The sequence below is a fragment of the Centroberyx affinis genome, unplaced genomic scaffold (genome assembly GCF_046629955.1).
Source record: "Centroberyx affinis isolate AG114_WGS23_722 - 3 ecotype Tasmania unplaced genomic scaffold, CSIRO-AGI_Caff_v1 ptg000555l_1, whole genome shotgun sequence".
NCBI lineage: Eukaryota > Metazoa > Chordata > Actinopteri > Beryciformes > Berycidae > Centroberyx > Centroberyx affinis.
In genome coordinates this window covers 12,168-78,918 of record NW_027279199.1, presented here as the reverse complement: position 1 = coordinate 78,918, position 66,751 = coordinate 12,168, and the positions used below count along the sequence as shown (strand labels likewise).

Genomic DNA, 66,751 nt, shown 5'->3' with positions numbered 1-66,751 from the left:
TGTGCTTGTTATTTTTTTTAATGTTTTTGCTGCTGTTCTCAGGTCTCTCTTGAAAAAGAAATCTTGATCTCAATGAGACTACCTGAATAAATAAAGGTTCAATCACTAAAGAGTAAACCTAACTTCCTTTCTCTGAAACAACTCTATCTGGCAATATGTTTGTGTTGCTTTTTTGTTGTTTGTTTTGATTGTCTTTGTTTTTGTCCTTGTATGACCTCAACAACAAATACATTTCAAGTACAAAGAAAGGAACAGAGCAATGTAACCATATCAAAGTTTCTTAATGAAATATACACAAATAACACATGTAACACTTGCAAAGGAATAAAAGCCAGAGTCCATCCATCAACATCGCACTGGGATATGATACTTTACGTTTATATATTTTAGGCATTTTACTGACGCCTTTATCCAGAGCAACTTACAGTGATTGTAGCAGTAGAAAACAAATTCAAGTAACCAAAAGTTAGGAATGCAAAGGTCGGGGTTATTCTGATTCCTGTGACTAAGGAATGGCCATGTAAGAGCAAAGTGCAATGAAAAATAGAATTAGAGCGAAGGAGAGAGAGGGGATTTTTTTTTACAGTGAGTAGAGAGAGGATATCATTCAGTGTGAAGAGGGTGACATGATGTACTTCAAGAGATTCTTTCCCCTAAATTAAAGTTTAGCAACGACCAAAAAGTAGACACAAGCATTTATTATTTCAATAGTTTATTAAAGTGCTCTAGGTCCATGAAACTTCATGTGTGTGTGATTCTTTTCAAAGCAGCTTGAAGGGATTTCTTGAGGAAAGTCTCATTTAACGCCAAGCAGCCGGACAGGGAGTGCTTGTGTGCAGCGGTCACCTGGGAAAATGGGTTAATATACAGTATATGCATGAATAACGATAAAAAAAAAATCTTTCACCCACTGTTCAGCAATTATACACAATATAAATCAAAAACTTACATGACCGTTATATTTGGTGAGGACTGTTAGCATCATTTTTGCAAACTTCATGGATTTTGTGAATTGAGGAGCCTGGCTGACCAGATGTTCAGTGAAGTGTGTGAAGAGTTCTTCATTCAACTCAGGCTGGAAAGAAACATGGAGAAACTTAATTTTATATCACTCAGTGACAATATAAACTACTTATGACAATATGCATTTGTCTCACCTTGGAGTCCAGCAGGCTGTGGATAATGGAGAGCACTGCCTCACTCCACACAGTTCTGAATGTCATTCTGGGTGGAAAAAATTATTGCGTCAACGACATACCAATAACAATTCATTACGATTTGTGCTTCCTTAGAATTTCAACAGCAGTTATAGTGAAATGATTTACTCACTGAAGCACCAGCAGTCTGTAGTGAGGCTCCAGACAGTCTCCTATCAGTCTGTTCAGCAGCTCAGCTTGTGGATTCCCTGAACAGAAAACAGTAGAGTTTAAAATGGAAGATCAGCGGGCATCAGGATGACAAAGTGATTTGAGAGACTGACGTTCAACTCAGAAGACCCAGGTTCAATCTCCCATTACACCAAGCATCCACCCTATCTAAAGGAACAGATGAATGAAAATTTGGTCACTGCAGAAATGAATAGGAACTGGCTCTTTAGAGTTCCCAAAAAGGGCAAAAAATGTCCCTAAAACTACTTCAAACACTGCAATCTTTTGGCTTCAGAACACTTGGATTATGCTACATAAACTGTTTGGAGTAATTTATGGTCTTTTTTGCCCTTTTTGGAACTACAAAGAACCAGTTCCCAGCCACTTTTGCCATTTTGGAGAAGGCTGATACAGAGCTGCGCTAGCAAACTCACTGTGTGCTTTGGGGACATGAGGGTGCGTGGATAATGACCAAATTTTCATTTTTGGTTGAACTATTCCTTTAAGTATCCTTGAACAAGACAATGAATCCCTGCCAGCTCAGAAGGTTGGTTAATTATCAATGATTAATCATAGCTCAAGCTCTCTCTCACCTATGTTTTTCTCCTCTAGGACAGGTCCGATTAGAGCATGGCAGGTCGGTCTGGGATAGCGGCTGCAGAGTGATGTCACCGCTGTGACGAGGCACCTGGAGGCCGGTTCAGAGAGGGACCGGACCTGCGTGTACAGCAGTACGAAGCCTCGTCAGTATCGAACACAGTGATACATTTTGCGTCCTTTTAAGCATCCTGTGAGGTACCTTTCCCAGCAGGAGGCTCTTGATGAGTGTGGCTGCTGCGCTGTAGCTCAGGTCGGGGGAGAGAGCCAGAAGACTGCTGCACAGTTTAGGCAAAGTCTGCTCTGGGATGTCGGGCAAACTCAGCATGCTGCACAACACTTCAACCTTCAAGTCAAAAACTGAGATTAGACCCATCTAGTGAATTTAGACAATTTGTAGTTAAGCCAAGCTATCTGATTGGTCAAATGTATTCCAACTGTTCTATAAGCAGCTGTAAAGCACACCTAGCTCTCCTTTATGGAAAATGTAATATGATGCTAAGCCAGTGTGCCAACCAGGGAGGTAGTTCACCATCTTTCTTACCAATTTCTCCCCTGTTTTCTTATGTACACTGCTCCAATTAAATGTTTCAAGACTGTAGACAGATGTTGGTATCCATGGCCATAATACTCACAAAAGGTGTTCTTTATATAATAATAGAAAAACTAAAAAAAAATCAGCTATATAATTCAAGGACATACTTGGGCAGGGTCACAGTCATTCAGCACTTTGAACACATCTGTGGCGCTCTGGTCCCACTGAAAACAGACAACAATAGATTAAAGTAGAATCAGTGTCAGTTCCGGTCGGTGCCAATGTGCCATGAAAAAAAAAGAAGTTTGGTCTTACCTCTGTCTGACTTTCCAGCAACTCTTTGATTTGTGGAATAGAGGCCTGAAATAACAAAATATATGATTCTTTGTTATTTAAGACTGAAGACCAATATAACATCAGTTAAAGAAAATCAGGTCAAATACCACCAGCCACTCGCCATTTGCTGTTAAGTTTGTCTATCAGCCACGTTAGACGGTAAACAACCATCATTTGGAAATCCTATTCTCGGTTGGTAAAATTGGGAATTTGCGGATGTACTGCAGACAAAAACAATTTGATTTGATTCTCTTTACCTTCATGTGTTCAGACAGAGTATCACACAGATCATCTGCTGCTGGCTTCAGCTCTTCAGCAGACGCCTCTGTGTGCACATCACCTAATCTTCCTGATGTCTCCTCTCTCACACCCCGTTCCTCTGCGGCGGGACGCTCACCGCCCCCCTCCACAGGAGAGGAATCCACCTTTATCCGTTTACTCTGCTGTCCAGTTTCCTCGGCATCTGAGTCCGGAGCCACGAAGCTGCTCTTCCTTTTCCTCTGTGTCCCCAGCAGCCCCGATGCTCCCTGAGACGCAGATGCTGCTTTTTGGCCGCTGAAGCACTCGGCCCATCCTCCTGCCCGACCAGCACCCACCAAACGCTCAGACAGCGTGTTCAGTCTCTGGCTGCACAGTGGAGAGTACAGGGGTTTCTCACTGGGGGCCCCTAGGTCTCTTTCTAGCTGTCGAACCAGAGCGGTGACCCAGGGGTTTGGACACGGCTCCCGACCGAGGCACTCGAGCAGGTGAAGCACGCTGGTGCGAGGAAGAGCTGAGCTGACCAGATGGATGAAGGACAGCAGGTTCTGCTTGAATGATACTGGAAACAGGCACACCAGGGGTTTACTGGAGGGAAGAGCAAAGGGGGTGGAACTCAATTTAAATAGGACACCACTGTGTGGAAGTTTTAGGATGTCTTAGCTTAGTACATATGGACTTCTCTGGTCTGGTGCATATTTTGGATAGTCCAAAATGATGTCTTAAAATTGCTTACTTTGACCAGCAGCTAAAAAACACCCTTAAGTATTCATATAATGATATGAAACTGAGAAAAACAAACAAATCTTTATTTGTGAAGCAGTAACCACAAATGTTTGATATTTTTACTTGATAAATGACAAAAGAGTGACACATTATCAAAACAGATACATTTTCTGTGATGGACATATCAACTAATTTTTGATTTAAGGCTGTGTACGTATCGTTTAAATACGTAATAATGCATTCACTGCTTAGTCTAAAATTGGGGTATACATAGGCAACAAGATCCTGGGCTATGTGAGAGCTAAAGCATATTTTTGTCTATTGCATTTCATTGGCATACACGCCACATTGAAATGAAGTCTACTGCTCAGTGGAATCGTTAACTGTGGTCAGAACCAGCAGACTGTAATGACATTTACAGAGCAAAGCTTTTCATAAAGCTGCAATATATATATAAGACTAACTGCAGCTGAAAAAAAGGAAATATAAGTATGTCCCTCAAAGAATCAGTGCTGTCGCTGTACGGAGGCTTGTACTACCAAGTACACTGCAAAAATATAACCACGTTCATGTAAACATCATGCTGTAATGTATACACGGTTTACTCACACTGTAAGCGGCTGGGTCGCAGTTTCTGGGCATATTTCCTCCTGGCAAAGAGCTTGTATGAAGCTGTGCAGTGACAGCTGGGGGTTGGACCGCTGCTGCCGCTGGAAGACACACAGAGCTCTGCGGGAACCGGAGGCTCCGGACAGCAGAGACCGAACCAGCAGCTTGGTCTGCCCGTCAAACCGGCTCAGAAACATGGAGTCCAGGTTCAGGAACATGCTGGAGGTCGGAGTCCAGTCACAACACGGGAGTCTCCGAGCCCGACGTCAGGGTCAGACTCATTTTCATCTTTTTTTCCCCTCTAATCACGCTGCTCCAAGCCCGCCAGTTTTGTTTACATTTTCTTCTTCGTGAACTTAATGGTCACATCTATTCTTCACATCGCCGCCTAGCGGTAGCACAGACACACCAACTCCTACATTCTAGCTTCCAAATAGTATCTAAGGCACCAATAAATGTCAATGAAGAGCAAGACAACCCCTTTCAGTGAGACAAAGTGTGAAACAATGTTTATTTTCTTTATGTATGAAGACAACTTCTTGTTATAAAAAGAATAAAATCTTGACATTTTATGTTAATCATGCAAAAGCTAGGAAAGTGTATCAACTGAAGTAAGCATCTAAAGTAATGACATTAGGAAGATGGGGTACAATACACTTTTTATCTGGACAATTAAAAATGCCATCCACATACACTTTTAAAATATCAAAATGGTGCAAACTGGCAGGACAGACTTTGTAGAGTCAGCCAGATTAATCCAACAGTAGCAAAACTATGGGGGCCACTAAGATTAACAATCTGTAACATGCTTGAACCATCATGGCCAAAAGAGGGGGAAAACCCTCTGTTTAACCAGAAAGCCCCAGGTAAATACCAGCTCCTCAAGCATAGAAATATACATAAGCTAGCAAGCTTTTTATCTGGTGCTTGAACGAGCATATGACTGCTCAAAGGATTTTAAGACTGAAAGAAGTAGGGCAGAAGAGTCAACGAATAGCCATGTAGTTTTCTGGGGCCAATGATCAAGGCCCTGCTCAGTACGTTCAAGCACTGAGAAAAGGGTGACAAAGCTCAGAAATCACTCTTCGCTTAAAAATAAATGTAAAAAGGGAGTTCACTGTCGCTATCGTCGTCATCCAAGTCGGCAAGAAGGGTCATGGCTTTGACCAAGTGAAACAGCTGTAGGATGTCCAAGTCTTCTACATCCTCTGTGAGATCCTGCTGAGAGAAAGAGAGAGGGAGTGTCAGCAAAACACTCATCATCGAAATGTATTTTCCTCAGATACAGGAGCAGTGAGAAAAGTAAAGAGCACACCTCAAATTAGACGACATCAGGGTTTGATTTACCGAGTGTGATGAGCGGCGACGTCGGGCTGGATCGTGCCAATAAATGCACTCCGATCTGAAGGGGCAGCATCCGTACCGCATAAAGTAACTGCATCTTCTTTTACTGGAATCATCAAAGAGATGAGCAACAGAAAATGTGGGGGGTGTCTGGGTGCCATGTTTATACATTTCCCAAAACCAATTACAAGAATTCTGTGTGGGCCTCAAGTTTTTTGTGATTCAATGTTACATATTGTGAAACAGGCAAAGCTATGCATGGAGCACATACGTTTTGTTTTGTAAAGGTTCACTTAAGCATCAAGTCTATGCAGGCAGGAAAAAAAGAAATCTGAAACAAGTCCATTGTAACCAATTGCACTGCACCCGTGTAGACAGGAAGGATGGGTTGAAGTTGTCAGTCCATTAGGTCTCAACAGCAAGTAAATGCTACTGTAGTGATGAGTGCTGCTGTAAACACTAGAGCTGACAGAGTCCTACCTGCATTTCTCTTTGAAGACAGCAATGAGAGTTTCCTTTGCTGGTCCTTCAACCCAGTAATTGTAAGGGACATAAAAGGCAGACTTCACTCGGCATTGTGGGCAACTCCTGAGAAAAACAATATGTCAAGTCAAATCTTTAAGGTGTCTAGTCACGGATACAGCTTAAATTTATCAGACAAATTTCTGAAACCTACTTTGTTACTTCCTCCCTCAAGTCTTTAGTTTTCCTCCAGGTAATGATGCATTTTAAGCAGAAGGAGTGATTGCACTTGGGCAAGATGCCAAAGCGCCGCTCGTCTGGATTCTGCTTCTCATAAACCTTGTCCATGCAGATGCCGCAGGTCACATCTTTACTCTGGACGAAGGCCTCCGTTTCCTCCTGGACAGCGGGGGCCGCGGCAGCGCCACCATCCTCTGTGGTCTCTCTGGATGAGGTCTCCTTGGCACACAGAAAAACTTGTTAACCACTATACTCTGTAGAATTAACAAGTCAAAATGAATGAAGGGTAGCCAAGTTGGATGCACAGCAAACCTGCCCATTTCTGCCATTAGATACACCTGCTTCAGCCATTTCTGAAGTCTGGAATGAGTCCTGGGAAGCTGTTCGATTGGAGTTAGTATCTGCCAGGGAGAAAAACAAAAACGCATCAGCAAGACCAATTCTGAAGAAAGTCTGCTTCGTAAATGTAGAACCAGCGTGTACCCTGTTCAAGTAGAGGACCATGTGACCCTTCCGAGGTCAGGTGCCTGAAGGTGTGCTGCGGGTGAGATGCAGTAAACACAGACCCGGACCCCCTGCGGTCTCGGCTGGTTGGGAGAGCAGGCTCAGACCCTCTTCGGTTAGGCAGTCCATTGCCGACACAAGAAGAATAGACTTGAGGCACCAAACCCCTTCTAGCTTCAACAGCTGCAGCACCATCAGGCTGAAGGACATGGAGATATCTGGGGGGAGAAAATGTCTAGTTTGTACACAGGAAATGTATGTGCATGTAGTCTGGTCTTTGATTTACATAGGTGGATCACTCACCTGCAGCGTTCACCATACCAGCATCCACCTTTCTGGAAGTACCTGCATATTTGGGCTGATGGTACAACTGGCCATTCATGTAGATAATGACACCTAGTACCAAATCTGCAAGAGCCATTTATGAATTGCCTGTAAAAAGTAAGACTGGATTAACGTTTCTGAAGAGCAGAAAAAAGAAAAAGGAAAAAAGTAGGCAGGGCTTCCTAATAAACAAACGGAAGACAATCAAATCAGTTAGTAGACATAGCAAAAATATTTGAGACGCTAAGTGAACGGAGGGGGGAAATGTATTTTGTTTACCGAGACTTTCGCAAGTTATCTTACTAAAACAAGCAAAAGTTAACCGTTTGATCCGTTATCCAAAGCTGTAGGCAACTGAGCCAACCGTTTACAAACTGCCATGGCAAATTCGTAACGTCAGCTAGCCAAACAAACGGTTATCCAAGGAAACACTATACCTGCAAATGGCATTTTTGACAGCATGACGATTTCGATATCGAGAACCAGACCGATCCATCTCTAGCTAGAGAGAGCTTAAAGTTTTCCAAGACAGGTGATGTGAGTGACAGTTGCTCAACAAGTCATCGACTAACAACTTTTAAGTGGCAACGTCACAAGTTTCCTCCTTGTAAATAGTTGTGTTTACGTGCTGTCTGAAATAACGTAAGTGACCGTTGAGCGCGCATGTACGACCGAACAAATTATTGGTAAATACGACTGGGAAATCCGAATTTTCTGATAATGGTGTTGCATGTTGGATGTGATATTTAGGTGGCATGGAAATCCGGGCAATAACAGACGTTAACCGTGACCGGTACTATAATTGTTGTCAAAAATATTAACAAAAAAGTAAATTACACGACCACTACACTTTTTTTTTTTACTCCTCGGTCAGGCAGCTGTGTGCCACTCGTTTGTTAAAATCAACCACCCACCAAAGAACCCTACTTTTGTTACATGGTCCACTCTTACTTCCGACCAAAAGCTCCCGAATGTGAGACAAGTGATGTTTATAAACTCCGCGCCCCGAATGTAGAAAATTACAAGAATACAAGAGCACTTAAAGGCAGCATTAAAAACAGTCACGCCTCGTGCTGCTCTGAGCAGCTGTGCTCTACTGAACAGCGTGGTGCAGCCATAGGTGCAGTGATGAAATACCTGGGTGTTTTACTCCTTCAATGTAGCCTTCCACCCGGCTACATTGCGGCAGAACTACCCCTACTTTTTACGATTTTGATGTGTCCACTCTATCGCCGTAAACAACATCCAATTGACGCTTACCTACAAATAATTCCAGTGCGAACAGATGAGTACTGCTCTACTCCTGAGTCCATCCTCCTTGTTTTTTGAGCATGCTGGCTTGGACCGTCCACTCCCATCACCTAAATAGTTGACAGGTGGTCCCTTTCACCAATTAACTTGGCAATGAACCAATAGAAACTTGACAGTTTAATGGTACGGCCTCCCAAAACCTCAATTTTTCTTAGTATTATAATTCCACTTGTCCAAACTCTAAACTTTAAAGTGGATGATCACGAAATCATAGTGTGCTTTGGCACGTGAATATGTGATGAAAACAGCAAAACAAGATGATGTGTGTAAGAGAGAAAGAGACAGAGTTACATTATACATCTGACATTTAAAAAGAAGGGGGTGTGGGGTCAATGTTAATAGTTCTGGTAAAGTTTATGAGTGTGTTAGAACTTAAGTGAACACTCTGGAAATAAGTTACATGAGGTTCAGGACAAAATCCTTTAAAGTTATGATGACTCGTGTCAATTGATCACTTACACAGGCATAGAGGTAGTTAACATCAATATTTACTGTCCTTTTTCGTTGCATCCACGCCTTCTGCTTGGCACATTGCACATAAACCAGTAATATTAAATTTGCAATGTGTACCAATAGCAGTAACTAAGGCAAAAATGTCATTAATTAGGTCAGACAGTAGCACATTGTCACAGAATCAGGGAACATACAACATGTAGAGGTAGATTGGGATCAAGAAAAAAATAGAACACAAGAGGAAGCTTTCCATTTTGACTTTTGAAGGGTTGAACAAACTGTGATATACTGGTAGTCCATCCAGTACAGAAAAAATAGGTCCGGTGGTACATGGAAATAAAAAAGTATGAAACATTTGCTGTTGGATTCTGGATAATGTAAGGCTATTATGTGGCTCTCCTAACTGAAAATATTTGAAACACACTACACACTCTGGGTGGATGCAGAGAAGACTTGAGAAGTTACAGAATCTAGATGTCGATCAATAATCATCATCAGTTTCTGATGATTCAGCTTGTCATCCAAATTCCTCATCAGGTAAAAAGTTGGTTGCTATACTTGATGAGAGATTTGGTACAAACCTACACTCAATACAGACATGTAGTATGAAGGAACATGTATACTTAATACATAAAACAAGTTGGTAAATCATGTTTTACCCTTAAAAATATGACAAATTCAATCATTACAAATTATTAGTAGCAATTACAGAGAAGAAACTAAGATGACAATGACAAGTTCATAATTATTTGCTTAACTAAAAAAACAAAAACTAAACGCTGTCCCTTCTAACTCAGTGAATCATGTGTTAATAGTGCCATTAGCTTCCAAAACTAAATCTGTGCAGCATAGTCCATTTATTACAGTTTACACATGGGTGGATGGCTTTAAAACAAATAACCTGCATAACTTGGGTCAGGAAACTATTCTCCCCGTTTATTGACGAAAAGAGAAATGGTATTGCACAGATGCAGAATGCACTGAGAGCAATCCACTGCTGGAGCCAGCCCAGTTTGTGTTCTACTGCCAAACCAAACGCCAACGATAGTGATCCTACAGAGGTGAATGATTATGATGTAAACAAAAAAATCAACCGTGCATTTATAGCTTCACCCAAAGCCTGAGAGCAACAACCGCACTACCAAAGACATTGGCATCATAAAAAATTCTCATACAGTACAAACTGACAGCTCCTCTCCGTTTGACCTATGCCATATGTATAGGAACAATGAAATGTCTTCCCGTTACAGCAGCCAAAGTGAGTGGGGTGAAGCTCTCTACACACTGCTCTGGAGTCAGTTTTGCTATTAGGATGAAAGAAGAGAAGCACCAAGGGAAACTTAACCTCAGAGCCTCGGTAAAAAGCATATTCTATCTATTAAGTGACCGTTGTGAGGAACTAGGACTTGCAACACATGATTCCAGATGCAAATCACACACACATTATTGTGCTGAAAGTATTTCTGACACTGAAAAAGTTTTTGCTGTTTGTGTTAGCCCTACCATGTAACTTTTTGCCTCAGCAGCACACGTTAAAATCCATGCCCGTGCGTGGAGCAGCGCTTTGCACACGATGCAGTGTATGAATATAAACATCATTTCAGTCTGTAACCGTATTGTGCCGGAGAACACTAATACATGTCTTTGTAGATCTCCTGTAGCAGAGGGTGGAGCGAGGTCTCCGACTCGGTCTTTTTGATCTTCTGGACCAGCTGAACGTTCTCGGTGACCAGCTGCCGGAGGTCGGCCATCTTCTGCAGCAGCTTGGGGAAGAGGTAGAGAGAGTCGGAGTGGTTGGTTTGGAGGTGCTGGTCCAGGGCCTGGAGGATGCTGTCCTGACTCTGCTCTACCTGCTTCACGTTTATCAGCCCGGGACGATCTGGAGAAACGAGGCAACAGGGCACACCTTAACAGTAAACTTAACAATAACTATGTTTACATGGACAGCAATAATCCCATATTAACTTAAGACAATAGTCTGAATAAGAAATTGCTACTTAAACAGCATTTTCTGATTACCTTAACCCAAAATAAGGTCATAGTCGGAGTAAGCATAATCGCATTAAGACATGTGGAGTATTCTGATTTTAGTCACATTATTTTGAAGGGCATTTTAGACGTATATACACCTTAACTGAACTATGACTCTATCGGAGTATTTGCAGCTTTTCCAACTGCTTGCCGATGCACGCTCTACTTTCCAGTGGTTGTGAACTTGTTTACAGAGGAAAAGGATGACTGACACCAGAAAAAAGAAGTCCCAACATTTTCGGGGTGAGGCTGAAACTGTCACCATGCTCATGATTCTATTTGCAAGTCTATTTGAACCTTCAATAAAGGCTTTAACTGTCCGTGTGCCCCAGTGACTTCTCCTTTGTCCTATTAATCAGACTTTGTTCCGCAGCATGTAAACAGAATATCAATGGAATAGTTCTATAAGCACCCCATGTAGACAGCTTAATCTGAATATTGTCTTATTTAGAATAAGCCCAATAGTCAGATTATTGTTGTTCATGTAAACATAGTCAATGTCAAGTAAATAACTCTTCGTACTTCAAGATAAACCCCTCTGTCTCACCTCCACAGAGAATGATGGCAGCAACAAACAGGGCCAGGTCGCTGTCATCCAGCTCCAGGGCGTTGAACTTGACAGCAAACTCAAACTTGGGCTCCATGATCTCATTGAACGGGCACCTCAAGCTCCGCAGGAACTCCCTGGTCACAAAGCCTTTACCGTTGGCCACCAACAGTCCATCTTTGTTCATGAGAGAGGGGAGCATGGCAAAAATAGCCTCATGCACCCCGTACTTCAGCAAAGTCACCTACAGAAAGCAAATTGATATTCATTTGAACATTATCAATTTCTTATAGAGCCACATACAAATTAGGGATGGGACAGAACAGTCAACTAGTCACCTGGCCAACAACCGACTAGGCTTATCAAATCTTATTTTATTTTTCCCAGTCTTGACATGGACCTATGGTATATTTTGATTACCAAAGTATGTCAAAGTATATTTTACACTATGTTGCTATTGTTTTCATGTCTTCTAATTCGATATAAGCCAATAAGGCTTAGACCTGTATTTTGAACCCACGCACAGCAGCATGCGGCACTGCATGCTATAGCCTATTTACCTTTTTTTGTACGCCAAAGTTGCCTAATCCCACAAAATTTTATAACGTTTGTGGGAAGCTGTCTTAAATATTTCCTATTAAAGTTTCATCAATCATCTAAAATATGTCATTATGCAGAAATTGTAAATTAGACCAAGGCTGCAGGTCTGTGTTCAACATGAGCACAAAGGAAGAAATACACCAGAAAGATCTTTTACAATTCTCTTTGCACCTTTTCTTAATTCAAGAAGAATTTGATAAGCATTCTGCTTCAGAGTCTAGTCTAGTTTATTTATATAGCCTTTTATCACAAGCAAAATAAAAAAAAGCACAGTTCATGTTTTGTCATTATTAAGCTAGCCAAGAAATGTATTCTTAAGCCTATCCACAGTACAGCCTAATGTAATACAAGTGTTTCTGAAGACGGACTAGTCGACTAATCATTCGGACAACCCACCACTAGTCAACCTTGAAAAAAAATGGGCTTTTGCACATACAAATCACCTTACTGTATAACACAGTGCAGATCATGTTCAGATGGAAAGAGATCTTGCCTTACCTGGTCATTGAGGAAGAGGTCCACAAACCCTGGAATGCTCTTGGCAAACTCGGTCAGCTCTCGCACCGTCTCCACTGTGGTGCACTGACAGCGGTAAAACACGTGGACCCCGATCTCCTTGGTCAGGGGCGCACCTGGAAGTAACTGGCTCCACACTAAACCGCTTTCTGCCTTCCAGAGTGTGTCCACATCGTAGATCACAAATGGCTAAAAAGGAGAACAAGAATTTATCTTTAATGGCCATCTGTAACTTCAGTCTCAGAACTAGAATAAAGCTGATATGACATTTTTGCAGGGTAGGGCCATCTGTGGATTAGCATGATACACAAGGACAGAATTTATGAAAACTGGACACTTTCTGGTTCTCTCGCATTATTTGATCACTTACTCAATGATCATTTACCTATTTACCACCAGAATTTCAAGAACCAATTGTAAGGAGTTCAAGGGTCAGAGCCACAGTGCCCTGACAATAGATGTAACATAATATTCCCTAGGATGATCGTGTATGAAAGACAAGTGCTTGGTAAAGCAATAAGATCTGAGCACAAAAGGTAGAAAGTATGTTTTTCAGCTACTAACAATTCTTGAGTTGAATCCAGAGATTCATAAATCTACATATCTGTAAAAACCAGGCTGGCCAGGTCAGATGAGTTGTTCTAAAACTGGGGCATACCGAGGAGCTGCTGGTCTTGCCTGTCAGGATGCTGCGGGCCTTCTTCTTGGTCATGCTGAGGTTCTTCAGGTAGGCAGTGTTGACTTGCTTGGCCAGGCTCTTCAGGTCTGAGCCCGCAGGGTTTCTGGGGTTCAGCTCCTCTGCAAGCAGGCCGGCCACCAGCTTCTTCCTCTCTGCCTCAGGCATACGTCCGTATCTGATCGCTGGACAAACACACGGTGGTCTTAGCATTAGTGGAAATTCCAGGAATAAATCACTTTGTCAACACATTACCTTATCATTCAAGTCTTGGACATTGTAAACAGACTTAGCTTGCATCTGAATTATATTAAATAAAATGACCAATTTCATCCAGTTCATGGGCTTCAATATTTTTTTCCCCTCACCATCGTGGGACATTCCTAAAGAGAGGCACTTCTGGAAGCGACAGTATTGGCACTTATTGCGATTCTTCTTCTGAATCTTGCAGGTGCGCTCACAGCGCTCATACTCCAGTTTCATCCGGATGGTTCGCCGGAAAAAGCCCTGGGTCACAAACGATACAAACGGCTCAGCAGAAGTCAAACAGCACAAAGCAGCCATTATCATGCTTTCTTATCTTAAGGTCAGCTACTGTGCCGTGATCCACAAACTCCCTTACCTTGCAACCCTCACAGGCATGAACACCGTAGTGGAAGCCGGAGGCCTTGTCCCCACAGATCTTACACTCCACGCTGATCCCAGGTGCTGTGCTGTCTTCTCGGCCAAGACGCAGCTGCTCTGACAGCGAGGGAGACGAGGTATGGGACAGGTCTGCATAAAGATATGAAACAACATTATTATAACATCATTATTAGTTCCTGAAGTTCTTCTACTAGGCTCAGCAGTAACTTTTCTACCAACACAGCAAAAAAAAGACACTACTTAGATGGTGTCTTGCTTCTATAATTTGATGGATTTCCTGTTGAAACAGGAGGTTGGGGTGGACATGGGGAAAAGGGACTGTTCAGAAGTGGGCAGGTTGGACCATGACAAACATGGAAAGTGATTCAGTACTTTGTGTATAATCTTGAACTGTCACAAATTATGGATTTTTCAAAATGAATCAATTCCAGCCGCAGGGACCCATCATGGTGAAAAAGAAACAAAATGCACCACTGTACCATGTTGCCACCTGTGTCACTTTGAAAGCTGTAAAGTAAATACTAAAAATGTGCTATGAAGTAAATACTAAAAATATTTTGAAATAAAAGTATGAGGGAAAAAAAATGTATTTATTGTTTATTAAATGTACATAAGCATATGAAGAATTAGCTACCAAGGTGAAAAAAATATTTGTCATTTCATTGTGACTTTAAGTCTTGGTGTCGTCTTACCTGTGCAGTTGGAAGCTGCACTGCTGTGATTGTTCCCGTCCTGACCCAGACTCTCTTTCTCTCCTTTCTCCTGGTCCCCATTCAGACTTTTAGCAGCAGGTGAGCCATCCTTCTCTTTCTCCACCTCCTCTTCCTCCTCCTCGTCACCTTCCCTGGCTCTCAACTCTGTCAGTTCCACCACGTTTGTCCCCCCACAGTCTGTAGCTGCAGACTCTCCCTCTTGTACCGTCCACCTGACGTCAGCTGTGTCCTGGGGGGAATTCGGCTCACAGTAGCCATTCACCCTGTCATTCTGCTCTGTAGCAGGTTGCTGAAACTCATCCATGGTTTCTGTTCAAGCTGACACAGCGGCTCCCCTCCTGTCACGTTGCCATCATAGCTCCCCTATTTAGACATGGGAAAATAAAAATAAAAAATATGAAGTTAACAGTATGTGGGTTGGACCCAGAGCAACAAATAACCGTAAATCATCGCTATTCAAAACATGACCTGACAAGTTTGCTCTAAAGCCATGCCCCCAAAAGTCCACATACCATCCACTTCACTACTATGATGAGCGAGTGGTAAATAGACCAAATGCTCTCCTCATTTCCAGTGTCCAGTCAATAGCCAAATAGTGTGCAACACTTGTCTCAACATGTGCTAACAGAGGCAAAAAAGTTGACCCGAAATGCCAGTTTCTGATGTAAGCACAGTGGTAAAAAGAGGCAAATGCTGAGGACAATCACAGTGTCATGGGTTATATCAGATATAATTGTGAATAGAAGTGTGATTACTAGTTTGTTTAAGTTTAAGTGCACTAAGTCCATTCATATTGGTGGTGGTTGAAGGGCATGTCCTTGATAGTAGGCTTACCAGCAGATGTATAGTAGCTATTCCAAGACAGACAGGCACATATAGTGCCATCTTGATTACAACTGAATTGGTAATGCATCCTGAATGAATTAAACTATCACATGGCAGCCCAAAACGAAACTGTATCAATTTTTTGTTCAGTAGGGAATGTCCTGTGATGATTACGTTTTAACTACAAAAGTTTCCGAAAAAGAGATTAGGAGTGTTCAGACTTGCAGGCAGCTGGCAACCTGTCACACTGGTTCTCTGAATATCTGCTGCTGTGCATTTTAGCTATGAGTCACTGTGTAAGGGCTTGGCACTGACTGTAACTGGATACAGGGAAGTGTGGGATGAAAGGACGGCTACGTTACACAGAGTCTAACACAGACATACCATCAAACTTCTTAGTTTGAGTTAAAACAACGAGAGAGCTAACTGAGAGCGTTAGCTAAGTTAGCTACTAACCTTGAACGTTGACTGTGTAGTACTAGCTAGCTATTCAACTGTTAGCGTGGCTGACCCAAATTCCTCTGTGTGCTTTGTGCCTTAAATAGCTGACTTGCCAAGTTAGCTTACCTCTCTCAATGGTGCAGCTGGATCAGAAGGTTTAAGCTAGTATGGGAAATCGCCCAGGCTAAAACAAGTAGCGAAACACCACACGTCCCGTCCAGGATTGACTGTTGACAAGTAGTTTGAAGGCAAGGAGTTAGCAGTACGAGCTAACGTTATGCTAACAACAGTAACTTAGACCCTAGGCTTCATGAAGCAGCGCGCTGACAGATCTTTTAGTTCAGCTGAAAGAAACTAACGTTACTGTTTGGACTTCTACTTGCTACCATATCACATAAAGATAAGCACAGTTAACTGATATCCTTCCCCGAATCTCGTCTCCTCGTTCCTAGCTTTGCTTCACTCCCCCTCTGCCTGCGTCACACATACCAGGACACAGCGCCCCCTCTTCACAATAACACATCTTTTATTTTTCTTTCTCATAATGTGTGTAAATGTGTGAAAAAACCCCAACTATAAATCTCTTCTATTGATTGCATATAAACGTGTATACACGATACAGTGAGATAGCACAGTAATAATTTAAAAACAGTTGTGGATTACACCTACATGCAGTTTGCCCTAGCAGTCAGGTGATGTCTCTGTTCTCTCATATCTGTATTAGGAGCAAAGGGTTTGATCAGTCAGTCAGTGATGACACATTTCACTACTGTCTGGATAAATGACGTGTAGGTCAACCTAAGCAGAGGTGGAGCTTGCAAACTACAAATTGTAGGCTTCAAATTGTTCCATCATTTCATCTGTTTTATTATTAAAATGTCACATTTGTTATATATCTGAACAGAGGCAAGTATCCCGTGTAATGTATCAATTGATATTTTAATAAAAAGCCGGGGTTACATTTCAGTTAAATTGCATGTTGCGCATTTAAATTTTGCACAGTTAGGGTACAGACAGAAATCTGTGGTTAAGGCATTGCACTCTTGTATTTACAAGCATGTTAACTGACAGTGGAAACAGGAAGTACAGAGACTTTTCTCTGTCTCTGTTTCTTTCTCTCTTTTTCCTGTTTATCTGGAGAGATACTCTTTGGATGAAACTGTGCTATATTCTACCACCGAATCAACTTTTTGCTTCAAAAAGTCAAGCCATTTGCAAGAAAACTAAAACAAAATACAAAAATTGAATATTTTTACCCATCTATATTACAGAACTAAACAATTGAGCTTCCTTTATCTATGTAATGGGCTTAAAAAGACAAATGACCTTGCATGTGCAAGATGAAATATCATGCTCAAGGCTTGTTTCCTTCACACTGAGGTATTGTTTGTTTGACCAGAGCCACTTCACACAGGCTGCAGTGAAAGCATTAGTTAAAATACTGTAAATGCAGTTTCTTATTTAAAAATATTTTTAAATTGTTACCGTCTGTGAGATGAGGTCAGTAAATACAACATTTAATAGAAATGGTAGTAAATTCAGTTTTAAATGTAGATCTCATTTCCTGTCATATTGTTCACACTATATTTGTCTGACACCCTTCCCATCAGAATAGCTCATGGAGTGACCTTTGTGACGCTACACAGTCTCTCTGGTTGATTAGGGGATGTCCATGTCTCCATTAGAGGCATGGGAGTGGCGTTTCTCTAACTCACACCCAGCACTGTTGTCGACGTTTTCTTTGCTCTCCTCGTCCCGCTCCTCTGATTTCATTCTGAGACGCAGCCCAGGGTCTCTCTGTGTTGGGATCTGGAAAGAGGAGAACGAGCTTCCCAGGGACGGTCTTTTCTCTGGAAGCATCAGACAAAGACAATGGAAACAAAAACGCTCAGATAAAAGTCTGTAAGATGATGCGTTTGCTAAAATAGAGTAGAAATTCACTGGTGCCAAAAGAATCCAATTTCATGAAGTTTACAAAACATGGAATGAAATACAACTAGCCTCTCTCTCATTTTAAGAACACTATAATCTGGGGAAAACACACAAGGTGACACTTCTAACTGGTATTTGATTGGTGCAACGTGAAATGCCAACCAAACCACAGGAACAAGTGTGAGGTTCAGTGACCTACATTACACAAGACACAAGTGAGATATCCTACACAAAGGAAACAGCAGAATTACTTTCACTGACATAATGTTTGGACATTTTATCCTCTGAGGTGATAATAATTAAAATCCAACACTGCTGACTGATCATTATATCATACTCACCTGTCATCACATAAAATAAAGTTACTTCTTTGCCATCAACATACAGCAGTGAAATTTATTTCATCAGACAGCTGTCAAAGGAGCTTGTAGGCCTACTACCTCTATTGGAATTACATACTGGATTGAAGGGGCAAACTGAATGAACTGAATACATTAAATCTGCTACAGTACACAGTTGTCACATAATGCAGGACCTTGTCATGCAGATGGGACACGTACCACCTGGTCCGATCGGACGCATCAGTCTGTTCATCTGTACGTTCCAGTGTTTGACGTTGGTGCTCGCTTGGCGAAGTTTCCTCTGGGCGGCCTGTCAGAGAAGAAGACCAGTTCAGTGAAACTCCTGTTCTCTACAAGCAATACTATTACTACTACACCAACTAATAACCCTAACCCTAACCCTACTAATACTAATACTAATACTAAAACCAAGAGTAAGAATAAGAATAAGGACTATATTTACATGGCGATTTTCTTAACAACGTTACAAAGTGCTATGATATAAAAGAAAAGAAAAACATTAACAGCTAAAATAAAGGGAAGTCGCACTGCTGGCTCTATTATGGCCAGATCAGCAGAACAGAAATAGCACAAGACTCTAACAGTAATGTCATCCTCATATTACAAATATTCATGGAATACATAACAACAGTTCAGTAGCTGTATACCATCCAATTGAAGCCAAAAGAGCAACTGATACTACTGGCTCAATAAGACACACTTAGCAAAATTCGTCATCATACTGGACCCCCAACAAACTTTATCCCACAACATAATGATAAAATGAAAAAAAAATGTTGTTTTTTTGTGTTTCTTACCACCACGTCCTGGTCCACTCGGTGGCGGTTGGCGCGGACCTCCTCCAGCTGCCTCTGCGCCTCGTCCAGCGCCCGGGACTTGTTCTCCATCTCCTGCCTCAGCTCCTGCTTCTCCCTCTGGGTCTTCAGGATGTACTCCTCCTGCTCCTCCTGCAGGGACATCAGGGCCTTCATCTTCTCCTCCTCCTCAGCCAGCAACCTGGAGCAGAGAGCGTGGAAATATTACTTTCTGAAAGACTGATATCATTGTAATTCAAGGATTTATGATTGATGTCTTGTTGTTTAAGATGGCCAGATAATAAGGAAACATAGTGTCTCAGAGTATGGCTGAGCTTAGATCCACAGGGCCTGATGCAGGGCGTCTGTAGATTTGTGAGATCATTTCATCAGAAAACATTACTTGCAAAGGTTTAGAAAGCACACAAAAACAAACGCAACAGATATGACTGATCACGGCTCTTGACAACTTCCTCTGTTAGCAGCTCTACTTCCTCAGGAACATAACGCAACATGACCTGCTTTCAACAGCAGATGATTAGCTTCACAGTTACTCCAATAACATCTGCTATCTGCACAGAAAAGCACCTCCCAAGACACAGTTAATGGAACAGTGTTTGCAGGCTATGCATTCAAACAAATCCTACTGTGAAAGCACGCACATGTCTGTGTGTGTGTGTGTGTGTGTGTGTTAGCGGAGAAGGGCGGTTACATGTAACACCCTTACCCTGCCTGAGCGTAGCGGAAGGCCTCCTCGTCCCGCCTGGCTTTGATCTCCTGCTGTAGCGCCTCCTCCAGACGCTTCTGCATCTCCTCCAGCTCCTGGATCCTCTTCCTCTGCCTCTCTGCCTCCTCCTCCTTCAGAGCCATCTCTGCCTGCATGCTCACCCGTGCCTGGAGTCACATAATAAGAAGCAATGGGACATCTATTAACCTGCCTCAAATCTACAGTGTGTGAGCATATGCTGTGTCATTTGTGCCTTTCTTCTCAGTAAATACATGTATGGGATTACACCTGTGTTCCATCTATTTGCACTTCACCTTTCCCTATCCAAAAGTCCATCTTTCAATCACTCTTCTCCCTTTCTTCACCTCCTCACCTCCTTCACCTTTCCCTACCCTAAGTCCATCTTTCAATCACTTTTCTCCCTTTCTTCACCTCCTCATCTCCTCACCTCCTTCACCTTTCCCTACCCTAAGTCCATCTTTCAATCAATTTTCTCTTTATCCCCCTCCCTTTCTTCACTTCCTCCCCACCTTTCCCATTAACATTCACCTCCCTGACTCCCTCACATCTTTCCATCTCTCTCCGTCACGTTCACCCCTGTCTTCCCACAAGGCTTCAAACTCTCTTCCCCTCCCTCCTCCTCTCCTCTCCTCGCCTCACCTCCTCAGCCTCCCGAAGCTGGACCTCCAGGGCCCGCTGGAGCTGCTCGTGCTGCTGGCGCCTCCTCTGCTCGTCCTGCTCCAGCAGGGCCTGAGCCTGCCGCTGCGCCTCCTTCAGCAGCTCCAGCTCCGCCAGCTTACGCTCCCGCTCCTCCTGCAGCGCCCGGAGCCTCTGCAGCTCCTCCTCCTTGGCCTGCCGCCTCTTCTCCCGCTGCTCCCGCTGCTCACGCCGCTTCAGCTTCAAATCTTTGTGAAGGGACGTTTTCCCTTCCACGTACAGCCTGATAGCTGTTTGAATGGCTGTGGGAAGAGGGGTTATGATGTGGAGAATCTGAGATATTTGAAGCATCGATGATCAATATCAGTAAATGTGTTCAGTGTGTGATTGATTATGGGCGACTGGGAGACCCCTCTGACCTGTAGTCCACTCCTGCCTCTGCTTTGTGTCTGAGGCACTCATCTCATAAGTCTTAGAGAGGGTTTTCAGACAGAACATGCACCTCTTCCCATCGCGGTCTGGCAGTGCCTGTCCAACAAAGAATACACTCATTTGACCAAAAAAGATTTTTCAGTATCTACATCATGCACTCCTGCTTTATTTCATATCAATATTAATATTTTTTCAGTATTTTTTTTTTAATCATTTATTAATATCATACAGTGGCGAGAAAGAAAAGTATGGGGACTCACTGGTAATAGGAAGTTTTTGATCCATTTTGAATGACCAAACAATATTTGATCATCCTCTACTTCCTATAATAAAGCATGATTTAAGACATGATTGCTTCTTTTTCTTTGAAGTGACAAATCGTTCAAACTGTAGCGCTCTTGCTGAAAAAGTAACTTGACCAGATTTTGGGCTAGTAATTGACTCAATGTTCAGGTCAAGAGTAAACCTATAACCATCACTCTACTGCAGCTAGGCTTCACTTTCAAAATGGGTCACTCATGAGCAATAATTTCCTTGGCTAATCTGGAGTTCAGTTCACTTGAGCTCAGTGAGATATGTCTAAAAATCTGAAAACTGATTTGTGAATGTGAAACATGGTAACCTTCAGTTCCATCTGTTATGTAATTGCATGCTTTTTATATATGTAATGACTTTAAAGATTTATTTTACACCCTACACTGAGATTTTATCTCTCCAGACAAACTGACAAGGAAGACATTCTTATCAAAAGCAACAGCTTGGGAAAGTAGTTCTTGCCGGTGTTTACAGTGTTTACCTTTGACAAGTAAGAGCAAGATGATCTACATCAACCCCGTAACTCTACTTTGGTCTGCTTACCTCCACACAGCAGTTCCCATCCAGGATTATGTTGCCTAGACAGTCCTTGCGGTCCTCCCCGGTGTAGTAGGCCAGGTTGCTCGGTCTTAAGGTAAACCAGCGTTCCTTCCAGTTTCTCCTCAGCTGGCCCTTCTTCCACAGATAACCCTGCACACACCCCACCAACACACACTGTCACTGACACAAAGCAGGGACAGATAGGAGCCAAGACAGACGACTGGTGGTAGATTTTGACTCCTACCTCCTTGAGGACATCACCAACTATTTCCCTGTATACTTCCTCTACAGCCATGCTGATTATGCCCTTATCAATTCCTCTGGTTATCTTCCCGGAGTTCATCATCTCCAGAAAAGCCCAAACGGTGAAGCCACTCTTCTGCACTGAATCTTGGGAGATGAAGTCCTCTAATTCGACAACGTTGAATTCAATACTCATAGCCATGCACATTTTCTTGAGTAGGTACTCCACCTGAACAAAAAAGGGAACCGAAAGTCTTGAGTACAGAAATAAAGATGGTTTGGAAGGCAAGGGGAACCAGTTGCCGTTGAACACTTGAAGAAGAATTATCAATCAATCAATCAAATTTTTTTCCCTTTTTCTGCATTATACTGTACAATGGTTAATGTGTGTAGTACATACCAAAAATAAAATTAGATTCTGATTTTTTACTGCAGTATAAAAGTTACTCTGCCCTTTAAAGGTAGGGCCTACCATTGGCAGCGGTTGTGAAAAACACACTACAGGAAACCAGAAATCATGCTGCAAGTCAGAAACAAGCCCACACTGCTGCTGCATGAAAAGAGCACAACGGCAAGAAACAGTGTCTTAGGCTATAACATGTCAGTGTTGTGTGTAGTTGTAAGTGCTCCAACCAGCTTTAGGTTATAGACTACAATCTTAAAATTGTAATCACTAATATAATCCAACATAATCCAATAATTTGCCCTGAAAAAAAAAACATAGAAAATGCAGTAAAATTAGTGAAATTAAGCGTCATTATCATCACATGCAACCAGTATCAACCATAATTTCAAGATGTGTAAAATTATTTTAGTATTCATAATCTCAGAAAAAATGTGTTTCTCCTCCAAACATGTCTTGAGTTACAAGTAATCCAACAAATATTTTTTTAGAACCAGACAAATACCAGTAATCTGACCTGTGTTTTGACAGTAACAGTAATGGATCACAGACGTTTTTGTAATTAGATTCCCATAATCCTGTTACAACCCTGAATGTAGTGATGAACCCACCTCATCAGGTACCATAACCAATGGGTATTTGTCCTCAGACAGAAAGTTGAAAAGGCACCAAAGACGAAAAGCATCTTTCTCTGGCAGAATGGTCGTGCTGCTCTTGTCTGGCCGGTAGTTTTTCTTTGCCGTGAGAGTCCAACAGAGCTCATCAACATTTTCCTTCTTAAAGCAGCCCTCTTCAACCTTAAGGCATGATATAGCGCTGTGTCAGACACTGAAAAAACTCTTACAGTTTAAACAAACACAGAGCATATAGATGTGTTTGTGTTTGTCACCTTATCCAGGATGTATTTGGTGAGGTAGGGCATGTAGCCCTGGCTGGAGACCGGTCCATCATCATCATCCCTGAAGTGCTCCTCTAAAGCCACTGGGTCATGTGGGATGCACAAGACTGTGCACAGGTTATGGGACAGCACCTGTAAAATACAACAGAACAAAGGTATGGGACAAGAATATTTAAAAATGGGGGGAATAAACACTGCAGCAGGGACATACAGAGCTAAATCAATGTGTAAAGAACAGATATTGCAGTTATTTCCAAGCGGCACTCTCTTCAAAATGTACAAATTGAGAAATACTGTTAATCTTCTTCTTTAGGGAACTGAAACATAAAGGTTGAATTGCTGTCATTTAATACTTGTCTTGGCATGATTTTGATTGCACATACTGTCTGCAAAATATACCAAACCACTGCTGGTGTGGCTGGAGTCAGCAATGTATGTTTTCCAAGAAACTGTCCACTATTTAAAGAAACAAAATTCAAACTGTGAAAAATACGATTTTATGTTGTATGTGTTTCAAATGTCAACAGACTATGTAACAAAACTTTGTAATCAGTGTGTTGTAGTCTAACACCTACTAGTCTGTCAAAGCTTTATCCAGTAAAAGCAGGGTTTTTTGTGTCTTGAAACTTTTGAAACTGAGAACCTGCACCATGTTGAGTTATCTGATGCAGTTTATCAGACAACCAGTGTTGAGCCATAACCACATCCTGCCTCTTGTCTCCTGTGCTCTGAAACATCTGACAGCTTCGAGGGCCGTTGCATGAAAACAGCTTGCTTATGTGCGTGTGTGCCTGAGAACATGGAGTCCGGGGCCAACTGAGACCGCACACAGCCTGCGTGCATGTGGGGGATAAGCCCAGTCATGAGTCTTCGCTGGAACGTAGAGGAGGCCGGACCGGAGTCTGATCCACACCAACATCAAGTGACATAATGATGAGCTCAACAAAATACAGTGCCGTCATTGAAGCCCAGTGGCGAGAAAACCAGAGAGAGACAACAACCAGCAGCATGTTTCTACTGTGTGCAGGCTCTCGCTGTAACAATGATCTTTTGATTGACACGGCCTCGTGTTGTGAACATACTCCATTCAGCAGGCTGTTCTCCGCTCAGGTCCAGTGCCAGAGCACTGATTGCACTACAGGCTGGCACATCACGGCCCAGCCTAGGCACAACTTGGAGATGAGGGCTCGCATTCATATGCAGACTGAGAACAAACTGTTACTCTCCCGCTCGGACTCCTGCCAGACAGAGGTGCATATTGTGTCCTCTTTCAGTAGTGAGAGCATTTTACTCAACATAGGAAATAAACTAGCAGCATGTTCCTTGTTAGAGAGCCATGTGATATTAAAGGTTTGTTTCACACAGGAAATATAGATAAGGTGATACGTTACAGCAGGTACTGCGTTATTTCCTGAAGAACAAAATGAAGTATAATAATAAATAACCAAATCTTCACTTTAAACAGTTTCACCCCATCTTCCTCAGACCCAGCCCACATGATGGGGTCAGAAATGAGGTCGGAAATGAGGCAGCAGAGTAAAAAAAAGTCATAAATAAATTCCAAAGAAATGGATCCAAAAAATCAAATCCCAGGCATAAGACCCTCCACTCACCTTGAGCTGGGACTTGGACACCTTCCCACTCTTCTCCAGGTCCAGGGCGGTAAACCCGTACCAGATGGACTTCAGTAGCTCTGCGCGCAGCTCCATGTCTGCAGCAGCATTACTCTCTGGGTTTCTCCTCTCACAGTTTTTTCTCCTTCCCTCTGCTGTTGACACGGGGCCTTGTGTGACAGGCGGACACCCACACTGTGTGCTGCTGTCAGGGGGAACTGGAGCTTTACCGGCCTGCTGCCAGCGACATCTGCTGGTGTGCAAGGGTGGAAGTAACTAATACATTTACATAAACTTATCCTTTACTTTTAAGTATTTTTAAAGTCAGTAATTTTACTTCCACTTAAGTAGATTTTTACTGAAGTACTATACTTAGCTACATTTTAAATCACATTCATTACAGAGTATAATTTTGTGGTTCTCCATAAGCATCAGAAACTGGACAGTGGAGCCATTCACGTGATCAGCAATCTGGCTTTACTTTGTTTGAGCACTTTATTTTGTAATTTCCAATTTTTCCAATGAAAAGAATCTAGTTTGAACTCTCATCCTTTTAGAATTGCATGGGAAAGATCACATGTTCTCTTTTCTAGAAGTTCAGTTACTTTTACTCTGAGTACATTTTAAATGAGCTACTTTTTTACTTTTACTTAAGTTGATTTTTACATCAGTACTTACGTAAAATGTCAGTAGAGTCACAGTACTTCTATTTGAGTAGGACATTCTAGTGCTCTTTCCACCAATGCCAACAGATCAAGTGTAGTGCAAGTGTAGTGCATGGCTGATCATGTTTTCTCTCCCCACTATCATCACTTAGCTTCTACTCTGCAATACACCATTCTGCATTCAATCAAATCTTTAAATACATAAATAAATAAAAAATGGAAAGACTTTCAGAAAACTGGGGCAGCTCCAGACCTTTTTGAGATGGGGGTCAATCTATTGTGTTGTTAATTAATTATTCTTAATTGTCTTTAACTAGAACCACATCAGCAGTAATCTTCCCTAACCAAGAAGTGGCCTAGATTATCAAGTGTCTAGACCTAGTTGTGTAGGCTACACACAGCAGAAAGTATGTGCTCTTTACTGCAGGCTGCATACACACCCTAGAAACTTAAAAGCCCAATGGTAGATTTTAGAAGGACTTCAAAATAAAACAAAAAAAAAACTTTAAAAGACCATGCAGATTCTATTGGTCAAAACTATACCACAGAAAACCCTATAGTAATACCTTAAGGATAAAAATAAATAAATAAAAGCTATTCAGCACCACAGATTCACCATGACACCCTATAGGAATATCAACAAGACAGTGTAAAGGGTAAAAAGTATTTTAGTATATTATCTATTTGAAAAACACTGGTGGTCAGAAACATTGCCAAAAGGTTTTCCCCTGAACTTCTCCATTTGTTCCAAGGGAGAGGGGGGAACCCGCGGCAAAAATCCAAAGAATCACGTGGTAAAACAACTTTCGCGTCGTTACCATGGAGCTGTTTGTGCAAACCCGTATCTCATTGGGCAAAAATAATACGATGACCAAAGCAGCACAGTAATTGGTTGGCACCGTTTCCCATTTCGACCAATGGAAAGGCGCGCTTTTTACAAACTGCTGCGAGTCCAGGAAGTTGACAGCGTTCTGTGGTATGAAAGGTAGGAAGAACACAACAAGGGACCTTTAAATCAGCACAAATCGTCCAACATTTGGGATTAACTGTATCAGAAAATCTTTCTTGGATGCACGGAAGGAACTAAGATACTCCCTTTGTATTTTGAAAGTATGTAAAGAGAAAATGAGCACATTTTTTGCGGTTCTACGTTAATGTCTGACGCACTAACGTGAACAAAAGTAACACATTTAGCCCTAACTAGTCTGGTTAAAAGTACCTCTCGCTAGTTTTTTGGCTAGCCAACGCGTGAATTTGTACGGTGCTAAGGATAGCTACAATTATTTATTTGTCGTTTTGTTTTGCAACGTTTAACGTGCCATGGATGCTAGCGTCTGGCTGCAGTAGCTTTGCTAACTTGGTTTTAGTTGTCTGATAGCTCGTGCTTCCTAGCTATGTTGTTAACATGTTAGAGCAATTGTTAAGTTGTTGGAACAAATTGTAGGCTGATGTTAGTGTTTTTGCTGGTGTGTGGTGCATGCATTTCTGTATTTTGTCTGTCTTTGTACCCAGTCTGCTGTTAGGTAATGTTTCATGCTTGGTCTCTTACTTGGATGTTGTTATTCACAGTTTTTCCTAATTATTTTCCCCTCAGTTTGTACTTCAGACCTTCGTCCGTCTCTTGGCATCATTATGGATTCCTCTCCAGTACTTCGTCAGCAAAGTCAGAACAAAATCCACAGTCACCATATGAGGTAAGATGAGTGTGCAGGAGGACAGCTCATTAACTTATGTCTTTTCACTTTACTTTCTGTCTGCTGTTAGTACTTTGCAGCTGGTTGACTGGTTCTCTCTACACAGAATGAAGAATGAACATAACAAAATGCCAGTAGAGCAGAAGCCCTCTAAACACATGTCTGCGCCTCACCTTTCCAAACGGGGTGTTGAGAACCAGGACCCAGGAAGCCCACAGACGGGGCAGAAGGCTCCCGCACGGCCAGGTATAAGCAGGCTTCCAGTGCTCGCAAAGTCCCTTCATCTTCAGACTCCCTCGGACTTCACTCAATCCCACAGGAGGTGGGAAGAGAAACCCCTGGCTGTAAGTGCCTTCTTCCCATCCTTAAACAGTCATTTAAATTAATTTGTTTCATTTTAATCACATTATTATTCTTATGTCCTTTACACTTTGTCATTTTCCTGTAGGGGAAAGCTAAGAAGAAAAAGCCATGCACCAAGCCTGTACCTTTCAACCTGTCCCAACCCAAGAGTGCAAGAATGGCAACTCAAAATCAGAAGCCCCCAACAGTTCCTCTATTAAGGACTGGCACTCATGCTATGCAACTTGAAAAGATTTTATGCATTTCCCATCCAAAAACAAAAAACACAAATGCAAAACCGTCTAACCGCCCAGCCGCCTTGTCGCACACCAGTGGGGATTCAACCCAAGGAACAGAGTGGTCTCGAGGAAATCGGCCTTCCAGCAATGCGTCTCATGGTCCAAACAGGATAGCTAAGGCTACAGACAAGACATTACCTGTGTCAGGACAGCCTGGGCCCTCCACTGCATTTACCAGCTCAGCCACTTTGTCTAATCCTCTATCATCCATTCCAAATAATGTTGCTATGCATCAGAAAAGTGTCGCTTCCTTGGCACAGCCTGCTCATAGTGCAGAGGCCTGTTTGGATAACATGGACCTGCTCAGCCTCAGTGATCTATCCAACACCTGTCATGCTAGCCAGACTGTGCAGGCTACCTCCCATGTTAATTTGTCAAAAAGTTCAACTGGTAAGTAAAGTGTTTTGTTGTCTTTACAGCAAGGCAATAGTAATTCATTACTAGATAGCTAGAATTGTAATGATTTTTCCTGCTTTGGCTATTCTCTTCTTATTTAGCGTTTTTTTGTGAGACTACAGTGTTCACTTCTTTTTTTTGTGATGTGGAAAAAGAAGTTTCTGTAAGATAAGTTGACACTGTTTCTAAGGCTGAGGTCTCATATCTTTCAGGCAAAGGGGAGGCCTTCCAGACTGACCATGCGGCTTTGCTCAGTATCCTCCAGAATGAGGGAGTGAGTGCCATGGGCCTGGGATCTGCAACTCCACAGTCCACTAAACCTTATAACTACCTGGTGAGTTGGTTTGGTAACAAAAAGTCTAACTGCACTCATCTAGCAGGACTTTTAGGATCTTTACAGTTTTACCACACACTGATTGGCTGACATCAAGAGGTTTGTTTTTGGATGTTTGTTTTTGTTTGAATTGTAATTGTATTGTTTCTCAGTGTAGTGATAATTATTCCGTAGATCTTGAGTTTGTTTCCAATAACCATCTGTGTATTTATTGGATATTATGTTCTTTGCAGCCCCAGCGAGTGTCTGTCATGAAGAGTCGACAAAAGGCTGGACCCACTACAGGTTAGCATAACATGGACATCCTCATGTGTGCTTCAATATTTGTAATCACAGTTTATATATAAAAGTTGCTGTTAAACCTCATCATAAAGTTTGAGTGAAATTAGTAATGTTATAACTTCTGCTAATCTTTGTAAAAGTAACCTTTTATTCTGTTCTGTGTCACCAAACCCTCTCAGTAACATGAAGGTACATGCTGAAATAGAGTCAGAGATAGAGGACTTTGAATTATAAATAGAAAATGTGTGCTTAACAAACATTTTATTATGCCAACTAGTCAGAAAGATAAAACAAAAAACTCCAAAGCTGAGAAAGTACTGTAAACAGAAGTCAAAAACATGTGACCTCAAGGAACCCCATAACGGATATCTTTCAATGCAAATATTACCATTGAAAGATATTAACAACCTTTCTTGGGCACTAATGCTATTGCTTTGTTAACAGCATTTTACATGATTTACCTTGTGCATTATCTACTGTAAAAGATGATCACATTATAATGTCATTAGTATCAAATCAGTCACACAATCCTGTGTAATGTTTTGCTGCATTCTGGTGCTTGCCAGTATCACTGCATTCTATAAAGTTAGCTAAACAGCTCCAATGTAAATGAATTGTACTTTGCATGAGGACTGAATATTTGCCCTGTGTGCTTTTCTTATAGGACTAACAAAGTTGGTGCAGTTCTCCCCAGACCCTGCTGCACTGCGAAGCATCATCCAGAATGAGGGGGTGAAGGCTGGAGGGCCTTTGGGTGCCACACCCCGAAACTCAGTCTGTCCATCAGGCAGAGGCACCTCAATCTACACAGTAAGTAGAGACTGATTTTACTCCTTTCTCTTCTTTCCTGTGGTTGCATTTTCTGTCTCTCACCGCTGTGCTTCTATAAACACAATAGGAGCGTTTAATTTACTCTGATGCTTCACTTCTCAGGCTCAGAGAGTGCCTCTTACAAAAAGTCGCACAGAGACAGCAGGAGGACCAGTGGGTAAGATACCGTACGGTTGTTCCTGTTATCTCCTGAGACCTAATGCATTGCTATCTCTCTGTCCTCTTACCCTGATGTGACGTGGCCGTTTTTTATCCTCAGCAATGGCACTCAAAGAGACTCCGGTGATGAAATGGACGCCCCAGAGAGTCCCCGACACCAGGCATCAGCCCATGTCCGCCATGGCCAGTATACATGTATGTCCAAGTCCCGTCTATGTTTAGAACGCTATATCTCCGACAGTCACGGTCACTTCTCCATCTCATGACACTGCTGTTTTCAGAAAAGGCTTCTGTCGGCGCACCGGACGCCACACGCCGGCTCTCCCAGGCTGAGGGGCCCCCAGGGGTGCAGCGCCGACCTGCAGCCACACAAGGAGGTGAGAATCGGGGAATGGGGACGCTTTTCATATTAAATCCACTCATTGTAATCAGGGCCTTCCGCAAGGTTTTGGATGCAAAGGATGATAACATGATACTCGCATTGAATTCATCCGTTGAATGGGTGATTGGAAATTTTACAGGTTGGTGGTGAAGTCTCTCTATATATAAAATATACTGTTTGGTGGAAACTTTCATTCAAAGCATCTTTTACTACCAGTGCATATATTTTTAGCCTGGGTTGATTCAGGGGGACCACAAAGAACCACAATCCATATGACATTTTGGGTGTGAATTTCCTTTTTTTTCTCCCATGTTCGTTGGCAGGAGATTGCCCAGAGGTTATTTGATGATGAAGAGGATGAGCAGAGTACGAATGTGACAGATAAAGACTCTGGGACAGAAGCAGAGCAGCTCCCAGTCCGAGCCTCAACTGTAAGATATCCACTCCAAACTTTCTATAACTTCTCAATGCAGTGAACCATATCAAATGGACTTTGTTATATTACTTACTTGGATATTGTAATATTGCTGTATGTTGCTTTGTTTCCTCCTCTAGACTGAATCCCACTGTGAACAAAAGGGAGAGATCGGCGGGACCCACGGAGACGAGGACGAGAAAGAGGAGCAGGAGCAGAGGAGGGAGGGAGGGCAGCCGTTCTTCCAAGCGCCGCACAGAGAATCAGTCATTTTTTTCTCGACAGGCAAAAAGCTGCTCAGAGGCCCACGCTTTGAGAAGCAGGAGCAACAAGGCACGATTTCATCAACGGTGCCACCAGTCCATGAAGAGACGCCATCTGGGTCCGACCCAACCTGGCAGATCAACCCGTCTGTTCTGAGTTTGCCCAGAGGTACCGCTGAAATCTCACATTCCCTTTACTATTGATTTTTTATTTACTATTGATCTAGCTTATATATGTTACGGGTGCACCACATTTTTCTTTATTTTTACTATTTTTCACATTTTAGAATAATAGAAAAGACATCAAAACTATGAAATGACACAAATGGAATTATGCAGTGAACAAAAAAGTGTTAAACAAATCAAAACAATCTTATATTTTAGATTCTTTAAAGTTGCCACTTTTTTACCTTGATGGAAAGGCAAAGGCTTTGGAGAGAAATTCATACATAGGCATCAACTTCACTATTTATATTTGTCTAAGAAACAAATTTCAAGCATTTAAGCAGAAGCTTTAGATCAAAATGGCTTTAAGAGAATGAAAAACATAATGCATTTAATCAGGTGTTTAAAAACTTTTGACTGGTAGTGTATATTTCATCAGTGTTTTCCTGGATTGCAACTGTGGTACCTGCTACGAGTGTGAACTTTTGCATTACAGACCTCGTTGTGCAGAAGAGTTGCGCTCGGAGCCCTGTGGTGGCGTTGCTGCGCAGGCGCCTGCCCCCTCTGGAGGAGCTGCGCATGGACGAGGAAGTGGCCACCTACACCTCAGTCTCCGCCCCTGATGCCCCCGGATTCCTGCCCCCCCGGCCCCGCTGTGGAAACCCTCTGGCCTCCATCCTGCACTTCCAGGAGTCCACTGTGAGTACGGCACTGACAGTCTGGATGTGTTGGATGTTTAAAGCTGCTACGCGTAAAACAAAGGAGACCATCGCTGAGAAGATTTCCAGCCTCTACATTTCATTTTACAATGTGTGCCACCGGGTCCGATCTCATGGGAAATCTGCTAGGGCTGGACGATAATTCAATATTATCGTTTATCGTCTTTCAGTGGGATTATATTGTGATGATATGGAGATAATTTTATTTAGAAACTCAGACAAAATGAAGTATGGTAGGAATATTATGTGAAAATTTCACTTTAGTTTGACATCATGGTATCACAATTAACGTGACAATGATATATTAATGTTTAAAAAATTGTGCATAGCACCTTTTTAAATATATACTGTATATCGACTCACAACCTCATAAAAATATATATATTGTCTCGTTCCTTTTGTTTTCCAGAGGTTTGTGCCAATTGTCTACGATCCCTCCTCCAGCCCCCCCTCCCCCTGCACCTCTCCACTGCGGGAGAGATGACTTTTGCACAACGGACGTTTCTTCTCTCTGGTTTACTGATGAGAGAGTCTCTTTTCTGAAGCTGATATTTGTCAAACACTGTTGTTGCCAGCTTTCTGAAGTCCCTAAAGAATACTGCCAGTATTATTTTTACAAATACTTCAACCCCTTTGTCCTGTAAATGGTTATCAGCGTCAGCAGATACTTTATCAAAAAATGGCGTAGCCTGTTGAATAATGCATCTTTTCTACTGCAGACCATTCATGTTTGCTCATTTAGGAAAGACAAAATAGAAAATGACTTGCCTATAATGTAGATGCATCCCCATGAGAAACCATGTTTATGATAGCAATCAAAAAATAAATGTGTGAATGGTTTTATCAATAAAGTCAGTGAGGATTGTCAATATTGCTTAGCCTATTAGTAGTTGGCTCACTGGCATGACATGAGTTTCTGGACTTGATCAATATTATAGCTATAAATATTGATTAGGATAACTGACAGTATTGTTTTCTCGGACATACATTATGTTTCAACACACTAGAGTATTGTTTTTTGGATTGAAGATATTCATGTTCTTATGTACAGTGTTTATAATAAATTTATACATGTTACTGTCAAGAGGTGTATGATTTTGATTTAGCTGGCATTGGTACAGTCACATTCACATTGGACTACCAACAGCAACCGGAGAGCTACAGAGCAGACTTGAGTTTCATGTTAGCAGTGACGTGATTCCATGAATTTTGACTTGTTCATCATTTCATTTTCCAGCAGTCTTGGATCAGAGCTCAAGGCACAAGTGTTATTTTTCCTGGAATGTTAATGCTGTCTACTGTAGCTATCATCACTGCTCTGCTGCTCCTCAACATCAGTATCTGGAAAAGACGCTAATTAATGGATGACACAAGATCTGCCATATTGTCTTGCATTCCCCAAATTGTCCTTGGGGTAAACCTAGAGTTCAAGCCTTTTTCTGGAAACAACATGTAACAAGGGGCATGCCTGAGCATCGTGTTAACGCATGTGACACTGTATCCCGTTTAGAGAGAAGTGGTAGTGCTACAGGTGTGATCCGTACATCTGAAATATATCCTGCTGCTGCTGAATCAGCTCGACTCTAAAGGACACTTTAGTCAGGATTTTTCACTCTTAATTTCAGGCACTTATGCATTGTAGCTGCTGTGTATGTATGTGGGCTCACTGTGGGCTTCTTGTGTATAAAAGTCAACCAAAATGTGACCATTTGACTTCCAAAGATATCCTTTTCATTATTTTAATGCCCAATATATAGTGTAAAAATAACTAATTTGAAATGCATTTAAACGGTTTGTGTTTAAATTGTTCAACATGTCACATTTCTGCTGAGTAGAAGGTAAAAAGATGGAAAACAACAAAAAAGGCAAAATAATGGAGTGAGGGAAACCATTTGTAATGCAGAAAGTGAGGAAACGTATTCAAATGTGCATAAGCCAGTGAAATATCACAGCTTTCTAAGGCAGTTTTAAGCTTAAATAAATTTCCTTACACTCTGCAAGACATTTCTGCTGTGTACATTGTATCTTCCGTTCTGTAACTGTCCACTGCAGGTGGTTACAGTGACTGATGTATATTTAGTTCAGTTGTGTGTGTGTGAGTGGTGGAGTGTGTCGGGGGTGGGGGCTTGGGGCTCGGGACTCGGGGCAGGATTAGGAACAGCAGCCTTTAAAGCCTGTGCCTTCACCCGTCACTCCCCTGAGAAGCAGAGAGTGAGGGAAGAGGAGCAGCACTCCGTTCCTTCTCCTTTTTCTTTTCCCTTTCCCTTCCCTGTGCCACCAGTATGTCTGGTTCCTCTGCAAACATGTCCGACATGGACCCCACCAAGATGGGGATCGGTCGCTCCATTGCCGTGCTGACATCAGGAGGAGATGCCCAAGGTAAGCAGGGGATTGTATGATGAGGAGGTAGCAGTAGTGTTAGTCTGGCTCAGCTGTGAAGATCATAGCTTTACACTGAATAGATGCAAAATATAGGGAGTCTCAGCAGCCTTGATAGCATGAATTCAAGGTGTATCACAGCTACAGATGGGTGGCAGGTTGGCCTAGTGGCTTGAGAGACCGTCCTTTAACAGGAGCATCAAGGTTCATGCCTCGTTGTTCAGCATCTGCCCTGCTGAAGTGTCTTTGAGCAAGACATTAACTCCCTGCCAGCTCCAGGATCTCTTGATGGGGATCAATCAAGTATCCCAGCCTGGATGACAGCTCAAGTAAAGTACAAGAGCCAAAACACAGAAAGGTCAAGGAACATTTTTCCAAGATACCAGAGCGGCATATTTGAAGGTCAGAGCCTGATGGATGTTTGGATACTGCTTGAAGTCAGGGTGATAAAAGTAAGATGGCTTCTTGGATTCACAACACTACCAAAAGACATGTAATATATTAGATATATTTTGATTTCGCTTCCAGCAGAGTTTTAAATGTCTTGACAAATGATAAAGCCCATAAATCTTCATAGTTGGGTTGATGGATGTTTGGATACTGCTTGAAGTCAGGGTGATAAAAGTAAGATGGCTTCTTGGAGTCACAACACTACCAAAAGACGTGTAAAATATTAGAAATATTTTGATTTCGCTTCCAGCAGAGTTTTAAATGTCTTTACAAATGATAAAGCCCATAAATCTTCATAGTTGGGTTGAATTTCTTGGCAGCTTTTTAAAATTAACTTTAATCTGACAGTTCTTTAAGATGTCATACATATGGACTATGTTTACCTTTGTTAAACAAGCAATAACTGCAGTAGAAACTTATTCCAACAGCTTTGATTGAAGTTCCGCTGGATAGTGTCTCATAGCAATCTGTTTTAAATTTGTCCAGTAGAATCATTGCCAGATTATTCTTAATGTGACCCCAACCTTTGCGTATTTACCCCTCATTCCTCTCGTGCGTCCCGCTATTTCTCATCTTTGGGGCTAATTTTAGTGGCAGTGACCTTTTTCTGGAATGGAGGAGAGGACCGCCCCCCTCCACAGCTGCTGCCCGGTGAAACAAGAGCCGCTGCATGCCAGCCTGCCACAACACAACCCTCACACTATGGCCTTTACTGTACTGAACATCCAGGGCCGAGATGGTACACAGACATGCGGTGACATTAGCTCTGTCCTTTCCCTATGGCTATTTTTGTCCAATCAGATACTAATGTACCGATCAAGTCACTAAAAGGTTACATGACTCTATAAACTCTCATGTATCTGGCTGATATTTGACGAGTAGGATACTACCGTCTTGTTAATTATGCAACACTTAGGCTCTGACACTCATCTCTTCTTGTAGCGTGTGTAAATTAGACTTCATTCATCACAGATCATGTCTTGCAATCTGCTGTTTGTGTGTGTCAGGTATGAACGCGGCTGTGAGAGCCACAGTCAGAGTTGGTCTCTACACCGGAGCCAAAGTCTACTTTGTTCATGAGGTACAGTAGATCACATGGGCTACAATGCAAACTACAGTATGTTGACATATCCTACTACAAATAAATTTATTAGAGTGATACTTCTGCCTCTGTGACATGAGTATATTCTGATATAAATCATGATAAAAAATGATGATTTTTTCACTACATTGCAATGTTGATGCGATGGCAAGTTGGTGTGTGGCAGGGTTACACCAATATATCAGGCTGATACTGGCCTTTTGTCATTATTATTATTATATATATATACCAGTAGTATACATAGTAATATAATAGTATAATTATTAGCCTTTTCAAAAGTCCATATCAGTCAAACCCTTGTATATGTTGACGTGTGCTACAGGGCTACCAGGGACTGGTGGATGGAGGAGACAACATTCGCCCCGCCACTTGGGAGAGCGTGTCCATGATGCTTCAGCTGGTGAGTGTGTAGCCTCGCACACACACACACAAACACAACACACACGCAGAACCACAGACACACACATCCTATATGTCATACCTCAGACGAATATCTAATGACATCACCAGAAATAACAGTGGCATTTAGGGATGGCGGGGTGGCCTAGGGGTTAAAGAGATCATCCACTAAGTGAAAGGTTACAGGTTTCGATCCACACAACAGCCAAATGTCCTGCTTTAGTGTCCTCGACACATCCATGTGGTGTTTACGTGTGTCTTTAAAGCTTCACAGTTCCAACACCTCTTGTTCTTGGCTTACTCCAGGTTTCACAAGGTCTGATCACATGAGAAACTGATATGGAGAGATGAGTCCTATATTTAATGGCTGACTCTGCTCTGTGACAGACGGCAGCTAAGCCTGCGGGGAATGCATAAACGTTCAGAGCTTGTGATTCACATTTATAGCTATCATCACTGTTGTCTAAATAAACAGGGCGGACAGTGGAGAGGGTAATACAAGCTAAGTGTCATGGAGTGTGTGAAACTGAGCTTTGAGACGGACAGGTGCCATGGGGAAGAGTTTCTACCCTGTCCACTCAAAGCATGATGCAATTACACCTGATCATACACACTAATTGCGCAATATTGTAAAGCTGCCCTGATGCATCATCCTACCACAGAGATTAATGCTAGAGAAAATCTGTTATAGAAAACTCTGTGGGGTTAAATGGCAGTGTTCATGGCATTGATATGTTCCTCCTCCTCCTCCTCCTCCACATCCTCCTCCTCTTCCTTCAAAGCTGGTTTAAAAACAACATCTCCTTTTTTCTGTGCCAGGGCGGCACTGTCATTGGCAGCGCTCGCTGCAAGGACTTCCGAAACAGAGAGGGCCGTATGCAGGCAGCCTGCAACCTGGTGAAGCTTGGCATCACCAACCTGTGTGTGATTGGAGGCGATGGCAGTCTGACTGGCGCCAACCAGTTCAGGACTGAGTGGAGCAGCTTGCTGGTTGACTTGGTCAGAGCTGGTAAGAGACAGACGGAGTGGCCATGAGAGTAATGAGTCCTGAGTGAAATCTCTTAAGTCTTTGATTGATATTTCGACCTTTGCCCCCTGGCTGTATCTGTTAAAATCCTTAAGTGCAGGCAATCTGTGCTCTCTTCCCACAGAGCTTCTGTTCCAGTCCATAATAAAGATAAGATAGATAAGATAGATAGATAAGGCTAACTAACTTATTAATAAAATGGCTGACTCTCTCTGACTCTTTTTTTTTCTCCAGGTAAGATTACGGATGTTGAAGCTAAGAGATCTTCACACCTGAACATCGTCGGCATGGTCGGCTCCATTGACAATGACTTCTGTGGCACCGACATGACCATTGGCACTGACTCCGCCCTGCACCGCATCATTGAGGTGGTGGACGCCATCACCACAACCGCACAGAGGTCAGTCACCACTGCAACAATACAACATCATGCCGAGTTCCTATTGGCTAGAAGGAGTTCTCAATATGTCGACCATTGACAGATTTAAACATTTATAGATGTTTGATGTTTGTAGATTTACAAATTTGCAGTCCAGTGCAAGAGTATATACACAAAATAAGCAGATACGCAAATGTACATAGTTAGACTGATGTTTTGGGTTCTTCAACTTCATGTACTGTATATATAGAATATGGCAGCCTCTTGCTACATATTCACTACAGTTTCCTCCTTCCTGATCTGTATGATATGCTTTCTGTTCATCCACAGCCACCAGAGGACATTCATCCTGGAAGTGATGGGCAGACACTGTGGGTCAGTACAGATTAACTTGTGTACAATCATGCATACCCATTCCTGAATTACGTACAGGTACTGGTACATCATATATGGTAATGCGTACCCTGACTGTGTGTGTGTGTGTGTGTGTGTCCTGCTGCAGGTACCTGGCCCTGGTGACTGCCCTGTCCTGTGGTGCGGACTGGGTGTTCATCCCAGAAATGCCCCCAGATGAGGGATGGGAGGAGCACTTGTGCAGGAGGCTGGCAGATGTACGTCTCATTTCACCGATCAAGAGACCTGTCGACCTCTTCTAGAAACTGCCTCTTGAAACATGAACTCTTATTTATTTTAACTTCTTTCTTTTTTTTAGCAAAGGGCCAGGGGTTCTCGTCTGAATGTGATCATTGTGGCTGAGGGCGCCATGTCCAGAGATGGCAAACCTATTACATCTGACCAGATCAAGAAGGCAAGCCCCTCCTCCTGATGTCAGTAGGGTAAAATAATATTCCAAGTAGCAGAGACAATATGACATACTAACAGATTGATTTCTCTGTCTGTAGCTGGTGACTGACAGGCTGGGCTTCGACACTCGCACCACTGTTCTTGGACACGTGCAGAGAGGCGGCACGCCCTCCGCCTTCGACAGAATCCTGGTAAGTTTCTCGCGAAATCACAAAATATTCAATTAAAGTATACTGCTTTGTCTCACACACACACACACACACACACCTGATGATCTGACTATGTGGTGTGTGTGTGTGTGTGTGTGTGTGTGTGTGTGTGTGTGTGTGTGTGTGTGTTGTCCAGGGCAGCAGGATGGGTGTGGAGGCTGTGATGGCGCTGCTAGAGGCCACTCCAGACACTCCTGCCTGTGTGGTCAGCCTGTCTGGGAACCAGGCGATCAGACTGCCGCTCATGGAGTGTGTGCAAGTGGTGAGTCACCATCTTTCACACTGGTCACTAACCCAAGGTTTGACATAGTTTATTAGGGGTTGAATTCTGCTCTACTTGCTCTCTATCTTTCTCTCGCTCACACTCCCTATCGCTCTCTTTATAGACCAAGGATGTGACTGCTGCCATGTCTGAGGGCAGATTTGAGGATGCTATCAAGCTCAGGGGAAAGTAAGAATATTTTCCTTTTAAATGTAGTGATGTTTAATAGCAATTGCACCATGAATGATTAACAATGTAGCTCAGAAAAAAACACAAACACGTTGCCTTATTTGTGATGTGCAGGAGTTTTGAGAACAACTGGAACACATACAAGTTGCTGGCCCACATCAACCCCCCGGATGTTAAGGTGAGGACCAACCATTTATTGAATCATGACAGGTTGGCATTCTCTTAGCATGAGTGAAGATTATCCTTCATGACAGAGTGGATGACAAATGAAAAATTGACAACATGAACTGAATGAAATGGCTTTTTCCGTGACAGCTAACTCTCATACATCTCTCTCTCTCTCCCCGTTAGAGCAACATCAATGTGGCCATTATGAACATCGGTGCTCCCTGTGCCGGTATGAATGCTGCTGTCCGCTCGGCAGTCAGGATGGGCATCATCCAGGGCCACAATATGTTGGCTGTCCACGACGGCTTTGATGGTCTGGCTCACGGACAGGTGAGTGTACCTTCCCCTAGTCACTTCAGACCTCCTGGTCCACAACAGTCTACAGGAACAAGAACAAATTCAGATACTCGATGGATGTTCTAAAAACCGATTTGTATTGGAACATAAAAACCAATATGTTTCCACAGAAAGCCTTCATCAGGGTTACATGACAAAAACACAGGGATCTTGAATACCTTTCCAGAGAAGTGGCCATTTTGGAAAGGTATTTAAGATGTCATGTAACTCGGATAAAGGATTTCTGCAGAAACACGTTGGTTTTTATGTAGCAATAAAGATGGGTTTTTAAAACATCCATCGGTCTCTAAGAGCAGCTGAATTTGTTCCTTTATACCTTTTTCTAGTTCATGCACCTTAGATGTAAGGTAGCGACAGTTTTGTTTTGACATAACAATATTTTAATACTGAAATCAACATAAATGATGATACATAATTTTATGATAACTGCAAAATATGTTGGTATTACTAGTATTACTAATAGCAGTTGTGGTGCTGCTGGTATTAGTATTAGTATTAGTATTCATATTAGTATTAGCACCAGTAGTAGTGCAAGTTTTAGTATTTGTATCATGCTCAGTCATTTTCTCTCCCCCAGATTGAGCCCATCACCTGGACTGAAGTGAGCGGCTGGACTGGAAAGGGAGGGTCAATGTTGGGCACCAAGAGGTAAAACACTGGTTGTTGCTCTTATTTCCAATGATATGACAGCTTGATTACAAAGGAACTCTAAAATGTATTTCACAGTGTTGTCTGTCTTTTGTTCTTTTGCCTAAAGAACTCTTCCCGGTAAACTGATGGAGGAAATCAGCCTGAATATTGCCAGACACAACATCCATGCTTTGGTGATCATTGGTGGATTTGAGGTAGGATCTATCTCCTCTAAAGCCAGAATTCATGCAAATAATGACTGATCTCTCCACTGAGATTTCATGGTCTCAAGCCTGACCTTCATTGCCCTCTTTTCCAAACACACAAACAAATCTGTCTTCTGCCGCAGGCCTATGTGGGCGGTCTGGAGCTGGTTCAGGCCAGGGAGAAATACGAGGAGCTGTGCATTCCCATGGTGGTTATCCCCGCCACTGTGTCCAACAACGTCCCTGGCTCTGACTTCAGTGTCGGTGCTGACACTGCCCTCAACACCATCACCTCTGTCAGTACCAACATCACACACACACACACACACACACACACACACACACACAGTCTTACTTATGTCACTTTTGGGGTATTTACATAGACTTACATTCATTTCCTGGAGACTTACCCTAACCATAACCATAACCACTACTTGCCTAAACCTAACCCTTACCCTAACCTTAACCTAACCCTAACCTTAACCACTGACCCAAAAATCAGCTTTTTACCAATTGGGGACACGGCTTTTGTCCCCAATTGCTCAAGCTGTCCCCAATCAACTGGTCTTAAGTCTGGTGTGTGTCCCTGAAAGTGACTTAAGTCATACCCACACACACACACACAAACACACAGGACCTAAACGCCTCTCTTCTCTGTTCTGCTGCAGACCTGTGACAGAATCAAGCAGTCTGCAGCAGGGACCAAGCGTCGTGTGTTCATCATTGAGACTATGGGTGGATACTGCGGCTACTTGGCCACCATGGCCGGTATGGCTGCTGGGGCCGACGCCGCCTACATCTATGAAGACAAATTCAGCATTAGAGACCTGGAGGTGAGATGACGGTCTTGGAAGCACAGAATTTTTAGTTCTCCAATTTACAGAGTCCTTACACCTCGAATAGTGATGAACTCCTAATGATCGGTGGACTTTATTGGTTTACAGGCGAACGTGGAACATCTTGTGGAGAAGATGAAGACAACGGTGAAGAGAGGGTTGATTCTCAGGTAGGTTTTTGCTCAGCTATCACCCAGAAGATTCATGTATCAACATGAATTGAGGTATAGTGTTCAAATGCAGTCATTACACCCTCATTACAGACCTCTCCAACGGAAGCCAGATGCATTTTCATAACCTTTCACAGGTAGATCACAGTCCTTTAGAAGCACAGACTTAGATCTACAGGCAAAGCTTTTGACTAAAGAGACTAAAGAGACAAAAGGTGATCAAGCATTTGCAACCAGGGAAGTTTGGAAAAAAGTTTGGAACAACCTGCCTAGGGAAATACTGTTAGCAAATGTGGCATCCTCTTTTAGGACATGACTGAAAGCTTGCATTTAATTGGTTGGGTTAGTAGTATTATTATTGTTGATTTGTTTTCTAGGAAACCAATATGGTTAATGAATGTCGCTGAATGGGCCAGCATTAATGTTACTGTGGGCACTGAATTCTTTAGGGAACTTTCAAGCTATAGTGTTTATTTTTTATCTATATGTATTGTAATGTGATAATATTCCTGTTACATGGACTTGTGTTATTTACATTCTGCTGAACGGATGGAGCAATCAATGCAAGTCTTCCCTATATTACAGCTCAATGTTCAATTGTTTGTATTGTTCCATTTTATTATCAGTAGTATTAGTATTAATATTTGTTGCAGTAGTAGCAGTAGGAGTAGTATTATAATCTCACTCTGTTCATTCTCGGATAGGAATGAGAACTGCAATGCCAACTACACCACTGACTTCATCTTCAACCTGTATTCAGAGGAGGGCAAAGGAGTCTTCGACTGCCGTAAGAACGTTCTCGGACACATGCAGCAGGTCGGTTAATGTGTCCAACAGTGGATATGGACCATAACATACAAGTTACAATCTGCTCTATATCACAATATGATAGGTCGCTCACACAACTGTCTGTCCTCTGTCACCTACAGGGTGGCACACCAACACCTTTTGACAGAAACTTTGGCACAAAGATGGGAGCCAAGTCCGTCCTGTGGCTGACTGAGAAATTGAAGGAGTGCTATAGACACGGTATGTGGAGCTTTACAGTGTGAGATGTCATAAAAATATAGAAACAAAATCCACTGGACTTAAAATGAGGAGTTGAACTTGAATTTTAACTCTTCATTTTAAGTCCTATTCTTAAGTTCTATTTTTGGACATCTTACTACCTGGATGATTGAAATGACACAGACATATTTTACAGTGTGAGCATTTTGGAAAACCCAACTTAAAACCAAAAGTGTTTCTGCTGCTCACACAGATTTTGATAATTTCTAATACTATATGGCATTGATGACACTCTGTTTCTTGGTGGTGGATACTAGTGAGCTTATGGAGTGTTAACTGAGCTGTTTCACTCCCTGTAGGTCGTATCTTCGCTAACACACCAGACTCCGCCTGTGTGCTGGGCATGAGGAAGAGGGCGCTCACCTTCCAGCCTCTTGCTGACCTGAAAGAAGAGACCGATTTTGAGTAAGTCTCACATCTTTTCCATATGATATATGCTACAAACAAACAAGGGTAATGTGTGTTTTGTATGCATGAAGCAAGCTGACGTCGTGCTGCACCAGCTGCTAATATCTGGAAATATATCCTCCCAAGACTGTTGTTGATCGCTCTTCTGTCTGGTGCAGGCACCGCATCCCTAAGACACAGTGGTGGGTAAAGATCAGGCCCATCATGAAGATCCTGGCCAAGTACGACATCAAACTGGACACATCTGAACACGCCGACATGGAGCATGTGATCAAGAAGAGGAGTCCGATCATGAAGACTGCGGAGAAGTAGACAGAACACCAGTGTGTTTTCTGTTCCACTAAAAATGTCTGTTTGTTTTCCGACTACCCGTCTATATGCTGCTGTCTCTTTCATCCTTAATGGGGACTGTCTCATAGAATTCATCGTTTTCTACCACTTCCACCTTTCCCCTTCAGCTTATGTTCAATGAATCAATTTTGCAGCAGATACTTGTGCACTTCAAGAAACAGATTAAAGATATATCAATTTCAAAAAATGTCTCTTATCATTGTCTGATTTATGTTTACTGATGTGAATTTCACCAAGAAATGTCAATAATCACACAGAGCATCTTGTTGTCACTTTGCATACAGTTATTTTTGTATCTCAGCCTGGCATCTCTAAGTGGTGTGTGTGTGTGTGTGTGTGTGTGTGTGTGTGTGTGTGTGTGTGTGTGTGTGTGTGTGTGTGTGACTATAGCTTCATTGCATTTCATACAGTATCCCTGAAACCATGATGCCAGATAAAAACCTGTACACTGCAGACAATTACTGGACATGAGGTTAAAATGCATCTCTCATGTAAAGACTTGTGAGCTGTATGACTTGGTCTTGGCCTTGCAGCTGTGAAACAAACAGGAGTGTGAATAACAGCCAGACAAGAATACCAGTTTGACCACAGAAACTCTATGTGCACAGCGAGGGCAGCTGCAGTTGTCTCAACAACTAGATGTGTGCAGGTAAAGAATGGAGATGGATCCAGTGTAATCTAAATGACAAGACACTACAGTATAACATGCTGTATTTATTGTCTGTTTCTTACGGCTCTCCTTTGAAATAAGTATTTTTACCACTGTTGGTGAGACAATGTCTCATGCTTTGCCTGCAGGTAAAGCAAAGAATGCCTTTGTGAAAGTAAGTGCTCCCCCTCCTACACAGGCCCGGTAAGTGCTCATCCCTAACATATTCATGTTAGACAGGTAACGGTGGAATGCATTCTGCCCATGTCTTTGTGAATGTAATGGGTGCTAATGTTATTCTGGTTCCTTTAGCAAGCACAGCTCAAAGCTTCAGGTCCCAAACACTTGGGCAGCCTTATCAGTCGGTGCCTTATCAGTCGGTGCTTTGACATAATAAATCGGTTATTAATTAACATGAATTATACATTAAACTGACAAAATCAGCTTTCTCTGGTGTGTTTATTCAAGGCTCTGTGTATCATGCATGTTGTCACATGAGGTAAATCAGTAACACGTCATGATGCCTTTGGTTCTGCCTGTCAGAGTCACTGAATCAATTATTCACCTGCTACAAAGATGCTACACTTTTCTATACTGAATGGAATATTAGCAATGGAGCCATATTTATTTACTACATTGATAATCCAAATATGATTTGCATAATTATCTCTGTATTAGTGTGTGACTTATCTATGAACAACCTTGTTAAGTGAAGTGTTTTAATGGCTTATCACTCATTCCTGATTGCATCTTGGGTTTGACAAAAAGGTGATTGCATCACAGGAGTTTTTCCCTTGAACTCTCCTTCTCTTTCTGGTGCCTTACAGGTGGAACTGGCCTGGCTGCTGGTATGGCAATCATTAGAATCCTCTTTTCAGGCATTGCCATGATAGCAGTGTATTAACTCAAAATACAGGTTCCCTACCAAAAGGAGCACTGATACAATATTTATTATTTCTCCCTCAAAAGCATCTGCAAAATGGAGCTCTTTCCTCTTTAATGTTTATGGATTGAATTTACATATTGAAAACATTGTGGAAAATATATTTTGACGAAGAAAAAACTTTAAGATCAGAGGTTCAGTTTAGCAATGTCTTACTGTAGATGATTTCCTACCAATATGCTGCTTAACCATATACACAGCTCATTGGCTGTGACTGTCATTTGATAAAAGTCACCTGTTAATTTATTACAATCACCTGTCCTACCAAGATGGCTGTGTGGTGATGTAACAGAATACTAGGAATTAAATACTAGGAATTTGGTAAATTGGCTATATTGGGAATGCATAAAAATGGTGGGCAAATTATTGCCATTATAAAGGTAAAATAAAAGTAGCCTACAACTAGCGGGTTAAGAAGATATGGTTCTGATGTGAAAACAATGTGTCAATATCCCTTGGCCAGTTAACATTTTATAATCCCAAATCAAGACTCAAGTGAACAAATCAGTAGCAGCTGTTTCATAGCGGTCACAGAAATGCCAATAACTTCACCACTGCTACATTATGAGTCATTAAAAAACACACATTGTAATCCCAGAGGTGTGTCTGGTGAAAAGCGGGCTGTGTAACAACAGTGCACACCTCCGTTTCTACATATTCTCCCCAAAGTTTCTCTAGCGGTCGGGCCTTGTTGTTACAGGTAAGTAGTAGTTAGTTTAAAAATAATACAACTATGAATGACACGAACTGTGGATGTCTGCATAAACTGTTTTGTTTTTTTTTTTTGTTTTTTTTTAAAATCAACCGATACTGTCACAAAACGCAGAGGAAAGGTGTCGTGTAATAAATTAAATTAGAAAAGGCTGACAGGAAAAGGAAATGGTTCCTCGAGAGGTCATTCATAATTCGCAATGCCAGCCGGGACGTCGGCGGACCGTCTGCCTGCGCTTAGGAAAGGTGCGTGTCCCCAGTGTCCGCTTCGGTCGCCCGGTTAGGAATGCGCCTCACGAATCTGGTGTGTCTTGAAATATTTGATGAAACGTTAGTAGGGACGATGATCTAAGAAGCGTCATGGTTTGGCATCGTTTATACAATTAGTATCTTAGCGTCCAAGTTTGATTCATTCAGCTAGCTGCGTTAGCCAGTTTCGTTGATTCATAGCAACCTAGCTTGCTAGCAGCCATAAGTCTGTAGCATACTTGCTAGCCCTGGCACTTTTAGTCCGCTAGCTAGCTAGCAGGCTAGTTTTAGTGTGTTGCTGGCCAACCCAGTCGAACAGGAGAGAACCGGACAGATTGTTGAACCCAGCCGGTATTTCGAGAAGAGGAGGTGGTGGCAAGCGGGGGCCGGGAGAACGCGACGGGGTAGACGTGAGTCAGGAGCGGCTGATGAGTTCAGACCAGGGCGGAGAGCCGCCGCTGCTGCAGGAGGAGGCTGATCCGGGACCGAAGACCGGTGGGAAGGACGAGGCTCCACTTGGGATCGAGGGAGGGTCAGGCGGCATGGTGAGTTGCGGCCTTCTTTAGCAAGCTAGCTGGCTACACGACTACTGCTCAGAAACCTGTTACCACCATAATTGTTTTCTATTGCACCGGGCCGAATTGCTTTGCAGCCGCCCCCTCTGTATGCTATGCGTCGTTTTATTAGCGAACAGTTAACATTAACCCAACCAAGGCAGATTGTTCTATAGTAGTAGTATACATTAAGTTTAAACATGGCCGTCGAATTATGTCAGTTTTGTGGAATAACCAGAGTAACTTTGCTGATTGAAGTTTTAATCTGATGTAGTTGTTTTTTAGGCAAGGTGTTATTAGTTACTAAGCGAAACCATCACACATAGCCAGTTTCCGACATGGCACACACGACACCGCTTGCATTACGACCACCACAGCCGGTTCAGGCAGGTAAGTTAACAGCTATCGTTAGCAAGATCTCAGCAGCAGCCCCTTCAGATGGCTAACGCTAGCTTAGCTAACCACTGGAGCAAGCAAGCTCATTAAGTAGTTTGCTGAGTAATCATTAGCTTAACTTATGACACAACTGTGAAGTCGTGGTAGTGCTGTTTAAAGTTCAGAATCAATGATTGAGCTTTTTGTTAAACCCAGTGTAGGTGCTCGATGTCTCGATTATTAGCCGAATGATAAACGTTCATTCACTCTTGCTAATCGCGCAGCTAGCTAGCTAGCTAGCTAACGTTATATGACATGCGTTGCAAATACCTGGCCTATGCTACACAGCGTAGTCAGCTGACCTTAGTTGGCTTGCTACGGCCTGTAACACAGAAGCATGCACTGTAGCCATGTGTCTTAACAGTTACAAGTTGCACGGTTTTTCAAATGATGTAGAGGCTAAACCCACAGGCACATCCACTCTTTTTTTTAATTTGTATAAGTTAGTCTGGAGAAGCATATTGTTACTGGCAGCTGTTCTTGTCAGGCCAGCGCGTTGCAAAAGGGGGAGGATCTGTGGGCAGGTGGCAAGTGACAATGTCAAATTATGAAGCCGGTGAATCGGCAGCTAGTTACTGACGTTTCGAAGTTTTTAAAAAGCTGCCGACTGCTCTGTGAATAAAAGCATCATCCACAGTTAGTTCTCGCTAGTATCTGTAGCCCTTGAAATGTACAGTATGCGGTCTATTCTCGGCTGCAGACCTCTGCCAGTCTGCAGCCCATTTGATAGGGGTAGTCTGATCCTCCCTGAATACTGTACACCAAAGCGATAACTATTTTGATGAACGTAAGATTAAGTTTATGTCCGTTTATTGTTACGCCCGATTTTATCAACGGAGTTTCTTAGTATGTGATAGACAACTGTGTATCACGATAACAGCTTAGCAGGATATAATAAACCTATTTAGATAAAACTGACAAGACACTCTATCCCCTTTATCTCCTCATCTAACGATTGGACCTAGACTAGCATGTGTTTTGCCCCCCCAAGAAGTGAACTAGTGTTACCAAAGTGGGTAGATAGTGATTGTGTGTGTGTGTGTGTGTGTTGCGCAGCGCTGCGCAGCGGAAGCCCCTATTTGGGTAACTGGGTAGACTGACAGTGTCCCACCCCAACAGCGGTGTGGGCCGGGTCTGGTTTGGCGGTAAACACTGGCAAATACAGCGGGTTCCCCACCGCTGTTTTCCCAGACATGTGTTCACCCGATGGCATCTCGCATTTTCGATTAAACTTGTCTTTAGACGCGTTAAAGTTCTCGGGGTAGTCGGCCTTGGCGGCTCTACCGCATTGGAGGTTTTCAAATGATTCTCCTCTTTGAGGTAAGAAGGGAAATATGCTCTTTTATCGGCTGGGGAACACCGGGCCACGTGTTGGCAGACTTCATTTTAATTCTGTTTTCCAATTAGCCTATGTGCAACGGAAGGCCAAGAGTGAGCAGGTTTTCATTCCAACCAAAGACTACATCAGCTGATTTCACTAATTAGTCCCCTCTCTCTGGTTGAAGGCTGCTAATTAGTGAAATCAGATGGTGTAGTGATAGGTGAATGAAATGTGCATAATGTTTGCCCTTTATGGTATGTCGTTGGAGACCACTGTTTGACCCCGTGCTAATTGATTAGGCCTTTTGTTGTTGTTGCCTGTGTGGTTGTGTTCATGTTGAAGCCTTTGTCATTGCAGAAGCGCATTTATGCATGGCACGCAATACAGATGTAAAGTTAACCCAAACAAAGAATGTGGTAAAAGTTACTTTAAATTCACATCAGATGAAAACGTGTTTCTCGCACTAAGTCGTTCATTTGTAGAATTGAGGTGATAAGCGTTATCTATGTTTAGTTGAGGCAGCCTGCAAAGCTGAATGGTTATATACTAATTTTTTATGTGATTTTTTTTTTTATATATATAATTTGTTAAGGGGGTGCATTTGTTGTCTGTTGTAGTGTTTTTTTTTTCTTTTCTTGCATATAAATTGTTGAAACCAAAGATGATGTTCCCATTTGGCAACTAGATCTTGTTTTTTTTTTATTTTATGTTTAGCAAGTCCAGTGCCATTTTAATTGTATCAAATTACAATGTTTCCTTCCAATTTCCACCCTCACTCATAAATATGAATTAATGTTAGGTAACTTTTGATGGCTCGGCATTACAACATAAAGTCCAACTTGTAGATTGTGTGTGTAAAATGTGTGTGCTCTTCAATTGCTCCTATGGGGATATGCTCAGATAAACACAATGGCCATTTGGACAATCAAAAGCACAGCTGATGGGACATAAGAGAATTTATTTTTTTCATTTTGAGGGCAACCTGGGAACATTTCTGGTGCCAACCAGAGAAGAGATTCCTAATCTGGGATGAACCAACTAGATGATTATATAGATGATTCACAGTGTAATGTAGGTATCGTTTCTAGATGCAGCATATCAATCACATTATGAGCCACTTAAATATTAATCAACTCTTTATTGCAGAGATATGCTTATGGAGAGAACTGACAGACACCATTACATGTAAAGTATTAGCAGTCTGCATTTGCTTGTGTCAAACTTGTGCCAAAATCTGCCTGTACATGTTCCTAAAGGGATATTTCAGCAAAAAGAGAAACCTATTTCTGTGTTGTGTTTAATAGAAATAAAGGGAGCGCTTCCTGTGCCACTTTGGAAGCCCCTTTCTCCCCACTGTTTTTTGTTGTGTTTAACATGATTTAAACTTTACTGAACATGCTGCTTCTGCTTTGAAGGTCACCTCTAAGGGCGCCGGTCTGAACCCTAACGCCAAGGTGTGGCAGGAGATCCCAGTGGCCCCCAGTGAGGCGGTGACTGACGGCCCACACTGGTCCCCCTCCAACGTCAATGAGGGTGAGAGATACACATCCATCTGAAACATCTGAACTGAATTAACTGAGTTGTATCAAGCGTTCCTATGCAGGTCTGAAAACGATGGAACATTTTTTGACAATTTCCAATATCATTACTTTGGTGTGGGCATTAATCATGCCTCAGCATCAGCTTCCCTCTCTGTCATATTGAATATTTCCCAGTAAACATCAGCTATCACACTAATTTTGCCTAAAGGCCCTATCTTTCTTTTTTTTTGCCCTTTTCCCTGACTAGGTTTCTGTACATCTTTGAATATTACACACACAATACTTAACCAAATATTGAGGTCAGGAGACATATTGAATTTCAAAACGGACAAAGTGAAGCTGCTCTGGAAATGATGGCTATCATTCCTGTCAGTCTGAATAAAACTCGTGACCTTGTTGGCAGGTTATTCTGAGCCTTCGTCCGCTGGGTGTAAGCAGTACACTGTGGGATTCACGGCCCTGGAGGACAGCAGCTCCACAGCAACAGCTGAGATAGCAGTGAATGGAATGGATCCTCCGGAGCTGGGCTTTTCCCCCGCTGAGTCCACCACAGGGACCTCCGGTCAGTCTCCGCACATCACATGGCACGCTCTTCATGGGCCTAAACTAACTGTGACTGCAGCTAAGGACTGTTTTGTTTTCAATTAATCTGTTGGTTATTTTAAAGACTATGCGACTAATTTAGAATGAGAAAAAGTTTCCAACTGAAACTTTCCAAATTTGTTCACATACATTTTCATGTGAAAGGGGGACAACAGATGAAAATGAGCTTTTAGCTACAGTACTGTGCAAAAGTCTTAGTCACCCTAGATATCAATTTTGCCTCAGATGTTTATTTGTTTTCTGCGTTAGTGTGTCAGTTTATAGTACATTTTTTGATATTTAGAAACTTTTCATTTCATAATTTTTGAAAGCATTTTCGCTTTATGGACTTTTTTACATGTGCTTAAGACTTTTGCACAGTACTGTTTATCTGGTGCAATGTATTTATTGTGCATTGTCCCCGTCTAATAAACAATTAAACAATTAAATAAAGAAAAAAGTCAGTATAACAAAACTACACTGCAGAATATCATAGACCATGTCCAGAGCTTAAAAAAGATACTGATTATTGCTCAACACATTTGCTTTCTATTTCAATTGTTTGTATTTCTGTGTGGCTGAAGAGCCGATGGCACTCATGGCAGCCACCCTAAGAATTTACACTCCAGGAAAAAAACTACTCGGTGGCAATTTCAGTGGAAATTTGACCATTAATAGAAGAGCAATAGCTACCTGGCTACAAAATAAAAGCAAGCTAGTTGGCTTACATTGTGTGTATAACAGCTGCTGTAATGCATCAAGCTACAAAGCGCTGGGAGTGTTTTTTTTGTTTTGTTTAATTTCAGGTGTTCATACATAGCAGTTAGTGCTGTGATATAGGATTTCAGCTTTGCACAGTGTACAAGGCATCATATTGGGTTTCATAGCAACACGTCATAAATATGCAAAATAAATTTGCATAGTCATTGTCATCAATGACGTGAACTGATCATTGCAGACATAAAACCAACATTAAGCTAGTTGGCATGTTGTCAATTTTCCTACCACTGACATGTTGTTTTTGGTTCTCAGTGGACTCCAAAACTGAGGAACTGCCCGTCTCCTCCGAGAATCTACGCGAGTCGCTGAAGAAAGAGCTGGAATTTTACTTCTCTAGGTAAGGCAGGCAGCCAGAGGAACTTGTAATGATGGTTTTGGAATGCAGACTTCTTATTTCCAAGGTCCGAGAGATGACTCATCTTCCTGAATTTGTCGTTTTGTGATTCAGGGAAAACCTGTCTAAGGATTTGTACCTGATGTCCCAGATGGACAGCGACCAGTTTGTCCCCATTTGGACTATAGCCAGCATGGAGGGCATCAAGGCCCTCACGACTGACATGGATCTCATCCTGGACGTCTTGAGATGTAAGTGGAAAATATACGACAATATATGTTAAAAACTCATTTGGATTAATCTGTTAAGTGACTAGATTGAAATTTCTTGATGTCTGCCTTTCCCTCAGCCTCTCCTATGGTACAAGTGGATGAGAAAGGGGAGAAGGTGCGTCCTAATCACAAGCGGTGCATTATCATCCTGAGAGAAGTCCCTGAAACCACACCTGTTGAGGTAAAGAAAGCCTGTGCGCATACACATAACAAGAACGATTTTTATTTACATGCATGTAAAATCTGCATCTGGAATCACAGAATTGCAGTTGATCAAGTGTGAGACCAATTCTTTTGTCGCTTCTCAGGAAGTGGAGTCGCTGTTCAAAAATGACAACTGTCCAAAGGTGATAAGTGTTGAGTTTGCGCACAACAACAACTGGTACATCACATTCCAATCAGATACGGACGCTCAACAGGTAACGGCAGCCGAATTACACTTTGCTTACACTGTGTGTCTGAAATATTCAATGCAACTGTTGTGTTATGAATTGCCTGATGATTCTCCCTCACTCCCATAGGCATACAAATACCTGAGAGAGGAAGTTAAAACATTTCAGGGAAAACCCATTATGGTGAGTAATATTATAACTCCTGTGTTCATTTTGAAAAGGCCCATCTGTTGGTCAAAATGGATTGTTTCACTCTTTTCTCTTTGCTCATTTTCTGATTTTTCCGCCTCCTGACAGGCCAGGATAAAGGCCATTAACACCTTCTTTGCAAAGAATGGCTACCGTAGCATGGACAGCAGCATGTACGCCCAGCAGTCCCAGAGCCAGTCCCAGTACAACTCTCCGCTCTACATGCAGCACGTCTACCCGCAGCAGCAGTACCCAGTCTATGGCATCGTACCTCCCACCTGGACGCCGTCTCCCACGCCCTACTTTGAAACCCCTCTGGTAAAGGCACACCATACTCTCCACTGTTACACTGGGAGTTTTAATTGTGAGGAAGACGTGCAATATTTTCCTGCTTTAATGGCAAGGAGGCACAATGGTTTTTATTCACTTTCAAGCAGTTGTTTATCAATGGAAAAGATACAGCAGATAGTTCTTTTTCAGGTCCCTTCATTTGTGGTTCAGACTGCATAAATAACCGCGCAAATAGTTTCATTGAACAGGGTGTGTACATGGATTTATGTAAATACTGAGTTGTTTTCTTTCATCTGCAGGCACCGTTTCCCAACAGTAGCTTTGTCAATGGATTTAGCTCTGCTGGACACTACAAAACTGGCTCCAACTCTCTTAATATTAGTCGCCCATTCAACAGAAACCGGTAAGGATTTTCTTTTTCCAGATCTGTTTGTGTATTTCTGTGCTTTGACTTAACTGTGAGTTGAGTATATGCTCAAACAATTTCTAATCAGAATATTTTGCGACTTGTGCACAATGTTGTAAACACTCAACATCAGATCATCTGTGATAATATTTTGTCTAAAGATAATGTAACCCCACCATCGAACTGCAGTTCTTTACTCCCTGTCTTTTTACTGTCCCCACAGTGTCCCCCTCTATTCAAGAAAGAATGTAATAAATGCCTTCAGGTACCACTGTTATTGTACAATAAGCTTCATCGCTACTTCCATCTCTTACCATACTCCAGCAGACAAATGACTAAATCCATAACTGGGCCCATGCCTTCTGCCAGTCAGATTTTTATGGCCATAACCCTTTTCATCAATGTGATAAATGTTTGTTGCCAGGTATTGGACATCCTGGATTTGTCATGTCATTTGATAGATGTAGCCTTGCCTACTGAATGGCTGCAGCTGCTATCTGATTCTGAGCGATTTGCTTTTTTGTGTAACAACCACCTTAGCTCCCAAACGTCACTTCACCATTTACATTATGACATGTAACCTTTTCTTCATCCCAACTAACCATCCATTGTGTTTCCGTTCATTGTTTTTACTTTGTTTTACTGCTACGTTCTTTGCTAATGCATTCATATTACCAAAGAAATATGCCATAACAAAGAATGCTGTCTGGCACTGTTTCACACAGCAGCTGCATGAATAAGATTGGAGTTGAGCGTAGGTCAGCTGAGCTGTCAAGCTTTATTATTTATTTAATTAAATTAAATCTTTTGCAAGAAATGTGACAACGTTGCAAGTTGGTTTCTATGGGGAAACACCAGCTTTACAAAGAAGTCTAATATATCTCACTGGACTCTCCCAAGTCAGACCTGATGATGAGATCATGATGCGCATAGAGGGGAAATCAGGCTGTGGAATGATTGGCTTTGGGTCTCTCCCTCTCTCTATCTGTCCTCCTCTTATTTCTCTTTCTTTGCTCTCTACCCTTTCCCACCAAAGTCAGGAACCTTCACTCCTGTCCCGATGAGCGTTCAGATTATGAGATCTGAGGGTCAGAGATTATTAGAGTTAGAAATTGAGTCCATGTGAATTTATGCTGCTAGGTATGTAGAAGATTATGTCAATATCATAATCTTTAAAGTGTATTATGGTGCATCAAGATACTTGAAGTAGGGCTGAACAATTAATCAAAATTTTATCGAAATCGCAATATGGTCTGCTGCAATTTTCAAATTGCGCAATATTTGTTAAAGGCAAAATGTGTGTCAAAATACCATTTTAAATTAAATATTGTCGTGCTGCAGAGATGTCCTGGCCTACACATCATATTCTACAGACTTAAGAAATCATCTTTGTTTGGTAAAGATCCCCGCAAAAATCACACCATAGTCATTTTAATACGTTTTTCAATTAAAATGAGAATAATGATGTAAAAATTATCATTCCCTCTAATATCGCAAATCATATCGCAATATCAGTCAAAATAATCGCAATTAGATATTTTTTCAAAATCGTTCAGCCCTAGCTTGAAGTAGCCTGTTTTGTTCTTACATGGACATTACATCAGCTCTTCTCAGCAAGCTAATGGTTGGTTGCAGGTTATTGACAGCCCTATGTTGACATCAAAGTCTCTATCCACTGCTTTGACCAATCATGAGCACAAAGAGAACTCTTTGCATGTCTGCACATTTACCCTGAGGACACAGCATGCTGTCTTATTCCTCCACCAAATTATCAAGTTTTGGTTGGTACCACCAGTGTTTCCCTTACATTAATTTAGCTGTGTTGGAAAATTGTTAGCACACTATAATACAATTGTCATGATATGAATACCCAAATAAGTGTCATTCTTAAACTGTAACACCTACTGTAACCTCCTGGAGTGGGCCCAGGAGTGAACCTTGCTCTACGAACCAAAATTCCCCACACATGCAAAAACTTCTACAGGAAACACTGGGTGCCAGTTTACCCTAAGGATATCTTCAACTGACATGTCTACTTTTCTCATATTCACCTGTTCTGCCCCTGCAACAGAAACCATGTGAAGCCTCAGGTGAGGACAGGCGAGGTCGCCCCAGCGTCCATCACTCCTGTCCCCTTGGAGAGTCTGACTGGCCTGCGCAGCCCGCAGCCTCCTGCCGCTGCCACCGCCACCACTAACCCGGTCCAGACCGCCACTGACCTGAGCTCGGCGTTCCCGCACCTCTCCTCTTCTTCCCTGGACCCCAGTGACGACAGCGGCATGGCTGGACGTGGACGGTAAACCTGATGCCTCTGTTTTAATTTCTGGACTACATATGAATGATTCGTACTTGGCTGTAATGGCTTCTGCTCAAGGGGCGTAATGATGCTGATTGATGTTGAGTGTTCACACCCTTCGTTTATTTATACTTCAGACGGAGCACTACCTACAGAGGAACACGGAGGAGGCGAGAGGACGATCGCATTGCGGTACGTGGCAATTTCATATCCTCATGGAATTTGTGTATGTTGCTCTTAAAGCGTGTGGCATCTCATCATCTCTTTTCTATGCTGATTCCATTTGAATTTCCTTTTTCAGAGGCCTGTACCGCTAGCAGAAGTTAAGGTTTCTCCTCCCAAGTTTGACTTGGCTGCCACCAATTTCCCTCCTCTACCTGGCTGTGTGGTCAGCACACAGGGAGAGCCAGTGCTAGAAAACCGAATGTCAGATGTTGTACGCGGTTTGAACAGAGACAAGGTAAGAACAATAGACCATTATCAACTCCTTATTGACTACTCCTTAATGTCTTGGGTAAACTGCAGTGGGAGAAGGACTGAGGAGGGGGAATTGTACAGTCTAATTTGAATTCCTTCTTGCTTTTCATAGACAGAACAAGTCAACAAAGAAGCCACTGTGAGTGCAGGTTCAGGCCCAGGCCAAGGCCAAGGCCCAGGCCCAGTTGCGGAGGAGGCTGTGCCTGTCTCAATTCCTGCCCAGACAGCAGCAAAATCTGCTGCACAACCACTTGGACCCTTGGCCCCCAGGTAAGACAATATCTCAGCCACTAAAATCTAAATTGGGATCTTTGGCATTTGAGACTTTGAAATACTAGTATAACATTTGAGGTGGTAAGTTGGAGGTCTAAAACTCTTGTTTGATAGTATCACCCGTCAGGAGAAGAGGGTTGAAAGGGCGGAACCCCCAGCTCCAAAAGTGACCCCGCCCACACCTGTTCCGACTACGCCTGCCCCATCCTCCTCCACACAGCCCATGCCTACCCCCCGGCCTCAGCCCTGCGCTGCCTCCGCACCGGCCACCCCCAGCACGCCGGCCCCTGCTGCAGCCACTATCGCCACCCCTGCACAGGTGAGAATCTGGGTCTGAGACATGACAGCCAACGCTTGTATAGATTCCTCCTGATATTATTGGTTTGGGTACAGGTTTTTGTCTTCTTGGCCAACGAATCCTCGCCATGAGAGTATAACCCAAGTCAGACCCGATGATGAGATCTTTTGCGCATAGAGGGGGAATTGGGCTGTGGAATGACTGGCTTTGGTTCTCTCCCTCTCCTCTATCTGTCCCTCTCTTATTTCTCTTTCTTTGCTCTCTCTACCCTTTCCCACCAAAGTCAGGAACCTTCACTCCTATCCCGATGAGCGTTCAGATTATGAGATCTGAGGGTTTGAAATGGGGATTAAGAAAATGGATGTTTTGAATTGACAGGACTGCATTAATCTTGTCTATGAAACATTTAAAACCGTTCCTGTCTCTTGCCTTGGTTCAGGAGCCCCGTAAGCTCAGCTATGCCGAGGTGTGCCAGCGACCACCCAAGGACCCTCCTCCTGCGGCCCCTGCCCCAGCTTCCTCTGGCACCGCATCAGGCCAGCCGTTGCGTGAGTTGCGCGTGAACAAGGCCGAGGAGCCGGGCTCTAGCAGTGGCCCTGGAGACAAGCAGGAGAAGGCCCACGACAGGGAGGGGGGATGGGAATGCAAGGAAAGCCGGCCACCGCGTGAACGTGACTCCCAAGGCTACTACCGCAGCAACGGCCCCAGAGGCACCGGGGGCCTCAAGTTTCGTGACCAGAGGCGCCCCCCTCCGGCCCGACGCAGCTCCCCCCAGGGAGGCTATAGGCACACTGGCAAAGAGCAGAATATCCCACCAGTATCGCCAAAGTAAAACTTGATGTGAATGGAAAAAAGATGTATGAATATATACATGGATATATATAAATATATAAAAATGAATAACATAAAAGCAACAACATTATGGTAGCCACCTCCCCCCCTGGAACTTGTCCAAAGAAAAGCTTTTAAAATGACAATGAGACTGGGACATCCAGGACTAATGGGCAAAAAACATCATCTGAAGAAGTGTGAACTTTCAAGAGTGATTTGAAAAGGAAACAAAAATCTTGTTTTGGCCTCCAGCAAATGCTTAAAAGAATTTAAGTCAGTGTGATTTATCTGGAGGTCATTTCCTCTCAGCTCTGCTGGGGAGAGGTGGGATGCTGGGCCATGTAAATGGCCCTCTACCTTTTTTTGATTTTAAAGAATAGATGTTGGTCTGCAAGGAACATATGCACTAAGAAGAAAAGAACATGCATATATGTCATGTACATATACAAAGATATCACTAACACGCAATGAGACATCCGTTTTTTTTTTTCCTTGTGTGCTTACGTTTGCAAGAATGACTGAAGGATTGACTCATGTCTGTGTATGCATTGATTGTTAAGCAAAATGATTGGAGTGCTACAGTTTGCTGTTGCACTGATTATAATGAAATGGATAATTTTGATTTTTTACATCAGAGATTCAGAATCATTGTCCAAAAACTGGACAATGTGGTCCTCTAATGTATATTAATGAAATGTGTACTATGGTGGTATTTTGATCCTGGTTAATGATTGGCTTAAATGTATCATTAAGACATCAAAAATTTTTGGTGATGTAAGCCACAGTCATGCCTGTAGTCAGAAGATAGGTGGTTTTGTTTGAAGCCGAAATCCACTTTGGGGTGCCCACTGGCCTGTTAGCCAAGGTGAACCTGCTAGCCTGGTCCAAAGTTGTTCATGTTAAGTTGTTTCATCCCTGCTATCTAATCGAAATGTTTTGAATCCCCCTGCCCTCTGATGGATGCAGAACATTGTCATGTTGATAATCAGTCAGGCTCTCTGTTTACATGTTTCTTTGCATAGTAGGGCAGTGTTACTTTCCAACAGAATAAGGAATAGGTTAATGGTCAAATGTGACTATGTAATGCGCGTGATGGTTTAGGTGAGATTTGGCTTTTCTACATCAACACAGGATATCCAGGTTAAGCTTATATTTGTGTATTGTTCTTAACAAGGGTATAGTGTCAAAAGTAGGCTGGAGAGTGCTGTTAGCTGAGGATGATAGCTACATAATATTTGGCAGCCAAGTCAAGGGTATAAGAAAATCTGAACATTTTCATGTGCTATGTGCCAGCTGCCTATGATCATAGTTGACTTTGATAGGTTAAAGTTTTGAGTTGTGTCGACAAGGTCTGCTAAATAATGTAGTCTTGGGGGATCTTTTGGCCCAGTTAAACTGGACTTTAGAGGTGTAGTTGCCTATGCTATATCGTAATAACCCTTCACTAGAAATGTGTGTGGGAGAATGTAATTGTTCTAGTACTGAATTTACAGAGGGAGGCTTTTGTCAGCAGGTATCCACCAGATTGTTTTGTGCTTTTAGGGTGAGTTTGCTGTTTTTTTTTTGTTTTGTTTTGTTTTTTCTTCCTTTTTTTTAAATTTGGAAAAACAAACAGGTTGACTTAGAATTTGCAGTTTGACTCACTGTATGTATTGCTTTTTAAATTTATTTATTTTAATCCTAACGTGCAACGCTTTTTTCCCAATCTTGGTAGGCTGGTTTCCCCAAAGTTGTGTGAAATCGCATTGGCAAAAAAAATCACGCATATGACATTTATATATTGTTCAAGATGTCAGCTGAGAGAATACTTGATGCATTGACTTTGGGTTTAGTAATGCAGTAAATGAGTAACCAATCACTGGGGCTGTTATTTCTTTTTCATTAATGAGTATGAGCAGCTAGTGATTTAGTGTAATTAAATAAATGCACTAACTTGTTTTTAAAAAAAGAATCTTACTCAAGTAATGTGAAATCATTTTAGAAGCATATGGTTGATGTTGACAGGCTTGCAAAAATCTACAGGAATTGCTTTTTTTTTTTTTTTTCTCCATATGTTTTGGGTTATTTTCTGTTAATTTGGGTTGGGGTGGCAAAAGGAAATATAGTAATGGATCAATTAAGTGTTTGAGACACAATTCTAGAACTGTATGAAATGTCACCAAAAATAAATTATTTTGATTTGGCTTTTGAGTGTCCCATTCCTTGTCTACAACCGTTTGTGTTGTCTGCATACAGCAAACATAAACACCAGTGCCAGTAGGTGAATGTGTTTCAGTTTTTCATAACAAGTAAATCGGCCATATTTGACGTCTGTTTTGTTTGCTATTGGGCCGCTGGTCCTTGTGTGTATGGTGAACCCATATATATCTCTCTATGGGTGAGCCATTTGTTCAGTGTCTCTTTGGGAGACTTCCTTATCCTTAACATGGGCATGAGGCGAAGGCATTTATAGCATGCCGGGATTCCTGTCGGTGAGTCCATGCCTATATTGGGAAAGAAACCACACGTCAAACCCGTACGTTTCGGCAGACTGCGTTATAGTCGGTATGCAAAGAGCAAGTCATTAGACGTTATTGCAGAATAAAGGAAGTATTTGCTCTGGGCTGGGAGATTTAGTGAGCATAAGTGGCCTTCAAGCTGAAGACAGAGGGCGTGGCTGCGACCGATGACGTTGCAGTGTTTATGTCAAACGAGCAGCAAGCAGGCAACGCCGCACTCAGACCTTCAAAATTTGTGGATCGTAAACGGTATGTTGTCTCATTTATAGAGGTAATCTATCGATACCCAATGTAAAGAGAATATTGAAAAAGCTTTCCCAAGTCATTGCAACGAATGGCATTCGATAATATTGGCTACAAGTGTCGATTGTTCCTCGCATCTCGACGCTAGCTCGCTAGCTAGCCTGCTAACTGGTGAAAATGTAGCTCGAGCTGACATTTCTTTGACCAGCCCGTCGCCTGCTGTTTGCCAGCCAGGTGGCACGTGCGACTTCCATACACTAGCTATCTCAAAAAGCGACAATTTGGTGTAAAACATGCAGCATTTTACGGGCCTTCTCTGTTCTTTTGTTTTGCAGCATGTTCTTGCCAAGCGAGCTAACGTTAGCTGTCAGTGTCACTCATCAATTTACATGTAACATACATTGTTGGCATTTTGCTGACGCTCTGCTCGCGAGCGACCTAAAATAAGTACAACACTAGAATAAGCTTCAATTCACCAACATTACAAGCACCAACTAGTAAGAGTGTAAATTTGGAGCCATGTTGCCCTTTTCCCTGAGCCAGATGATCATTTAAAAGGAAAAGAAGTAAGAAAAATATGCGCTTGGGGGAATTTGTTTTTACTTCAAGATAAGAGCATGTGGCCCTGTGACGAAACAAGACAGATGTCTTCTCCTCATGCATGATTGCTTGCAACGCTGATCAAAATCATGTTTCTTGATTATCTAAGCTTATGTAACAAATACATTTGTTGCCAAGATGTCTCAATGTTCGGCAAAGCAAAGACTAAAGGTGTCAGGATCACTGCATTGCCTTCCTATAAATTCAGTAGGCCTATTTGTCTGGCAAGGCTTTTCCTTATGTATGATTTCTTATGAAATAGGCTATAGGAACACATAGAAAAGTAAAAGTAGCAGGTTTTATTTGATTATTTATTATAATAAATAAATAAAATATTCTCATTCTCAAACGTCTAGATGCAATCTAATGATGAGTCGGTAAGATTAAGTTTGAGAATGTTATTGCCAGTGTGCCAGTTCAGTTCAAATTCCACCAATGGGGTGAATATTTTGACAGACTACATTTCTGTTACTTCAATTTATAATTCCAATTAATTTCTAGAATTTCCTTTTTTCTGTAATGAAGTAAAACACTTAGCGGCACAGAACTCCGTAGGAAAAAAATCCCAAATTAAAGCTTTTTGAAAGAACCTTGCAACACATGCACGCTAAAAGTCCAGGTGGTGCTGGTTTAAACAGTTAGCTACATGTAGGATGGATACTGGGGGAGTGGATGCACTTCTATTAATGTAACAGACACAATGTAATAAGGAATTGGTCACGTGGCACACACTCCCTGGCACTGACTGATAAGTAATTATATAATGTAACAAGGAGAGGAGACATTTCTAAAAATCCTATACTGTAAACATCATCAGGTCCTTCTCAGTTGAGACAGCTTTAATGGAAGATTTTGCTGCTATTTCCAGAACAGATGCCCCCAGGGACTCTTTAACTTTCCTTTAATGTGAAGAGTGGCATCTTTGAAAACATCCTCCACATCTACTGTTATTATGGCATTCAGACTTACACAGCCCAGAGTTAGCCTCTCTGAAGATTAGATTTATTTGTTTTTGTTCACAAATCCAGAACCCACTACAATCAAATATAGCTGCAGTTGTTTTTCATTTGTTTCAGTCTCAGTGCCAGCATTACCAGCCTTATCTTCAGATTCAAAATATGTCCTGTAGATTTGAAATAAGGCAGATGTAGTGTCTTCGTGCAAGATTGCTTTTAACTCTGACCGTGGAAACAACAATGAATGTCCGTCGTATTGTAGTTCTGAAGTTTTAACTTCTATTATAAATGAAATTTCCTCAACCAATCACATAGCCTTCGTAATGGGTTATACTTTATGAGAAATAGAGTTACCAAACGGAAGCAAACAGCAACTAAAATACACTTGTCAAACCATGTGAACTCGATTAGATGTGCAACCAAACAGTTGATATTGGTTGACATAGCACATATACATAGCATGTGAAAAGGCCCGCCTACAACTGACTTGTGGGTGGGAGTGATGTCAGCCGATTTTAACCACACCATGCTTTACCACAAAGGCCCTGATTGGTGCTCTAGTTGCTTGCTGAATCAGGGGAATGTATTTTTTTTTTTAATAAGGACCAACATTAGTGACCAGTGAAGCACCATTTACAGAAACTACAGATTGGTTATACTAGAACCATCCAGGAGCACTTACTTAGTTTGTGCTTGCTAACGTCTGATTAAAATTTGTATCTTTTTATATTATTTGATTTTTATTGTTTTCACCCATCCATATTTAGGCACTGATGGGTGTGAAATGCTTGCATCTTAGTCTCTTTTGTAATTTATAATTCATTTTATTGTGCTAATTTGTCACTCCTTACTAATTATAAACATAAATCTCTATAATGTCTTACAGCTTTTAAACATCTTGAAGAAGGTGTTCAGTGTGCTGCAGTGCCACCCCCGCCCGGGTGCCATGTTCCTCTGTTACACATGAGCTCTACTATGTGGTACATCATGCAAAGCATTCAAAGTAAATACTCCTTGTCCGAGCGGCTCATCCGCACCATTGCAGCCATCCGTTCTTTCCCACACGACAACGTGGAGGATCTCATTCGTAAGGTAGGCTCGCTCATCTCTTTGACTGGCTTCAACTCAATAGGATCTCTCCATGTTATTAGTTGTATTGACATAATTTCCTCCCATATGCCTAAGGGTGCTGATGTGAACCGGATGCACGGCACACTGAAGCCCCTGCACTGTGCCTGTATGGTAGCTGATGCCGACTGTGTGGAACTGCTGTTGGAGAAGGGGGCAGAGGTATGGCATGGCTGACTTATACACATTGAGTACGTTTACATGGACAGCAATAATCCGATATTAACCCAATTAAGTAAATAGTCTGAATAAGAAACTGCCACGTAAACAGCATTTTCTGATTACCGTAACCCCGAATAAGGTCATAGTCAGAGTAAGCATAATCGCATTTAGACATGTGGAGTATTACGATTTTAGTCACATTATTGAAGGGCATTTTAGACATGTATACACCTTAATCAAACTATGACTCTCTATTGGAGTGTTTTGTGACACAAGTGGCAATCCAACTGCTTGATGACGCATGTGCTACCTTCTGGAGGTTGTTTACAGAGGAAAAAAGATGACTGATACCAGAAAAACAAAAATCACATATTTTTTGTGGTGAGGCTGAAACTGTCACCATGCTCAGGATTTTGAGGGAAATGGATATCATGAAGTTTTCAATAAAGGCTTAAACTGTGCATGTGTTCCAGTGACTTCTCCTTTGTTCTGTTAATCAGACTTTGCTCCGTAGCATGTAAACAGGAATATGAATGGAATAGTTCTATAAGCAACCCATGTAAACAGCTTAACAGGAATATTGTCTTATTTAAGGCCAATAGTTGGATTATTGCTGTCTATGTAAACGTACTCGTTGAGGAAGCTTATGATTTTTTCATTCATTTTAATGTCAAGTCTAACTAGCAACAAGTCTCCCATTAATGTTGCCCAGAATTGTAAAAGGTCAGCAACCCCTCTGCTTATGATCATTCATTACACTGAATTTCCTTGTCAGGTGAATGCGTTGGATGGCTATAACCGCACCGCACTGCACTATGCAGCAGAGAAGGATGAGGGCTGCGTGGAGCTGCTGTTGGAGTACGGGGCCCAGCCCGACGCCCTGGACGGCAACAAGGACACTCCGCTGCACTGGGCCGCCTTCAAAGATAACCCAGAGTGTGTGAGGGCCCTGCTGGAGAGCGGAGCCTGTCCCAATGCCCGGGACTACAACAATGACACGCCTTTGAGCTGGGCAGCAATGAAGGGCAACCTAGAGAGCGTCAAAGTGCTACTAGACTACGGGGCCCAGGTCCATGTGACCAACCTGAAGGGCCAGACCCCTATCTCCCGCCTGGTGGCCCTGTTGGCCCGTGGCCTGGGCAGCGAACAAGTGGAAGAGTGCCTGGAGCTGCTGTGCCGGGCAGCTGGGCGGTTTGAGATCCGGCGGGCCGACGGCACCCTTCCCAGGGAGCTGAGTAAGGATCCCCAGCTACTGTCGAGGCTGACCAGCATGGTGGCTCAGGCTCCAACGCTCCGCGCTCTGGCCCGCTGTGCCGTCCGGCAGAGTCTGGGAGTGCAGTTCCTCCCCACTGCAGTAAAAGAGCTGCCTTTACCAGAGTCTATCAAAGACTATCTACTGCTGAGAGACTGAGGGGGAGGAGCCAGACGGGACCTCAGTTATCACTGGCTGATTATTTGACAGCTCATTACACTGCATTTCTTGGCAAGAAAGTCTCTCTCCATTGAGTTAGATGATATTGTTCAGACAGTGTCTGATGATGCAAGCTGTTCAGTAATTCTGTCAGAGGTTGCAGTTCCTTAAGTGACGCTTATGAATGGATGTAATATGGTGCGTGTGAGTGTGCAATTATGAGTGATCATGCTTTTCTCAACTATTTCCCACTGAAATTATGATGCAATCCCAAGGAAAATTCAGTTCAAACGAACATAATAGATGGTGCCAGATGGGAACAGTTTTATTTGTTATGTAGAAAAAATAATAAATTACAAAAGTCACCCGATGCCATTGGTGTCAGAAAATGTAGATAATTGGGCCAGGTAGGCTTGTCTTCTCAAAATGTACAACGCGGATAAAATGACATGCGCTTCCTGAGCTCCATGTCAGTATGCCTGCCGTCAAATGTGATTTGGTATTTGTTTGGGATTTATTTTAATGTAAACAAAAGGTGCAGTTTACTCTGCAGCTGCCAAGGAAGAATAAACGGCTTGTTTCTGTGTAGGTTTACTCACAATCTTAATTTTCAAAAAATATTAGAATTTTCAAGGGTGTTCACTGGTCCAAAAAAAAATTTGCAACATATGTTTAAAAATCTGTTTATTTTAGACTAAATGTTTAAATGGTAGAAACTGTGAAGTGGCATGATCACTTTTACATTTTTGTCTTTTAAAGATAAACTAAATAAGCATCTGGAAATGTACTTAAGTTTGCATCTGTCTAAATCTGACCATTTTCTGTGCTTGATTTTGTTTGCTTGTTCTGCAGATATGTAAATATAACCCTCTTAGATTGTGTCCTAGTGGCGCCAATTTTGTGTACACCCATACAGTGCTTTTTTTTTGTTGTCAACTTAATGAAAGTAAATGCCTTTATATTCATTTGGTTTTCTCTCCATTGTCTTTCATAAAAAAAAAAACGAATATTGAGCCATTTAAGTAGACAACTCAATTACATTTTTGGCTATATTCTTATATAGCCAGTTATATTCTATAACTAACAAATCATAATTAGGCACCATGACTTTAAAAACCCAATTGTAGGAGAGTTCGACACCCCTGCTGAAAACTGGCCTTACTCCACTCAAGGTCTTACTCGGATTAAGCTGTTTACATCCCCTTGTTACCCTGAGAATGAGTCTCCGCGTTTCGATTAATAAACAAGTTAACAGAATATTTCACCTGTGTTGTCTAACCCACAGACAAAACAGCCTGCAAGCTAAAGAAAGGTGTGGTCGCCATTACCCTCTCCCTCTTTGATTGAGCAATACCAGATTACTCCTAATACATGGGAAAGAAATGATGATGCCTATAATCTCTGCAACCTTCTTAATGTTACTGACAAATGAGTTGATGTTACAGGCAATTATACTTTTCCTTTTCATCCAGGAGTAAGATGTTCACATGCCACAGAAACCCATTTAATGTTGGAGTAAGACAGGCATCTTGACACGGTTTCTCAAACCAGGGTTTTTCTAACAGAGTTATGATGTTATGAGCCATTGTTGCTCCACTCCAGGTTGTGTTCACATATTGATTTTTAACATTTACTCAAAACTTTACGTATTTTCAGTGTGAATTTTGTTGGCTGAGCTTTTGATAAAAGAAGTGAAAGTATGCAACAGCTAAACATGAGCTTTACATATATTTTGATTTTCAACACTGTGAAAGTTTTGTTTACTTTTTGAAAACAGCAGTGAACTAAACCTTCATGGGAGTAGCAATGTGAATATAGGCACACACACAAAAAAAAAATAGATGCCCAAATATATTGCTGATCTTTACTTCTCAACTTTAGCACGCCCAGTTCTCAAATTTTCCACTAGGGGTCTCTCTAGACCTTTGTCTCTGAATCCACATAAATTCGCTGGCTTGTAAAGCAGTCAGCATCTGTATGGGATATTCGCTATGATTTGTAAAAACCGAGGGAAATTAATTGTTCAGAAATAATTTATGGCAGTTAAAGCCTTCCACTGTTGTACATCAGCTGCGTAATTTCCCCACATTTCCAGACACTCGGCATAACCAGGGCTTACTGTATATGATTTGTTGCCTATTGTTTTGGGGCATTTACAGCACGTTGCCCTGTCCCTCCACAGGCAGGACGTTCCCTTCCAGGCAGAGAGAAGAGGGTGAGGATTTCAGGAAGGAAACCAAAGCAAGACTGAAAAAGACCCCCTCTCTTCCATTGTTCATTCCATCGTTTCAACATTATGCTTTTCTTGCGTGAAGTGTGATCAGTGTGATCAGCAGTTATGTGGATAAGGATTTAAAAGGAGGAAGAGAAACACGGTTTTAACCAAGTGCGGAAAGACAGAAGTATCACAATAACTACACTCATAACTACACTCATCCTGCAGTCACAGAAACACGCCACAGGTTACTGTCAGGCCTGCTGTTATGCAAGGTTTTATTCTAGGGAATAACATACAGCATACTGTTCTTCCCACGATATAGACATTGGGACAGCCCGAGTGGCAAAAGAAACTGTAACTGTAACTGTAAAATGTAACACATTTTGGCCAAAATC

The 66,751-nt window shown here is 42.2% G+C and overlaps 8 protein-coding genes across 20 annotated transcripts; 4 read left to right on the top strand and 4 right to left on the bottom strand.

Annotated features, from left to right (window-relative positions):
* Positions 1-728: 728 nt before the first annotated feature.
* On the bottom strand, positions 729-4,653 carry fance (FA complementation group E). The gene is made up of 10 exons (XM_071518174.1): positions 4,429-4,653; positions 3,093-3,681; positions 2,815-2,859; positions 2,667-2,723; positions 2,167-2,310; positions 1,961-2,084; positions 1,330-1,405; positions 1,158-1,224; positions 950-1,075; positions 729-846 (listed from the first exon to the last, which is right to left on the bottom strand). The coding sequence occupies exons 1-10, from the start codon at positions 4,644-4,646 to the stop codon at positions 742-744; spliced, it is 1,551 nt and encodes a 516-aa protein (XP_071374275.1). The 5' UTR covers positions 4,647-4,653; the 3' UTR covers positions 729-741.
* A 265-nt stretch (positions 4,654-4,918) lies between these two features.
* On the bottom strand, positions 4,919-7,896 carry mkrn4 (makorin, ring finger protein, 4). Of its 4 annotated transcripts, none has more exons than XM_071518162.1 (8): positions 7,740-7,896; positions 7,282-7,410; positions 6,958-7,196; positions 6,787-6,875; positions 6,449-6,693; positions 6,253-6,360; positions 5,744-5,878; positions 4,919-5,646 (listed from the first exon to the last, which is right to left on the bottom strand). In XM_071518162.1, the coding sequence occupies exons 1-8, from the start codon at positions 7,796-7,798 to the stop codon at positions 5,628-5,630; spliced, it is 1,023 nt and encodes a 340-aa protein (XP_071374263.1). In that variant the 5' UTR covers positions 7,799-7,896; the 3' UTR covers positions 4,919-5,627. The 4 variants fall into 4 exon arrangements, with proteins under 4 accessions (XP_071374263.1, XP_071374260.1, XP_071374261.1 ...); XM_071518159.1 differs by having other exon boundaries at positions 4,919-5,649; positions 5,776-5,878; XM_071518160.1 differs by having other exon boundaries at positions 5,776-5,878.
* Positions 7,897-8,965: 1,069 nt separating this feature from the next.
* ppardb (peroxisome proliferator-activated receptor delta b) lies at positions 8,966-17,680 on the bottom strand. 2 transcript variants are annotated; one of them, XM_071518130.1, is made up of 8 exons: positions 16,187-16,518; positions 14,774-15,157; positions 14,059-14,210; positions 13,805-13,943; positions 13,419-13,621; positions 12,743-12,949; positions 11,645-11,888; positions 8,966-10,945 (listed from the first exon to the last, which is right to left on the bottom strand). In XM_071518130.1, exons 2-8 carry the CDS (start codon positions 15,096-15,098, stop codon positions 10,698-10,700), a joined length of 1,518 nt encoding a protein of 505 aa, XP_071374231.1. In that variant the 5' UTR covers positions 15,099-15,157; positions 16,187-16,518; the 3' UTR covers positions 8,966-10,697. The 2 variants fall into 2 exon arrangements, with proteins under 2 accessions (XP_071374231.1, XP_071374232.1); XM_071518131.1 differs by lacking the exons at positions 14,774-15,157; positions 16,187-16,518 and adding an exon at positions 17,659-17,680 and having other exon boundaries at positions 14,059-14,156.
* On the bottom strand, positions 16,899-25,133 carry LOC139643015 (differentially expressed in FDCP 6 homolog). Of its 2 annotated transcripts, XM_071518128.1 has the most exons (12): positions 24,977-25,133; positions 23,355-23,495; positions 23,077-23,262; positions 22,064-22,291; positions 21,823-21,969; positions 21,225-21,287; positions 20,952-21,060; positions 20,536-20,834; positions 19,876-20,042; positions 19,152-19,350; positions 18,553-18,643; positions 16,899-17,910 (listed from the first exon to the last, which is right to left on the bottom strand). In XM_071518128.1, the coding sequence occupies exons 1-12, from the start codon at positions 25,070-25,072 to the stop codon at positions 17,720-17,722; spliced, it is 1,917 nt and encodes a 638-aa protein (XP_071374229.1). In that variant the 5' UTR covers positions 25,073-25,133; the 3' UTR covers positions 16,899-17,719. The 2 variants fall into 2 exon arrangements, with proteins under 2 accessions (XP_071374229.1, XP_071374230.1); XM_071518129.1 differs by lacking the exon at positions 21,225-21,287.
* Positions 25,134-28,257: 3,124 nt separating this feature from the next.
* On the top strand, positions 28,258-32,406 carry troap (trophinin associated protein). Its single transcript, XM_071518142.1, has 11 exons — positions 28,258-28,366; positions 28,585-28,706; positions 28,940-28,991; positions 29,653-29,798; positions 29,922-29,976; positions 30,079-30,173; positions 30,260-30,355; positions 30,684-30,791; positions 30,916-31,207; positions 31,700-31,902; positions 32,332-32,406. Exons 1-11 carry the CDS (start codon positions 28,270-28,272, stop codon positions 32,404-32,406), a joined length of 1,341 nt encoding a protein of 446 aa, XP_071374243.1. The 5' UTR covers positions 28,258-28,269.
* A 1,728-nt stretch (positions 32,407-34,134) lies between these two features.
* Positions 34,135-43,479, top strand: LOC139643039 (ATP-dependent 6-phosphofructokinase, muscle type-like). 7 transcript variants are annotated; one of them, XM_071518169.1, is made up of 22 exons: positions 34,135-34,301; positions 35,759-35,832; positions 36,176-36,253; positions 37,072-37,261; positions 37,514-37,679; positions 37,989-38,033; positions 38,161-38,269; positions 38,371-38,466; positions 38,561-38,653; positions 38,808-38,933; positions 39,058-39,122; positions 39,237-39,294; positions 39,474-39,620; positions 40,225-40,295; positions 40,405-40,492; positions 40,627-40,779; positions 41,152-41,316; positions 41,428-41,489; positions 42,194-42,305; positions 42,419-42,518; positions 42,857-42,962; positions 43,124-43,479. In XM_071518169.1, the coding sequence occupies exons 1-22, from the start codon at positions 34,205-34,207 to the stop codon at positions 43,275-43,277; spliced, it is 2,355 nt and encodes a 784-aa protein (XP_071374270.1). In that variant the 5' UTR covers positions 34,135-34,204; the 3' UTR covers positions 43,278-43,479. The 7 variants fall into 7 exon arrangements, with proteins under 7 accessions (XP_071374270.1, XP_071374268.1, XP_071374269.1 ...); XM_071518167.1 differs by having other exon boundaries at positions 39,237-39,300; XM_071518168.1 differs by having other exon boundaries at positions 39,237-39,300; positions 39,474-39,626; positions 40,231-40,295.
* Positions 43,480-45,863: 2,384 nt separating this feature from the next.
* larp4aa (La ribonucleoprotein 4Aa) lies at positions 45,864-59,324 on the top strand. Of its 2 annotated transcripts, XM_071518150.1 has the most exons (17): positions 45,864-46,413; positions 49,594-49,711; positions 50,123-50,281; positions 51,334-51,418; positions 51,530-51,666; positions 51,765-51,868; positions 51,996-52,106; positions 52,209-52,262; positions 52,377-52,586; positions 52,859-52,962; positions 53,189-53,230; positions 55,037-55,261; positions 55,399-55,453; positions 55,563-55,721; positions 55,851-56,008; positions 56,126-56,330; positions 56,749-59,324. In XM_071518150.1, exons 1-17 carry the CDS (start codon positions 46,297-46,299, stop codon positions 57,139-57,141), a joined length of 2,436 nt encoding a protein of 811 aa, XP_071374251.1. In that variant the 5' UTR covers positions 45,864-46,296; the 3' UTR covers positions 57,142-59,324. The 2 variants fall into 2 exon arrangements, with proteins under 2 accessions (XP_071374251.1, XP_071374252.1); XM_071518151.1 differs by lacking the exon at positions 53,189-53,230.
* A 506-nt stretch (positions 59,325-59,830) lies between these two features.
* asb8 (ankyrin repeat and SOCS box containing 8) lies at positions 59,831-65,103 on the top strand. The gene is made up of 4 exons (XM_071518156.1): positions 59,831-59,887; positions 62,324-62,529; positions 62,623-62,727; positions 63,503-65,103. Exons 2-4 carry the CDS (start codon positions 62,401-62,403, stop codon positions 64,136-64,138), a joined length of 870 nt encoding a protein of 289 aa, XP_071374257.1. The 5' UTR covers positions 59,831-59,887; positions 62,324-62,400; the 3' UTR covers positions 64,139-65,103.
* Positions 65,104-66,751: the final 1,648 nt, after the last annotated feature.

What these genes read in the sequence shown, in the direction of transcription:
- fance (XM_071518174.1), bottom strand. Translation starts at nt 4,646, where the DNA reads ATGTTCCTGAACCTGGACTCCATGTTTCTGAGCCGGTTTGACGGGCAG. An exon ending in CTCTGTCTGAACACATGAAG is followed by an intron (nt 2,860 to 3,092) that starts GTAAAGAGAATC and finishes TTGTTATTTCAG; the next exon opens with GCCTCTATTCCACAAATCAA. An exon ending in TACAGACTGCTGGTGCTTCA is followed by an intron (nt 1,225 to 1,329) that starts GTGAGTAAATCA and finishes TTTTCCACCCAG; the next exon opens with AATGACATTCAGAACTGTGT.
- mkrn4 (XM_071518159.1), bottom strand. Translation starts at nt 7,798, where the DNA reads ATGGATCGGTCTGGTTCTCGATATCGAAATCGTCATGCTGTCAAAAAT. An exon ending in GTCTTCAAAGAGAAATGCAG is followed by an intron (nt 5,879 to 6,252) that starts GTAGGACTCTGT and finishes TGATGATTCCAG; the next exon opens with TAAAAGAAGATGCAGTTACT. An exon ending in GTCGCCGCTCATCACACTCG is followed by an intron (nt 5,650 to 5,775) that starts GTAAATCAAACC and finishes TCTTTCTCTCAG; the next exon opens with CAGGATCTCACAGAGGATGT.
- ppardb (XM_071518130.1), bottom strand. Translation starts at nt 15,098, where the DNA reads ATGGATGAGTTTCAGCAACCTGCTACAGAGCAGAATGACAGGGTGAAT. An exon ending in TTTAGGAATGTCCCACGATG is followed by an intron (nt 13,622 to 13,804) that starts GTGAGGGGAAAA and finishes GTGTTTGTCCAG; the next exon opens with CGATCAGATACGGACGTATG. An exon ending in TGCCATCATTCTCTGTGGAG is followed by an intron (nt 10,946 to 11,644) that starts GTGAGACAGAGG and finishes TCGTTTCTCCAG; the next exon opens with ATCGTCCCGGGCTGATAAAC.
- LOC139643015 (XM_071518128.1), bottom strand. Translation starts at nt 25,072, where the DNA reads ATGGAGCTGCGCGCAGAGCTACTGAAGTCCATCTGGTACGGGTTTACC. An exon ending in TGTCCAAGTCCCAGCTCAAG is followed by an intron (nt 23,496 to 24,976) that starts GTGAGTGGAGGG and finishes TGTATTTTACAG; the next exon opens with GTGCTGTCCCATAACCTGTG. An exon ending in TTGGTGATGTCCTCAAGGAG is followed by an intron (nt 21,970 to 22,063) that starts GTAGGAGTCAAA and finishes GGGTGTGTGCAG; the next exon opens with GGTTATCTGTGGAAGAAGGG.
- troap (XM_071518142.1), top strand. Translation starts at nt 28,270, where the DNA reads ATGGACCTGCTCAGCCTCAGTGATCTATCCAACACCTGTCATGCTAGC. An exon ending in GACAGCAGGAGGACCAGTGG is followed by an intron (nt 29,977 to 30,078) that starts GTAAGATACCGT and finishes TTTTATCCTCAG; the next exon opens with CAATGGCACTCAAAGAGACT. An exon ending in TGTTCTGAGTTTGCCCAGAG is followed by an intron (nt 31,208 to 31,699) that starts GTACCGCTGAAA and finishes TTTGCATTACAG; the next exon opens with ACCTCGTTGTGCAGAAGAGT.
- LOC139643039 (XM_071518165.1), top strand. Translation starts at nt 34,205, where the DNA reads ATGTCTGGTTCCTCTGCAAACATGTCCGACATGGACCCCACCAAGATG. An exon ending in ATGGTCTGGCTCACGGACAG is followed by an intron (nt 39,621 to 40,224) that starts GTGAGTGTACCT and finishes TCTCTCCCCCAG; the next exon opens with ATTGAGCCCATCACCTGGAC. An exon ending in AAGAGAGGGTTGATTCTCAG is followed by an intron (nt 41,490 to 42,193) that starts GTAGGTTTTTGC and finishes ATTCTCGGATAG; the next exon opens with GAATGAGAACTGCAATGCCA.
- larp4aa (XM_071518150.1), top strand. Translation starts at nt 46,297, where the DNA reads ATGAGTTCAGACCAGGGCGGAGAGCCGCCGCTGCTGCAGGAGGAGGCT. An exon ending in AATGTAATAAATGCCTTCAG is followed by an intron (nt 53,231 to 55,036) that starts GTACCACTGTTA and finishes CCCCTGCAACAG; the next exon opens with AAACCATGTGAAGCCTCAGG. An exon ending in GGCATGGCTGGACGTGGACG is followed by an intron (nt 55,262 to 55,398) that starts GTAAACCTGATG and finishes TTTATACTTCAG; the next exon opens with ACGGAGCACTACCTACAGAG.
- asb8 (XM_071518156.1), top strand. Translation starts at nt 62,401, where the DNA reads ATGAGCTCTACTATGTGGTACATCATGCAAAGCATTCAAAGTAAATAC. An exon ending in TGGAGGATCTCATTCGTAAG is followed by an intron (nt 62,530 to 62,622) that starts GTAGGCTCGCTC and finishes CATATGCCTAAG; the next exon opens with GGTGCTGATGTGAACCGGAT. An exon ending in TGTTGGAGAAGGGGGCAGAG is followed by an intron (nt 62,728 to 63,502) that starts GTATGGCATGGC and finishes TTTCCTTGTCAG; the next exon opens with GTGAATGCGTTGGATGGCTA.